The sequence below is a fragment of the Ostrinia furnacalis genome, unplaced genomic scaffold (assembly GCF_004193835.3).
Source record: "Ostrinia furnacalis isolate ACB-3 unplaced genomic scaffold, ASM419383v2 OfSCF3993, whole genome shotgun sequence".
Taxonomy (NCBI): Eukaryota; Metazoa; Arthropoda; class Insecta; order Lepidoptera; family Crambidae; genus Ostrinia; species Ostrinia furnacalis.
The window spans coordinates 89,784-154,388 of NW_021134232.1; the positions used below are offsets into that span (position 1 = coordinate 89,784).

Sequence of the window (64,605 nt, forward strand, 5' to 3'; positions counted from 1 at the left end):
AAGTGTTAAGGCAAAGCAAGTTCGGCTAATAACGGCCGAAACGAGGAAACAACGACGAATCGTGAATTGGAAACCTACGAGGGTTTTATTTGCTTCGGAGTTTGTAATTAAAGAAAACAATTTGTTTTTCTGCGATATCGCACCTTCGATAAAATAATGCAATTTGATAGTTTGATGTTTAATTTACTCTTTGCCATTGATATTTCGTAGTATATTTTTTCATATTATAGGTTCTGTAAAATATGGGGTCGTGCAACAATTATACGGTGAACTTATTAATAAGACATATTTAATCGAATTGTTTTAGTTACTTAATACTGTTATTTGATAGATGCGAATGCGATAGAAAATCTTCCTGATTTTATAAAAGTACCAGAAAAGATTATATCATATTCCAATGTCAGCGTCTTTTAACTGACTAATATATCGTTTCCAGTATTGTGATTTGTGACACATCACGTCGGCAGATAGTTCGAGATAGCTGTCGCAAGGGTGCATAAATCAGGCACGTCACAGTTTAATAACGCTTGACACATTTGAGAGCGAAGCAGTTCTCAGCAATATGTCACGTGCTACGAGTTCTAATACAGGGTGAGTAATCGAAAACCGAAATACGAAGCTGTGAGAGGCATAAATCGATTTTGGCATGGAACTCTTATAAAAATCTTTAAATTAAAAAACCACCTACGTAGCCTACGTACCCACTTACCACTTGAAACACAAACAGCAGATTTGTCTTTAGTTTCTCGGCAGTTAAAAACTTAGGCTGAGTTGCACCACCTAACTTTAACGGTAACTATAACGATAACCAGTGCTTTTTGTATGGAGTTTGACAGATTTTTGACATTTGTCACAGTTAAAATAAGATGGTGCAACCAGCCTAAATACTATTAGATTTATCTTATTTTGACAAACATTCAAGCTAGGTACAATCGACTGAGATTTATTAAATAACATCCAGAAACATGAAACAACGATATACAAACTTAGTTAAGCAGTCTTATATTCAACTATTTACACTTGCAGTATAGATTAATTTTCCTCTATGTTTTTCAACGTATACTTCCTAGAAACTTACCATCCTATCCTTGCCCCTGTAGGCTCTATCTCCGATGACTCATTCCACCCTGTATGAGACGGCAGTCGCTCCAGCTACATTTCATATTTCTGCTAATCTATTTACGCTTTGTGATCGAGTGACGGTAGGTAATCTGAGTATGAGTTAATTAACGAGAGAGAAAACATTGTTTTAACGTAGTAACGATGTTTTTCACGTCGATAAATATAGTAAGGTAATTAGCAACATAGCTTAAATATGTATCACTTATGAGTAGGCGTAGGTAAGTATTCTATAACTAGATCTCGCAAAGCTAAAAAGCCTTTGATGAACATCACATAATTATTATATTTCATTGATAATGTTTTAGGAAGAAACCAAATTACTTAAAGAGTAGCCTTTGTGACAGACTTTCTAAATATACCTGCTTATGTCTAATTATATCATACTCGCAAAATACTCGTAGAAACTCCAAATGTCACATTTATATTGGAATAAAATCTGTAATACCAACCAACTTCAAAGAAAACGTACCTTAGTCAAGGAATTATCATATTTTCAAACAACTATTGCTTAGACTGATATATTATTATTAAAGCTAATCCCAGAAATGAAGTGGCGGATTATCCCAGTTTAGGCATTACGAATAATAGGTTTGGATAACTTTATCCATTTGTAGTTTCCAACCGGCGCCGCCGGAATGTGACAATGTTGTATTGCATGGATGCTCCGGCCAATGACATTGTTCATGTTTGCCAATTTAATTCAGATTATTTGAAATAAATTGCTAGTATTTAGCAAGTCTATTCAGTTTTTTTTTTGTTGAAGTGCTATCGGTTTGCACTTCTAAAAACAGCCAGTTTGGGCTATTAATAAGTAGGCGAAAAAACTGAACACAATTTAACTTTGTAAATGACTTCCTGAAAAATATTTTTAAAAACTAAATAGGACCAATAATGTTTTTGGAAATAAATTCTCAAAGATGGAAGGAGAATTCAAACGTAAGCGGTGTGTAATTATATTATATTGGATTTCCATTTTGTCGCGTTTTCGTATAAAAAATGATGAAACGAAATTTTAGCACCGACGAAAGATTACACGCTTCCTTAGAAACAATATTCCGCTTCGTATCCCTGTTGTTCGAGGCCGTGCTATATGTAGGGCTACGGGCTGAGTGCTGGTATCACGAGGAGGGTCTTCAAATGTGTTGTAGCGCGAAAATATCAGCTTTAAAAGGTCTCAGTAAGACGCATTTCGTAGTTATTCGATCTACAATATTTTTAAAATAAAAAATTAACAATAAGGAAAATCTTCCACCCTTACATTAATGACGTCATTATAACGATCGGTTAAAAAGAGCATTCTCGTCTTATCTTTCTTGGTAATGAATATTTAAGATGATTAAGATGTTTAAAATTTATTGGAATTTTCTTAAAATATTCTAAACCTCTACAAAAACTATTTTTGTGATCTGAATAGCAACGACTTTTTACTTATTTTTAATGCGAAACTGTGTTTAAGGGAGCCAAAATAACTCTTACAAATTGAATTTGTCTCATTATGAAAGTATTGAATGATCAAACGAACTTACCAAGTGAAGTTCGATCTAAATTATCCTGTTTTCGCCGAAGAGATTTATTTTACCATGTAGTACCCCTGTACGACAACCCAATCCGCACACAATATTCAGCGTAGTAGTAGTAAAAAACAAAAGAGCGGGCAACCCCACCCCTACCACGCTGTGGGCTCGGTGTCCGAGCGGTCTCATTATATTTAGAGAAGAGATGACATTGACGTTTACCTCCAGGGAAGAAGATATAGAAATCTTCGGGTTGGGAGGGACCTTAAATCTCTTCGGCGAAAACAGGATAATTTAGATCGAACTTCACTTGGTAAGTTCGTTTGATCATTCAATTGTTGGGTCTAATTCTCGTCACTACACTGCACAACTTAAAATAATTACGTTTTTTGTCGGTAAAAACGTCCTGGTGACGTCACTTAAGCATTTTTCTTATACTGCGTGCGGTCGTTGCGCGTGCGCACAAAGGAATGAGACCGCTCGGACACCGAGCCCACAGCGTGGTAGGGGTGGGGTTGCCCGCTCTTTTGTTTTTTACTACTACTACGCTGAATATTGTGTGCGGATTGGGTTGTCGTACAGGGGTACTACATGGTAAAATAAATCTCGGAGGCGAAAGCAGGATAATTTTTAAAATAAGTTATAATAGTATTCAACTATTCTAGGTTACGTAATATTAAAAATACGCTAACAATATTTACCTTCAAGTTATTAGCGTAATCTATAATCAATAAGATAGTGAAATGAGCATAAGACTGACTTCAACTTGTTAGGACGAGTGACATTTACAAGGCTTCAAGTAATATACTTATGAGGGTTACTGGGACAAAATATTATACGGGTTGTAAGCGACTTTAATGGGCGACTACATATTACTCATAAAAACAAACAAAAATAACTTAAACAAAGGCAAAGAGCAAAAAATGCCCTTCTAGACAAAATTATTATTTATCAGTTGATATTATCGTAGTTTGTTTTGGTGAAGTGGAAAATGACTTTGACGAATGACGAATTGGTCTCAGTTCAGTGTTTCAAGTTATTCTGTCCCTTAGGTAGGGTAAACCACCCAATTATTGGCACTTTAAGCAGCTACTTCACAAAACCGGTAAAATTTGCATGTAAAAATATGTTTTATCAAAGAAAAAAACATTTATATTGGTCTTTTAATCTTTGCAGAATATTATAAAGTACTTATCATTAATAAATTAAATCATTTATTCAATACTAGCGGCCGCCCGCGACTTCGTACGCGTGGATCCCGTTTTACCCCCTTCATCTATCTTACGCGGTTTAGATTTTTACATACAAATGTTTTTTCCCGCTAACTCCCGTTCCCGTTGGAATTTCGCAATATCCTGTTGTAACTAAGCTTCAAGTTTACTAAGGGACCTGCATGCCAAATTTTAAGCGTCTAACTTACGCGGTTTAGATTTTTTCATACAAATGTTTTTTCCCGCTAACTCCCGTTCCCGCGCCGTGAGAATTTTGCAATATTCTGTTGTAACTAAGCTTTAATTTTACTAAGGTACCTGCATGCCAAATTTCAAGCGTCTATCTTACGTGGCTTAGATTTTTTCATACAAATGTTTTTTCTCGCTAATTCCCGTTCCCGTAGGAATTTTGCAATATCCTGTTATAACTAAGCTTTAAGTTTACTAAGGTACCTGCTTGCCAAATTTCAAGCGTCTAACTTAAGCGGTTTAGATTTTTCATACAAAAGGATTTTCCCGCTAATGCCCGTTCCCGTGGGAATTCTTAAGTATCCTATAACCTGCCCAGGAGTATGAAGAATAATTGTACCAAGTTTCGTTAAAATCCGTCGAGTAGTTTTTGTTTCTATAAGGAACATACAGACAGACAGACAGACAGACATATTCGTCTCCATCTTCTTTTAAATGATGAATGGGGACTAACGATTCAATATCCATAGTGCTTTTGGTTAATCAGGTAAGTGTTATTTTTTTTAAGTATTGTAATCAGTCTTAAATTTAATTTAATTTGATAATAAAAATAATAAGTGAGTTCTTATCTAGTAATAAATAGAAGGTACCTGATTCTTACGTGAGTATTTTATTTTTAACGTACTGGGGATTAATTAACTTTTTAGTTCATTAATCCCCATCGTAAACTCCATTGGCGTTAACGGGAATTAATGAACAAAAAGTTCACTAATCCCCGTTGACGGGGATTGTCAACGGGGATTAGTGGAATAAGACTTTGAAAGGCTTTGAAAGTGGCTGAAAAGATAATATTTTTTATTGGCACCTTTTTAACCAATGTTTGACACCCGTGCCAATAAATGGATTTTATATAATTGGCAGTGGGCCAACATTTGGATTGGTGTATCCAAAACCTTAAAAAATATTTTAAATGCAATTTAAACTAAATTTTGAGACAAACAAGGTATAATTTTTAATAAACTAAAATTATTTTAAATACCCTTTTATTGGCATGTGTGCCAATAAAATGGATAAACAGATTTTACGCATACCAAATGTTGGCACCCCACAAATAATTAAAAGTTGGCGGTTAAATTATAAAATAATGTTTTAAAAAGGCAGTTAATATATTCAATAATAAGACAAAATGATTATGTATAGGGACAACAAAATAGATTTGCATTTTTTTAAAAGATTATGATGGCTCTTACCTTAGTAAAAAACGAATATTTCGATTGTTTTTTTCGCACAGGTCGCGGTTTGTCAAACAAATGGTTGATGCGCCGCGATGTTTGAAAAAATAAAAAACGTGTGTAGCCAGTTGAGTAATTTATGATATTACTGTACAATTTCTACTAAAAAATATAAGGTTTGGTTACAAAAAACCTTAATTTTCTTAAAAAACTGGAGCATGCCAATAAATTGGTAGAGTGCCAATGATTGGGTGGTTTACCCTACTTACACTCTGTATACAATACATAATAATATACCTAAGACGCTTTTCTTCTAAGGCGGAATAAATACAGGACGAATTTCAGGAAAACAAATATTGCGTAAATATTTTACACAGAAGAAAGGAAAATGCTGTTGGAAAAGGATTTAAAATTATTAGAATATTAATTTTATTTCATTATAATATTCTCGTAACTTAATATTGATCTGTTTTCTTATTACAATGTCAAGTAGCTAGGTTAAATACGAGTTCTACCTTAGTATAATCAGTTTATTGTATTTATTAGGTATTCTAAGTATATGTAGGTAGGTATCGTTTTTAAATAGTAAGTAATATACATAATACTTATGCTGACTGTAATTCTTAAACGAAATTAAAATGTTTGGTGTTTATTTTAGCCTATTAAGAACGAAGCTACTTACGAGTTTTTCATGAAAATTGGGGTAAATGTCTAACGTAGGTAACCGATTAGGATTTTAGAATTGGACTAGACCGTAACCGTGTATAATGTCCAATGCTATTTTATTTACCTATGTATGAATATTGTTAGCGGAATGAATTATGTGATTTATTATAAAACATTTGCGGTACGTTCATGGACATGTACGGCGTGATTTTGCTCGACCACAAAAATGGTCACAACCGCGCCTATTAAAAACGAACAAAAGCGGTCTGTGTAGTTAGATTTGAAATAAACCAGTATTTATTTCCATCACGGCAGGCGCGGATGAAAATACGAGTAACATCATGAGTTCGGCCTTTCAAACTTTTAATAACCGCAAATTCGACGATTTTACTGGCACGTTAAATATTCAGATCAATTGAGGGGTTAAATTTAAACTATTCTATCATGCAGGGTTAAACTGATTTGCTTTTTGAATGTAACAATCACACATGGCATCGTTGAGTTCATCACTTTACAAAAGTGTTTAAACCGAGTTGCAGTAAAAATATCAGTGTACCTACCATGAGTTTACGTTAGGTGTGCTCGCTAGCGAGTACGTTAAAAATATCTATGAAGATTTTGTTTCTTGAAAGTAGCCGTTAGGGGCGCTGCACAATATGTCATACAATTAATGTCATTTTTTTACTCAGTCGCTAGCGAGCACACCTAACGTAAACTCATGGTAAGCACACAGTAGGTATCGTTTGACGAAAACGTTTGGATTTTAACGTACCTACGTCCTACATCGTTCAATTGTTTGTTTCAAGCAATGTCTTGGTTGTCCAGTAGTTAAAGAGACTGTCTAGACTCAGAAGTATTGGGTTCGATTCCGACTCATGAAATGGAGACCAATGTGAAGAAAACTAAATCATATCGTTATATTCATAAGGCTATATCTAACCATCATTATCTCACATCCATATGATGTAGTATTCAGGTTTCCGCTGATTAGCTGGGTCTAGCGGGCTCTCCGCGTGTCTAAAAGTTTTGCAAAGGGGCTATACTTCGTCGGCGCTACCAGACGCATAAAAGAAGGTGAACTAGTAACGTGTGTGTATAAATATTAATGGTAGCTTTAAGGCCGCCAGGCGGCCAGGGGAGTTGCAAGGAAATACCCCGCCGTTCGCGGAACTCAATTCTATGGCGCCAACTTGCCGGACATTATTATTACTGGGAAACAAAATAAATTATAAGTGGATTTTTAGAATTCAATGACTCCTCGGTGGAATTTATAAATGCCGTTTAATTTCATTTAAATTAAACTTTGCATTTTATGACCGCCATAAGGCTTGTGAGCAGTAAAAATTACCCTTCGAAAGAATTTAGTCGGGGAACAACATTAATGGCAGATAATTTAATTTGGTAGCATTTAGGCTAGTAAAACAATGCAATGATTTGTTTGTACTAGTAGATAGATCTCATAATTTAAAAACTGATAATACATTAGGGAAAACTTAGGTAATGAATAAAGTAATGCTTATGGATCCATCAGGATTTGTAAGAGCTCCAGCAGGAGTTGAGCGCAACGGGGTGGTAGTCCAATACCCAAAATACTAGGATCGACGCCCGTCATAAAATTTGTTGTTTCAAGGAAATCATAAAGTCAGCTTCTCCCTCACGTGATATGAGTAAAAATGAATGCGTAAATCAACAATATAAAACTGTTTGTGGTTCCCCATGCAGACCCAACTTCGAAAACAACTTTTTATGAACATACTAGATAGGTAGGTACTCACTCAATTTTATCGAAACCAAAAATCAAAATACGAATTCAGTTTTTTATTACCAAAATGTAAACCACATTGATAGGTATTGATTTTGTGGCCAGCGCAAAATTCCAAGTATTCTATAATATTGGAAAATCGTCGCTTCATGTGCATTGGCATGGTTCACCATTATCTCCAAGGTTGTCCCATAGTTCTTGGTATACCTAATGGCATCAAAGTAACCGTCCCAGGAGTCACTTGGTTCCGAGTATCAGTCGATAGAAATGGTCGAAAAATCAATGAACACTGTAAAGCAGTTATGCGGCTTCCCGATGTTGTGGTTACCGGTATGATTCCTACCAAATTTATTTAGCCACAGTTGACATATTAGTTATGGTCAGTAACAGATAAGTCCTCCTCAAATTACGTGGCTTGGTGTTTCACTTGTTAGTATTAGTTTCATTACTGGCCAGTGAAACCTTTGGAAGTTTCTCGAAGCGCAATAATTTCCTTCCCACTATTCACTGAGTTCGCAGTCTTTGCTCTTAGTTTATAGAACTTTGGGTGTTCAAGGTGCTAATTCAATTTGATACCGCAAAATTGACAACGCGTGTCTGTTATTTCGGGTTTGTCTCGTTAAACTTTAATTTTAAGTATAATATTTGTGTCTGTTTTTGTTATATTTGAAGAGGATATCTTTGATACATTTCATCCGAACAGGATTTTTTCCCAATAAAAAGTTACACAGTTTTCTAGACATTTTTTTGGCTAATTTTATTCATTGTTTCCGAAAGATAGGCATGAAAAGCCCCAGAAACGAAGTAATAAATAATTTATGATGACTAATAACATAAATAAAGTTTTCACAAAAGCTTGTACTACATAATTATATTCTTCTACTACTAATGAAGCTAATTACTCTTGCACACGCTGCATTTGACATTAAAAGTATTTAGATATCATCTGCCTTTATTTGGCCGCATGCCAATAAAGACGTCATTATTACCGTAATACTATGAAAGAAAATGTCAGAATCAGAAGGTTATAGGGGTTGTTTTATGAATTGTACGCGTGCCGCCTTGTGGGACAGGGACGAAAGCAGCGAAGGGGTGGTCCTTTCCGAGGCGATGCATGCCGCTTGCAGCAGTCATCTGCGGGCCGCCGCGCGGGACGGTCGTGCGACTATACCGACGAACGCCGGCGAACAAACTTTTCACGGGACATCGAAAAGTATCATTCACGTTATCGAATCTAACGATACCTTAATCGCATTTTTGCGTGTGTCGAATGCAATTCGAAGGGGATTTGTCGTGTGTTGTTCTGTTTAACATAATTTTGACTTTTCAACGAAAAGACTTCGGTGTTTCTTTTCATGGAATGTCTTAATACGTAAAATATTCGAATGGCGCCCAACGTGGGGTCGTAAAGTTAGTATAAAAAATGTAAAGAAGCTTTCTGCTTGAAAATTAAATATTGAAGTACTTAGAAAAACCTAAAATGTATTCTCAACATCAGTTAAGTTTGCTTAATAGCGGTAAAATATTGTTAGCAATACTTGTTTTGGATTGGCTGCTAGCCGGTTCCACCGATGCTACGACACGTGAGTATACATGATTATTATATTTTAAGTTACTCATATTTGGTATATTAATATTTATATAAACAAAGTTATAAAAGTAGAAGGTAGAGCCCGCCGCGTCTATTTTCGGGGTTGTTATGATTCTATTCCGATACGGTATCAAGGTTGTACGCAGCCTTAGTCATAGTTGAGAAAAAAACATTCTTAAATAATGTCTAATAAATCATATTTCCATAAAAGTGCTTTATATTTCAAAGTGTTGCGAGTCCAACATGCTACAGAGTAGTACCATGTTTCTTCGATACCGATTTCTTATCAATTTTTAAAATTACAAATTCGATAGAATCTCAGGTTGTATGTAGATTTTGATTATAATACAGCACTATCTGAAGATTTTATTCTAAGTTATACCAAATAGTAGGAAAATTATGTTTTGCTACTCACCGGCGAGAAAAGCTTTTGAGCGAGCTTTTCATAACTCTATTTACACGAACTCTTATTTCCTATTGATACTATAATGAAAAGGTGTAATGGATTCTTAGAGTGTTCACCGGTACAACATGGCTTGAACGTGTTCGGCACACACAAATATTTTTCTAATATTTTACAACTTTATCTTTTACGCCTTTAATTTTTCATCCTTTTTATTTAAACGTATTTCGCTAGGATTGTATTTAGTGTAGATTTTTGAGATGGGACAGAAATACTTTACCGGAGATTTAAAAATGTTTTTAATTGAATTTTACATAAATCTGCAAAAAAGCTAACTAAAACATATTTGTGCGGATCGATTCTAATAAGGACTAATATGTTGGATGTAATTGTAAAAATGTAATTCTGATGGAAGAGACGCGATAGTAATTCGCGTCTCTTCCATGACACTATCTATCTTACATTTTATACGAAAATCTATCTCACAGTTTTTAATTTAGGCTACCCGACCGCTGTACACCTTTCCTATCCTCGTCTACTTATTTTACTTTAAGTTTACCTAACGGTACGGTATGAGCCGAAAAAGCGTACATTCGTTTGCGTTTTTCGTCTGGAGGTACGTAATTCCGGGTTGCTGTACTTCCAGCAAATTACAGAGCGAGTGGTTTTACTGCAAATGACTAGTTCCCGGCAAAGATGACAACGTCCGGGCCATTTGAAAAACTAAACAAGACTTCTGTGGAACCGTGACGTAATATTCACACGTCCGTTAGTGTCAAAGAGCTCGAAAATAAAAATGTGATGTGTGTTTGTGACTAACAATGCACTGACCACTCTAGTAATCAAGTTGAGAATAATATTTGTACTCTGTGTCAGTATTTTGTTAGTCAGAAAAATTGGTGCATTTTCATAAAAATACAATTCTTGCCCTGAAAATTGAGTAGTTTTTAATTTGCTGCAAAATTCGATTTTTGTAGCTTTGACAGTCAGTTAATTGTGATTTAACAATGCTAATGTTTTTTTTACACTCTTTCAAGCAACACATCGAACATTGCTTATTTTTGTGAAACAAACAAGTTAGTCACGTGGAGGAAAAAGTTGAGTCTGTTCAAAAATATCACGGTTATTTCAGCCCATTTACTCGCAATAGGATTCGCTATTTACGTAACTTAACATTTAAATATAAAATAATAATATTCCTAGTACTCGGTTATGTAAGATTATTATTTCAGTAAAACCCGGCCTGGGATGATTCTCGTGTTATTGCTTATAATAATATTGTGATTTTAAAATTATTATAATTAACATTTTACAAGATATTGAAGCAGGATTCGAATGCTTATAAAATACTCGGGTATGCATAGTAAATGAAAAAGAATAAGGCTGAGTTGCACCACCTAACTTTGACCGTAACTATAACGATAACCGGTGTATTTTATATGGAGGTTGACTGATTTTTGTCGTTTGTTAAAGTCATAGTTAGATGGTGCAACCCAGCCTAATAGACCAAGTATATTTATTAGTAAAACGGTAGTTTTAAGATAAATAAATATCAGTCTAGATCATTGGTTCCCAAACTTATTTGAGACGTGCCCCCTTTCGACCATACAAAAATTCCGCGCCCACCTCCTCCAGTCAAAATTGTTTATTGGTCGTATCGAGCAGTCTGGAATGCATTCTCTGAGCGGTCGCAGGTTTTTTATACTTAAATACACAGATGGTCCGCGCCCTCTTAAAAGGTCCTTGCACCTCCCCTGGGGGGCGCCCCCCCCTCTTTGGGAACTTATGGTCTAGATAAAACATACAACTCGTAAAAATACATAACGTATTTTGCAAATTTTATTAACTTAATTCTTGTTTTAAGATACCATAAGTATCTACCTAATAGATACATAACAAGTACCTACCAAAAAAAAGATAAATAATAATTCTTATAATATGTATCAACAGGACGCAATATTGTCATCAAATGTTACAAGCTAAATATTTGATGCTCATATTAATCTCAATAAGATTGGAAGGAAAATCCTCACAGCAATTTTATTACCATAATCGTAATCACAAAAACAAGGTCGTGTCTTTTTCACAAAGAGTTTTTGAAGGAAGTGCCACTAAAAAGGGACAACATCCGTGTATTTGCGGTGTGGCGGTTTTTGACATGCAGTCAATTAGCGAGCCGAGGCGAGCCTGTAATTTGTCAGTGACAGCGTCGGAAGTTCAACAAGCCGGGTTTTAACTGCGATACGGGCATTTAGATCATAATAAATCAAATCAAACCCTTAAGGGCCGCGATTGATTTATACAGTGTTTATGAGTGAGCATGGCGACGCCCACGCCATAATTGATCGTGGTTAAGTGCTTTACGAAAAATTCCACTAATATTCTTTGGCAACGTTGCGTTATGGTCATCGCGGTGTAGGAAAAAATAAGAATATTATTTATTACGTGCCACATTTTTTACTTTTTTATTATTTTTGTCTTGAGCTTAAGTTTATCATGCATTTAGTTGTTGATAAGGTTACGTCCACACGATGCGTAGTGCTCGGGTTGCATTTTGCTTCTGTCATACTAATTCTTCTAAATAAAAATTCACTGGATTCCAGTAACGTCATGTGGGAATCACGTTGAACATTTTTCTTAATTTTCAATCTTAAATATTCTTAATTAATTTTAATTATTTATAAACTCATCGATTGTGGTGATGACTTAAAATGAGGTTTTGTTTAAATACTGGGGTCGCAGGCTCGCAGCAATCACGCTCGACTCAGAGTAATCAAAGATTCAGTGCAGTCTACCTTTTCCATTTCTTTGATTAGTTTCTTAGGTAACTTTTTGATTCTTTAGGTCATGGATCATTCTAGGTCATTTAAAAAAAATGCTTGAGTTAAACGTGGCAAACAGAGTGTAAGATAAGTTGTTTGGACCGTCAACCGAAGGTGGTGTCCAATGGTGATGATGAAAAAATATAAAATCAAAAAGATATCTAATATAAAGTTCGCGTTTTGCATTTTAACACTCAATAATACAAACACAGCAGCTCCGCGGTTATTCTCAGTAGGTATATCAAATTATATCATGGTTACGGCTCTACATCGTAATTGATTGTCATAATACCCATAATAGTGCTTAAGTCCCGTTTGATGTTCGGCGTTGCCGCTGCTAAATTGTATTATTTTCAAGCCGTGTCAGTTTGACCTGAATTTCGTCCGTATGCTTAGTTTCGTGAGTCGCGTGCCACCAAACTAATTTAATAAAAACACGGTATGTTAAAGGGTATTTTGGAATTAACGCCTTGCCGAGGCGAAGGGTAACATTCTCAGGTTAAGTATGTTATCGATATACCTTATTAATGCTATTAATGACTAATCGAATGCCATAACAGTTTATGTAACTTATTTATGTTTTGCAAGTTGTGTAAAGCTCTACGAAAATCCTAATTTTTGGTGAAAATGATTTGCAGCTAAGTACCGAGCAGCTCCATTACATAAAAGACAATGCCGGAAATTGGCGTCTTTTTTTTTTCGCGCGGCCATCGACCAAACTTTGTTTTTTGATTACAAAATAGTATAATAAACCAAACTTACTATGGCATGTATACCTCTAAACTCAGTCTGAACTGAGTTACGAGCATTAGAAGTTTGATGATTTTCATACTAGATTTGCTTTTTGCGCGCAAAGTTTTGTAAGAAATTGCAACAAAATAGTGAGATTGTATGTATAAACAAACAGTACCATCCATTAAAGGCTCCAGACATCAGTATGGAGCAGAATCAGCGCAACAAAAAAATAGTGCAATATTTTGTTGCAATTTCTTACAAAACTTGCGCACAAAAAGCAAATCTAGTATGAAAATCATCAAACTTCTAATGCTCGTAACTCAGTTCAGACTGCGTTTAGAGGTATACATGCCATAGTAAGTTTGGTTTATTACACTATTTTGTAATCAAAAAACAAAGTTTGGTCGATGGCCGCGCGAAAAAAAAAAGACGCCACTTTCCATACAAAATCTGGCATTGCCATTTGGCACCCTATATAAGCAACGGAAGCAAACGGTGGGTTGATTTTTGAAATTCAAGTGCAGTCGACAGCACTTTAGACTTATCATCATCATCATCATTTTAGCCATTAGCCACGTTAGAGTATTATTGCAAAATCGCATTCAGTACCGGTACGTTTAATGCCGCGGTATAGGCTTGATGTTACGCATACAAAAAGAAGAAAAACGGTAAACAAATTTACTTTTTGTAAGTAATTTTGATCAATTGAAGCTCTAAATTCTGCCTGGCGTCATTGTCGTATATGGATTTAATTTTAAGAAATACTTAGTTGTATAACATTTATTAGGTAAATTGTCATTTTTGAGCTACTAAACTGATGCTGTAAACTTTCCTTCATAAACAATTTTAATTGAATAATATAATATTTGGGACATTTGAGAACGGTCAGTAATAAGGGAAATATGAAACTCTACATTTTAAAAAGAGAAATTTCTATTAACTTTGCTTTAGAGAAAACTGTTTATTACTTACCAGCTTGTTTTTTTAAAAGTGCCGTTAATAAAAAACATATCTTAATTTAAACAATATTCAGGTAGATAATAATTTATGATGTTCTGTTTCACTTCCAGCATCATTCCCCCTACTCCTAAATGTTCAGATATTTCAAAACACAATAAAGCACTGCTATTTCTGTCTTCGACTGACATTATTCCTATATTGCTGAGTAAGTATTAATAAGTATTACGTAAGAGAAAATTTTAATTAGTTGATGTTAAAGGGCAAACATCGCTTATTTCAAATATTTATACAGGTATGTTAATTAAAATCAAATAGGTGGAACAAAACCCTAACCGTTATCAAAACATTGTACCTATTGACTCGAGACTTGATTAAATTCTCATTTCAGGTTTTTGTCGACGAGGCTTCCCAGAAGATGAATATTAATAAAACTGAAAATTACACGGAACGTTTCATCAACCATAACTCAAATATAACTAATTTTCTGTGATGAAGTGAGCAATTGAAGGATTACGTAAAATGGATCGTAATACAATAAACAATATGACTTGACAACGACAAAGCGGCTTCCTCATAAATGGAAGTAATTTGATAAAAAATAATTACTACTATCATGACACCAGAAATATTATCATCGCTCAATGATTTCCAGCTTAGCCGGTTGAGAGCAGCCTCCTGCAACGTCAACCAGGTCATCTGTGTCCATGTAGAATGTGGACAGAAAAATATTTTCCAAAATAATAATAAACTAATCGTTAACGATTCCTCAGGTCACATTAAAATCGTCCCCCAGATTCAAACTCCACCTTTGTACTTTGTAATCCAGTACGAAAGCCATCGCCTGCCTGATGGTAGCAGCTATAGCGTTCAGTGTAGGTTAAGATGACTTCTTTCCCACTGGGTACCTGTAGAGCGAGGCACGTACTACGATAAAATATTTCAATATGACTAAACCTCAGAGAAAATTGTGACTTGAAAGATCCGCGTGTTTTACTGACTGTCGTGATATTTGTTCGATCTCACTAAATTCACAAATAAACCCGTTCGTCCAATCCATTCTACATACAGGGCTGTCCACTTCTGTAAACAAACAAAAAATACAAAAACAAAATTGGTGATCAAAAAGTAAAAACTTTACAAAAATATTTAGAATGGTTTTAAATCGCTTTTTCATACTAAGAAATATTTATGTGTGAATATATTTATTCATTATTATGTAATATTTTTTATGGTTAGGGTTATGACGAGTTTTGGAGTCAATTAAAGGATCACGCATCTTTAGTGAAAACTACCTTTACCTTTTAAAACAAAATATCAGATATAAATAAATAAATATTATTGTCAATCATGAATTAGCATTAAAAATTGGGATTTTTCTTTGAACTTGCGTAGAGCTAGAGTTCATCAATATAAAAATTAAAGTTACTGTTATGAGTAGTTAGTTATCGAGAAGTGAGTGGCATGATTTTGTATTTGAATGATATCTCTGCTGGCCTTATGATGTATTAAAAAATTCAAAGAGATAATGGGTAATGGTGTAGAGTTCGGTATTCAGCTCCATTAAATGTCAAAATATGCCATCGAAGCCAGGTAGCGTTGAATGTAAATATGGGAGTTAGCAGCCCTAATCCCCCAGTGTCGCGTCGCGTGCCGCCCGGACACCGCGAAATTGGTTGCATAGCCGTTATTATGCTCCTCAGGAAATATTCAATGTACGAACGAATGAATTCGCTTACTCGAAAACCTTTGGAAACATCGAATAATATGATGTCGCATCGAAATGTGGTTTTCGCTCGGTGAAAATCTTCTATCGTGTGGTTTGTTTACCCTGGCATCAGAAATTATTAAATGGACCCGGGCATCAGATATTACCATTTAGCACTTAGTTTATTGATTAAAGGCTGCAACATACAAAATTATATTAAACATTGGGACTTTTTTTTTGTATCTCAGGGCCAATGAGTTAAAATTACTAAGTCATAGGTACAATTAGATACCTATGTACCATCCTAGACTGCATTTCACTTAACATGAGTTGCGATTGCGGTCGAATACCTGCCTTAGTGCCTTGTTCTGCATAAAAAACAATACTAAACGTCTCACCAGATTATTGTTAGAACCTACTTACCTAGTTACAGCAGAAATATGAATATGATGATTGTTATCAAATATTTTTTATGCTGACCTCTAAGTTGTTCGCATTCATAAGATTATTGACCTCCGCAATTAGTTCACACATTGAAATTAACATTCTTATAAAGGTGTTGACTGCTTTGACTTCAGACTGTGTGGATATGAACACCAACAAGATTGACATGAAGGATACGGTCATAAAATATACGTGTTACGGTATACTGTCTTGACAATATTATTTTTAAGGCATGGCGACTCTAGCGACAGTTACTATATTCCTTAACGATAGGTATAAGTACTATGTAAGCCATCAAAACTAGCCACCGTTCGGCTATCGTGGCTAAATGAAGTGATCCGGGGAACGCGGGTTCGGTCCCCGCTGCCGCTCCACTATTGTGGTGAGCTCACTCGTGACACAAGCATATTTAGCTTAATACGAGGGGCTCCAATAGGTTAAAGCTAGATGCTTATGGAAAAGTACAGTGGAGGTCGTATTGTATGAAGTAACGCATTAAAATTGTCAACACAGGACTTTACTAGGAGCATAGTTCATAGTAAGGATACAAAGATTTCTACAGAAGGATTCTAGTCTGAGACGGCTTTAGGCACTTGAACCCGGCGTCTAGGGAATAAGGTAGAGAAGCCCTTTTCTAGAGCTATGATACATGTAGAGATCATATTCCTGTCGCAAGTGGTTTACGTTACTTTCTTTTTAGCTGGTTCGAAAATGTAGCGAAATACAAAAGCTGTGTTTACGAGTAGTACCTCTGCGACCGTCTCGTATAAACGTAGCGGCATACTAGGTATACCTATTGACGAGTACTTTATTAAAAATAAATATGTATAAATACATAGGTATCATCAATTCAATTAATGAAACTATTTTTGTCAATGGATTAAATTACTACCTAATAATTTCCATGTATTGAAAATAGAGGCAACAAAAAAACTACATCAAAGAATAATTTTCAAGGTGTTCATTGTATCGTAGAATATACCTAGATATAAAACCGTCTAGCTAAGTCCATCAGCGTGGATAACGGATGGCGTCATAGCGCTTCTATCTAGCGATAAAATTCTATGGCAATTGCTGCAGACCATGTAGTTATGCGAGAAAGTACAATAGCGTGGCTTCGAAATGATATGAATAACAGTAAAACTAGTAGTAGTTTTATAAAAAAAAAAAGTACCAATTACTAGCAAGGCAAAGACAAATTTTTCGGAGCACTTGTTATCAGTTGAGGAACATTGATTGGAGTTATTCGAGCACCCCAGTTAGAGATGATGCCTTGGACTTCTCCACACTTCTTTTGAAAAAAAAAAAATAAAAAATAACCAAGATGTTATACTTACTTCTCCGGTTTTTTTTAAATCAATTGGGTCGTTGCATTTTTGCACGACAGTTGTTTTTACTGCTTCATATAGTTTTGAATTAGACCATTCACTTTAGTCCTGCATTTTGAGTAGGTAAAGATCTGTGCACTGATTAGCGTGAGAATGTAAGTTTATGTATAAATCAGACTAGGTTCAGCTGGGCCAGAGGATGGCGTCATCGCGGGAACACCTAGCCTCGCTCGCGTGCACTCAATCGGCCGTTTCGCTGTATTTAAATTGCGGCCCGACGTAAGAATAACCCCATAAATGTTGTAATGATAAAACGAAAACGATTACACTAAGCGTGAATTGCTGAAATCTGAAAAAATGTGTTACAGTTTGAAGAATGCTTTCACGTTTTTCCACCAATATTTTTGATTTCTTAGGATTTCTTTAATGCCTAATCTTAAATCGAATGTAAGTGCTCATCTAAGTTAGTCTCTGACACTTTACGATTGTCTGCACAACAATGCCGTCTTTGTCATAAACGCTTGTATAAGACTTCATGGAAGCGATGTTTTGATTACATTTTTGTTGAAAAATAGAATCAGCGTAATGGCAAAATATTTTCAACGAACTGCCTCTACTTTTGTGCGAACTGAATTTTATACGTGTTAACTTTTTACTGTTCGAGGAAGCTGTTAAAATCTGCCATTAGTATTCTGACTGATCAATGATTTTTCACAACCTACTCGTAGATAACAAAAAAAATTTTGAGGTATTCGAGTGATTAAAATGAGCCTTAATCTCATTACCTACTTGGTGGAGAATTGAAACACATAATGAAACAATTCTAAGAACTACCATCCTACACTGCATCCCACTTAACATCAGGTGCGATTGTGGTCAAATACCTGCCTTGTTATGCATAAAAAAACAAACTAAATCTGTCATAAAGTCAACTGAGCCGTTGTTTATTTTGATATTCCATTGTTGCAGACGAGCCGGGCTTCAGCGGGCCGATCGCCAATGTGACTGCGCCGCTCGGCCGGGAAGCTATCCTGGCCTGCACTGTACACAACCTTTCCACTTACAAGGTAAAACCTGTTTTAGTTGCTGTTTTTGTTGGACATGTGTTGAAAACAATTGAAACGCTACTCTGTTTTAAAACTGGATAAGGCTGGGTTGCACCATCTTACTTTAACTTTAACAAACGTCAAAAATCTGTCAAACTCCATACAAAAAGCATCAGTTATTGTCATTGTTACGGTTAAAATAAGGTGGTGCAACTCAGTCTTTGAAATACCTAACTCTATTGTAAAACTGTGTTGATTTAGAGGGTGTAAATAATATGAGTCAGTTTTTGTAAAGCCTTTAAAGTCCACACTGTATTCGAGTTCTTTTGAGGCTTCGGAACTTTCTATTAAACTACTGCTGCCTACAAATGCAGGCGTGGAAACTCTTCGAACTTTGAAACTTCTACGATAGGCGTTAAGGTTGAAGTTTGATCAGCGATCAATACTAAAATTATAACAATCTTACAACCTGAAGCCGGCTAATTCCGTTGTATTTGCACAATAAAATTCAGCAGTAACAAACACGTGACTTGTGAACATTAGCCTTCCCTATTGATCTCGAACCTTTACAGGGTCTCCTTTCCATCAGGCAGGTGGTCGTCCCACGCTGTGCTTGCCAGTAGGTAGGCGGTCTCCACAATTTTCCATAAGAGAAACTTAACCGAGAAAAAGCGGAGTAAACGTGTTCTCGAATGGCGAATTGGCGACTACGTCTCGGGAAAAATGGCATTGGACTTACAACTGCTTGACAGACTGACGACCAGGTGGATGAAAAAAGAGGGAAATCTTTCTCTGTTTCTAGCACTCCAGCAAGAGATTGCCCTTCACTAATGATAACGAAAACCTATGTGCAATGCAAGAGTACACAAAATTAGATCTTAAATCAAGATAAAAATCTCTAGAAAATATATTTATTGTTAATAAAATTACATTGTAGTAGCGAGATTGAATGAGTATTCAATTCTGACATCGCTCTGTTTCTTTAAGCAGAGGATCACAGAACCAATAATTGCTGGTACAGAGAGCAAATCTCCCGAGAATTTGCCGGAGCGGGTGATTGAACTAACTCTCTTGGCGCGCCGGGACGCCCGAGAGCGGGACGCCCGGGACCGGGACGTCTGAGAGCGGGACGGACCGCTTCAGTTGAGTAGCGATATGGTGATCGAGTTAGACACGCACTAACTTAATGTGCTCTTTCGAAGACGTCCCGTTGGGTAAAACAAGGGTTTTGTTGGGTAAATCTTTATCTACGACTTATTCAATGAATAAAATGTAAAATGTTTTGGGCCTGAATAAAAGTAGTAAGTATAAATGAATACATTTTAATACCTAACATGAATGTTTTCCAAATGTTATTTAAAATATGGGTTACATTAATCATGAAATAGTTTTCTAATTTTCAAAGTATAAAATAGTTAATTAAATAATAGAGAACTAAGTACCCTTAATTGTTTGATGGGTCAGCTAGGCCTTGGGGGAGCGAGCGTTGACTCTCGTCTGTGAAACTACTGTAATGATTTTGTTTATTACGCAAATTATATTTTGTGATATATTTAGCCTAAACCTAATATTCCAGTCTGGGTCAGTAACGATATTATTTTAAAACTTTATATGTTATCTCTAAGCAAAACTAAATACTTAAATGCTGCTGACAGATGCTTTAAACATCACATCAGTTATTTCGCTGGTGCAGTGACCGAATTTGAAATTTTCCTGCAGTCTTGCATTTAGGTGGTAAGTATGCGGTGTTGGTGATTGTACACGTTAAGCTCGTTCCGTACGTCTCCCGCGCGGCTACCCACAATCCCACATATTACACTCGTCGGCACTCACACCGTTGATTCAGCTTCTAAAACGTAAACATCCAAACATACTCCTTGTGCTGAGGGAATAAAGTCGAATAGTGTTTAAATATTTTCGAAGCTGGCACATATCCTATCCGGCACGCTAACAGCTAGAGTTCGTTAAACAGTTTCTTGACATGTACTCGAATTATATTCTACTGAGACCAGCTGTTGACGATTTTCTCTAAAGGTGGCCATTCACCACGAGTATAGTGTAGTAATTTAACAAAATTTAACAATGCAGGTATTCTTGCTTTGTCACGTTACACGTACGCTAATGCGTCCGGTAAGCGAATAGCATAAGTTAAGTGTGTTGTTGTGTGAGGAATATATTCAGTGACAGTGAACGATGAAAATATATAGACAGACGACAGATTTCGGCAGAGTAGATTTTGTACTCATACTTTAAGTTGCAGTTTGAAAAGACTAACAATCTCGGGCAATAAAACTACTTAGCGACTTGAGTTCGGCTAACGTAGTTCGAACTCAAGATCACTTGCAACTAGGTTTAAACAACATGTTGTAAGTGTATGAGCTTAAGCAGCTTCAGCGAATACAAAGTAGTTAGAGAAACTTTAAGCCCCCAGTCATCCTATGACACATGGCTCAAATATTCGTAGACATTATAAAAAGCTCTAATTGGTTTAAGGTTTTGGGTCAAAATTGATTGATAGAGCTTAACTATTATTTGTAGTTTTCTATAAAACAATTGCAGGTAAACATTTTAACGAAACTTGTGGTCAAATTCGCAAAAATGTAAAATTTTATGTAGAATACTACTGTAAGAAATAAATTGTAACATTTTCATGCAATACGTTATAATAACGTCTTGTTAAACACATTCAAACACTATCTCATGCATAATATGGCGCAGAACGTCATGCTGTCTGAAATACCTATTTCACTAAAACGCGCATAGTTTGTCTTAATGTGCACTGTGATTTATTGCTAGCATTTGAATATTTAGAGCAAATATCTTTGATGTTCTCAATTACAAAGTAATGTGTAATAAATACAATTACAGGACATGATTACCTACGGTCACTTCAATTAGTCGGTTCTGTATACATTACGTAGGTAGGTATACCTTTTTAATAAATTATGTTATAGTAGATTTTGCTATTTACAGATTAAGTATCTAATTTCTAATTAGCAATCTGCCTACGTAACACAAACTAAGTACATTACAAATGTAAATACCGTTATTTATTTTCCTAATAGAGCCATTTACATTTTTACGTACCTATATTAGTTACCAAAAAAGATACTTTACTACGTAGCTAAACATCTTATCTATTATATCATTGTAAAAGTTTTTCAACACAAAACGGCACAAAAAAGTCATCGTGATCAATCGTGATTTAGATTTTCCATCCATGCATTACGACGACTCATGGCAAACGTAGTGTCTAGTGTTGTAACTACACCCTCCAGCTTGATGGACCAACGATCTTAAGAACATAATTGGCAGTATCGCACGAAAAAAGCTCTTTGGTGCTCTTTAGAGGAGACTTTTTAAGCCTCCTCTCGTACTTAAATGTAAAACCATTATCAGTGTTTTCAGTGGACGAAATTCTTTTATCGTTGCTGCCATATTTGTGTACTTTATTTGTACTTTTAGACTATTATGTGTTCTTTCTAGTGCAAATGAAGTTTTGTAAATATCTAATTTAAAAGTAATGAAAATACTTTTATTAAAAAAGGTCTCTTTCGCAGGTCGCATGGCTGAGGGTAGACACGCAGACGATCCTCACGATCCACACGCACGTCATATCGCGGAGCCGCCGCGTGGGCGTGACGCACAGCGACCACAGGGTCTGGTTCCTACACATTAGAGAGCTGCGGGAGACCGACAGAGGGTGGTACATGTGCCAAATCAACACCGACCCGATGAAGAGCCAGCTCGGATACCTAGATGTTGTGGGTGTGTATAACTTTGTTAAAATTTTGGCGTTTTGTGTCTTATGTCACGGCATGTCACGGCATGTCACGGCATGTCACGGCATGTCACGGCATGTCACGGCATGTCACGGCATATCACGGAGCCGCCGCGAGGGCGTGACGACGCACAGCGACCACAGGGTCTGGTTCCTTCACATTCGCGAGGTGCGGAAGACTGACAGAGGGCCAGCGTGGATATTTAGATGTTGTAGGTAAGTAAGTATAATACTGCAAACACGTTGAGGTCTTGTCGCACCCTTCCTGGAATAAGTACGCAAGTGAAAAATGCCAACTTTTCAGGAGCGTAAAAAAACTGTCCTAAAAATTTATTACCATTATTAAAAATATGTGCTATACATCAAAAGATAGCTAAAAATGTCTGTGAGGGGCCTATGTATTTATATTTAAAATACACTTAATAGGTTTTGAGAAAAACTTAAAAAAGAGCGTTGCGTACTTATTCCGCGAAACATATTTAACACCTCATTGTTGTAATTATGAATATTGCATTGTTGACATGTAAAGGAATACATGCTGTTTGGTATTATTGCAGATAACCACTTATTGGCGTTCAGATTTAGTCGTGCATTCAACGTGTAAGTGTAGTTTACGTAGTTTTTCCTCGAACTATTCGTATCGAAATAAATTCGTAAAAAGGATAACGTACTTTTACCTTGTGAAAAATTACATAACTTATGGTTGTATTTAAAATTAAAGCTTTATTCAAAATCAAAAAGTTACAATATTTTTGCATAACTATATTATAATTTTCGAAAATTGCATTTTTAGGGAGAGACGAGCTATCAAAAGGACTAATGCCCGTTTTCATCATCAATCCCTAATTTGTAAGTGACTTCTATGGTGATACTTAACAGGAATTTTGTTTTTATAGGGGACACTTAAAAATTTGGGATTAATGGTGAAAACGGGCATAAAACTCATTTATTTTTGCAAGTAGGCTTTTATAAAGCACTTTTATAGTTTTACACTCCCCAGTATTAACCCAACCACTGCTTCAGGACTTTTTTTTACCGAAGCGGTAGATAGATATTTTGTAAAGTTACCATTTAAAACAGAAAATCCACAATCACCATTTGCAGACACCAAACCGAGGAATGAACTGCCGTTTGCAGTATTTGCGGACCAATACGACCTAAAACCTTTAAGAGCAGACTCTAATACTTTAAAGACAATCAACGCACCTGTAACTCACCGAGGAGCGGGTGTCTATGGGCGGCGGGTAAACACTTACCATCAGGTGATTCGTCTGCTCGTTTGCCTCCTTTCCCTTAAAAACCCAAAAACATAACCACTCAGGTCCGTTCAATTAGAAAGGAAGTTACAGAAATCACTAGACCTAAAAAAAGATTAACGAACACACAGATTTTTTTTTATTAAAAAAGATACCTACCTGAAAAAGAAAAAGAAACAAGACTGACAGTATACTTACCTCATCATGCGGTCGTCTGGAATAATACGGAGACAACTCGCGCACGATTATATTTGATGCTTTGTGTTAAGGTTCGATTTATATTTCACTGAATAACGAACTGCTTGTAGGTTCCCAGCTGCAAGAAAACCCGAGAAATATTATAATGAGATGAAACGTGTTGGCTTCATAAATGACATTATGAAGATGATCTTCAGATTTATGTGACAAAAAATGATTCGGATTACCGGAGTAACGATTTCTATAAAATAATAAAACAATTTATATCAACGACCTTTTATCAAGAGTGGACTGGTCAATTGAAGCTATAATGGTATAATTTAATGAGAAGTTACAGAGAAGATAATAATACATCTGATGTGACCATCTACCAGGTTACACTTCAGAGAATGTGCGAAGGAATTACACGACCTAATTGCACCAGCCCCCTTCCATCATCAGACGCTGGTTAACGTATCATTCCTACATTGTCGACATTCCACCAGCTTGCACTAAGCGTTTCGATAAACTCTTTTATAATGCGAACAGGTCGCTGCCTGCTGCTGTCTCTCCTGAGCACTATACCGGACCTTATAGGCACTTACAGGTAGGTATTTATCATCTTATACTGCATCTCACTTAACATCACATGCAATTGCGGTCAAATACCTTTTGCTACCTAGTTTTGCGTTGAGTTTATGAAGTCAGAAGTAGAAGACAACAAAATATAAGCTAGTGCCAAAGTAGTTTTATGAACCTTGATGGAACAGTCCAAGCATTGGGTATTTAATGGAATTTGAGCACAGATTTCAATGCAATGTGAATATACCACAATAAAACCAACCATAAAACGTAACATTTTATCTTATACACACATCTGATCAAACTTTTTGATCCCCTTGGCTGGAGCTTAGCGTTAAGTACAGTCATGGCTAGGATTCTAATGGAAATAAAAAACTAGTAAGGATGGAAAGATAAGTAACTCATTAGAAAAAGATTGGATTAAGATACGGCAGGATTTGATTCACATTGACAAAATTCAGATATAGCCGCAGGACGTCCACTGCTGAACATAGGCCTCCCCCAATGACTTCCACATCGCGCGGTTGGAAGCACATAGTAGGTAGGAGCGGAGGCCACGTACCGTAAAACGCAGCCTTAGGACATCCATNCACCCTTAAGAATAAATTCTGTTAAAGAAAATTTATTGAATGCGTGTTGGGTAGGTAGGTATAATCAAAGAGCAACCTCCCTATAAACAGTGTTTTATTGAGAAAACTTATAGAATAGGTTCAAAATAATGCTAACTTACTACCTAATATTAAACTAACCCGCAATTGACGTCACTATGAGTAAAAGACAAAACATTATACGTAGGTATACGACTTGTAGTCTGTGCCTCATAATTCTCATAAACCAGTAGCAAAACAATGCTATGTCATTAATTACTATTCATGACAACAATCTTGAGATCCGGACCGTTAACTCCAAACTGTCAACGTTAAACTTTGGACGCTGCGAGTTACTGACAGACGTCAGCACATCAACCTACACACTGTACACTAGCATATAAATGCATAACCTTAATTTCGAACTCCTCCTATGTTCTTCTGATTAATTTCGTTGCGGGTCCAATGACAGTTTAACATTCCCCCGGGACAAACTTGACCTTCATTGGTTGGGTTTTTGTGGCGGTCAAGCTGTAGATCGCTACACAGAAGTTGCAGGGGTGGGAACGAGAGGTGGGAATAGTCCTAGTTTATAATAGATAGCATTTGTAATAGATACATCAAAATTTGCAAACCTAGAGAGAATAAAAAGTATCTTTCCATTAATATCCAGATCGAATTTCATTTTGTTGTACAAAGAAGCTTTTGGCCTGTATTTCACTTCATGGAAAGTGATAATCATTCCGTAGGTGGAAACAAGCTTCACCCGGAATCCTCAACCACAAAGGAATTGATTATAAAGCAGATTGAACTAAATTCTCACGTATTTCTCATGGTTGTCAGGAAAACAATGTCTTTAGTGACAGTGCGCGTAAGTTGGTATCTAGTTTGTTACAAAAACGTGGATTTAATCTACGTCAATAAAATAGACGCCAGTAATTTAGCGATTTTGAACCATAAAGTGTATTAGTAAATATTAGTAATCTACTAAGACAGGTTTACGCAAATCACTATAGATGTAGAGTCTACATTGTCTACATTGAAAACGAAGTTATACGAACTTATTTAATTTTAAGATGGCCAGTTTCTATTAACTATGGACATGCACAAGCATTCTCATCTAGAGCTATGATCAAACAATCTTTTACTATCCCTTGGATTACAAAAGATTATATCTTTTAACATTAACAATGGTAAAAGAACGGTGGTTTAAAGCAGGGCAACCGTAAGAAACCAATTTTACGGTGAACTAGTTGTTACTACTGCCACTTTATTACTTCTAGCCAGGGATGTTATGGATACCCGTAACCGTAACCGAAACTTTCGGATATCCGAAATGAAAAAATATCCGAAACCGGTATAATATTACTCCCATATCCGTAACCGTATCCATAACCGAAACTACATATATCCATAAAATCCCTACTTCTAGCTCATAATCTACTGTATGGTTTTTGATTTGCTTGAGTACAAAGTAATAACTTTAATTTGTTAATGGAGACCAATGGACACAGATTAGATATAAAGCATTAAGTAGATATCGAGCGAGAAAATTGACCCAAATAAGTAGGTACCTAATACAATTCAAACCGGAAAATCGAACGTGTAACTCTTGTTTTTAATACTTAAAGTCAGGTTATAATAACATAAGAGGTTATTTTAACACTTGAAAAAGTCGATCTGTTTGTTTACTCGTACGTACCTAATGTCTCCGTAGCTCAGTGCTTAGAGTAGTCTGGGATTCAATTCCCATCTAAGGCAATATTTTTTTTTTAAGTTTTATAATACTTAATTTAAGATGTAAAAATGTTTTGTTTTGTTTATTAGACTCTATTTACTTCAGGATGTCGTTCATAGAGATAGCATTCCAGGCAGAAGTGAGCCGGTTCGAAGACCAGGATTTTGAGGAACTGGCCAGGAGGAACTGCAATGAGGACCCTGGCACAAGGAGCAAGAGGATTGAGGAGCTTCGGTCTTTGATTTATGGTAATAAAATAATAAATAATACGTAGAAGCCCCTGCACCTGTTTTGTTTCATGTTTCTTATAGATTTTCTAAACATTTCCATTTATTGGTTACCTGCTGGTAGGGCCCAAAAGATAAGGAGACATGTAGAGTGCCCCATAAGGGCTACCTTCTTTTTTTAACTATATTTTGACGTTCATAAATGCCACCAGTGGTCTAAATTGAATAAAATATTTTTGATTTTGATTTTGATTGAGCTTTCTTCGTTTAATGCAACTATTATTTGATGGTGTATTTAGCAAACAGATAACAGCTGAAAACACGTAAAATTAATATACATACTCGTAGGTTCCAAATATCTAGGTTTCTAAGAACTACATAAGACAGATAAGAATCTGCAAGATTTACTATTCTTATGGCTGGGTTATACCATCTTACTCTGACTCTAACAAACGTCAAAAATCTGTCAAACTCCATACAAAATACACCGGTTATCGTTATAGTCACGGTTAAAGGTAGTTGGTGCAACTCAGCCTTAGAAATAACTATGATCAAACTTAAAATTATAGCATATCTCTCGTCGTACCTGCATACCTGTGCATAAATATTCGCCTTTAAGTTCTTATCCCAAAGTAACAAGGTGGAAATTGTCATGTTTTTGTACTGGTTTTAGCTAATAGCAAGTGTAGATTTTGTATTTCGTAAGTCAGTTACCGGCGCGCGCGCATAGTTGCAGTGAGCGGGACGTCTCGAATGCACTGCCTTGAGATTGGCTTTGCCATCAAAGCATATTTCTAGATGCATAGACTAGACAGTGTCCTTAATAGGTGCATTAAACTACATTCAAAATGATACATTTTTATCCACAACGAAGAAACTGTTGGCTTGCATCTCGTTCGTTTCAGCCAAATGACGTCCACAGCTGGACAAAGGCCTCCTCCAAGGTTTTCCACAATGCACGGTCCTGCGCTGCCCGCATCCAGGCTCTTCCCGCGACCTTTACCAGATCGTCGGTCCACCTAGTAGACTTGCATCTCACCTGAAGGAAATTGATGATCAGGCCGAGAAGGTGGAAGCGAATATTGGAATTTTCCTATATTTTTATTTAATTTTATCCAAGGCTTCACCCACGTAAATTAGGTNCGTATAATCCGCTTTTAGCATCTATAGCGCATACATAAATGTAAAAATGGCTTAATAGTGCACAAAATTGGCAATAGGTGGCATAATAATGGTTACTTTTGGGTTTGAAATGTGATTGAACGATGACAACTAACAACAGTTGTCAGTTGGGTAAAATTTTATTTTATTTGGAAAAAGACAAAAAGTGGTAAATGGGTTAACGTGCGGGGGCTGAAAAATCATGTTGTGACGTCACGCGCGAATATTGGAAATTTTTGAAAATTTAAAAAGGTCCGTAAACTTCTCGAGGCTCTATCTTCGGTAATGCTGGATGGATTGAGGTGAAATAAAGACTAGTGTAATGTATGTGATCTAAACTTTAAATTAAATCATAATTTAACTTAATATTACAACTTATGCGTGTTGTCCATTACAATAAGAAATCAGCATGCCACGGCGTGGTTTATAATGATTGTAATCAGTAACCTGCACAGTGGCAGCGAACAATACTAAGTAGTCAATGGAAATGTGCGTGCACGATTGGCATTGCTGGTAGGACCAGACAGTAGGGCTATGATTTGTATGGAAAGGTGTCACTTCGTATTGTTACTGTGCTGTTGAAATTCTTTGTTCCCAAGTCAAGATCAAACCAAAGTCACATCCACAAATTATACAGGATGACATTGTAATCAGTATCCAAATTTTTTAATAAGCTATCTAGAACAATTTAACACTACAACTATATTTTAATTATTTTTAATCGTGGTATTTTCCGCAGAAAAAAAACCCTTTTCGAAAAATTCGCTGGTGCCCATTAACTTAAGTTTTAAAGGTTATTGCTTATTTTCGCTCACCATTATGTCTATTAAACTTTGCAGTTAACAGTGTTTGCGTGTATTTTTCTATGAACGAAACAAATTATCCACGTGAGCCAATTTTGAGACCGCGCGCAGCGGATAAAAATAATTAAATATGAAAAAAAAAATTCTTTACGAAAATCAATTAAGTTACTGATTCTGAGTCGCGCCAAAACATTGGACACTGATTGAAAAATCCCCCTGTATTATTACTTTTTGCAGAACGAGGAGAATGCAACCCGCGGCGCATCGATGACGCGTATCTGCTCAGGTTCCTGCGATGCAGGCGGTTTATACCTGCGCTCGCGCACAAGTTGGTGAGTCATTTCATAAACAACAGTGTATATCCCTAATACTCGTAGTATAACTAATAACCATAATAATTACGGTAATTTTGCGAATCAAAGAAGTCTTTGATTACTCGTGCTGAGTAAGCTACTAAGCAAACCCTAGAATTTACTCGTACTTACCTATAATGAGCTTCAAAAACTAGCGAACCTTTGTAACATAGGTAGGGTAACTTTAATACTGATCGACGATCGTACAAAAGTTATTATAATATGACCTAAATAATGAATGGAAAATCAGGTTTATAAGCCTGAATATTCTACGCAGTCAGAACTATAGATAAATTGAATTTTTACAGGTATTTATTTATTAGTGTATTAGTTTTAAATTAATTAACAAAGACGCCTAGATAAGTAATGATAGGTGGTTCACTGTGATCCACAATGATCCTCCTTAAATATCACGGTACCAGGCTCCCATAACGCCGCAGGATGTTTCAGATGGTGCGCTACGAGCAGTTCCGGCGCGACTACGGGTATTTGTACGACTGTGATGCCTTCGGCCTGCAGAAGGTCAAGAGAGTTTACGGAGGCACCTTGCCGGAGAGCCCTCGGAACGGACGCATCATACTTATGAGATTTGGTGAGTTACAGCTACCAGTACCTCTAGACATGACACTTTGAATACGCAACGAAACGAACTCGAATTGTTTTTCCTACTAGAGGTACAGGATAGTATGAAGCCGAAAGAAGTTGATGCGAAATTACGCGCGTCAGTTTAGTCAGCAGTGCGCAAAATGATTCTGGTAGAATCCATGCCGAGACTATGACTATACAGAAGAATCTGTATGATCAAATTAAGTCTAGATATTCAATAACACTTATGTTTATGTAAACACACCACATTATGTAAAACATGATTTATAGGGGTAATAATAACAGACGGCTACAGATTAGCGATCTCATAACATCACATCTTGTCAAATAACCGCAAATTACCGAAGTATGCAAAAACGCTGTGTCACAATAATATGTTAAAGAAGCTGAACCCAACTTCCAAAGGAAAAGACAAAATTAAAGTAGGAAGAAATAGTTTGGTAATTCTTAGAGCAGTTGCTCAATGTATAACCTTGATTGAACCCAATCGTAAAAAAGTGCGATCTGATAATGATAATAAATAAAAATCACGTCATTTTAGAGACTGCTTGATAATTGTTGTCTGTTGCAAAAAATATAGATTTTAATGTTAAATGTTCACAACAAAGTGCAAAAATCTATACTAATATTGCGAAATTAACTCTGTCTGTCTGTCTTGCTCTCACGCCTAAACCACTGAACCGATTTTGATGTTGGCATAGAGATAGTTTGGGTCCCGGGAAAGGAAATAGGTTCGTTTTTCTGTGACAGACCAAGTACATTCAGCGTCATTTATGAGACAACACAACCTTATTTCAATTTTAGAGGCGTGCTGCGAACTTTTTGGCTACTTTGTGTGTCACGATCTATTGACGCCGACTGTCCCACAAAATTATCGTATAGTCGAAATCAAGCAAGAGAGCGCGAACGTAATAATATGCTCTAGTGACAGCAATCATTTTATAGATCAAGAGCATCAGACGAAGCTAAAAATAGACTGTATGAGAAAGTAGTTACATTTAAGTCTATTTAAAGAACAGAATGTCCCAATATCGTTGCACCATTCTAAAGGCTGATTTACACGTAGGTATTAAGTAGGTAACTAAATTATTGTAACTTAATTTTAAGTGATTAAATTGCATGTAAAAGTCAATTTAATTTGCAGCTTGCTACTAAATTATGTGTTTACATGCAATTAATCACTTAAAATTAAGTTATAGCCTGACCAGGAACATAAAAACCCTGGCATAGAGGCGCGTCAATCGCATTTGATAGTGCAACACTGAGTACAGTCGTACCTGTGTTAAATTAATAGCCTAACTTTATGTATCAGGATTCAGGATTACGTCCTAATTTGATATTTTCATAAATTAACGAATAAAGATTGTGTAGGTAACCTGGTTTAAATAAATTAAATGAAACCATCAATCGAGCTAGTAGGATTTATTTTATTATTCATCAATAATCAAATTCAGAACTTGAATATTCCACTGCAATGTCTGCTCATGAACGCTTCAAACTCGGTACTTCTTTCCCAATTCCATAAAATTCAACACTTAGAAAGTGACAAAAATCTTTAAAATAGGTAGTTGAAACAAACCACAGCTAATTTTCATAGTGGACTGTACTATACGATAAACATGTCAGTCAATTTGACAACCTTTGTCGGAAACATTATTCAATGAAAATATTGTCCGAACCCTTAGTATTTCTCTTCGACAAATACTTTAACACATTGTGAACCACTTTTCTTTCACGACTATAAAAAGATTTTAGCAATTTAATTCACAAAATCAATTGCGCACATTTAAAATAAAGTTTGTTTACACTTTGACAGCAATAGACTGACATGCAAGGTGACATATCAATGAAGTTTTCAGTTACTGTTGCCATTAAAAGAAATTAGTACCATTAGTTTTCCGCAACATGGCGAGGGTTTTTATAACGCACATATCGACATGGCGTCAAGAGAAACAAACAAAATCAAAACTGCAAATTGATTATAATTTAATTTGCTACACGATTTATTGCTAATTTAAATAATGTTTTTCGTGACAAACATTTGAAGTTGTAACTAAATCTTATTAAATAATATGTTTTCTTTAAATATAGCTTATTTAAGTATTTATGCACGTATGTCTTATTTGTAAAATATTTAGACTAAATTATTAAAACATCTTTGTTTGTTACTTTTTTAAATTTTTATTAAAACTTAATTTAAACTATCGATATTTGTATTTCACATCCCTAGAATACCCACCAGACTTCCCTACTTCAGTGCGGCACAGGGTGCATAAGCCTTGTATTTTGAATATAGCTATAATTTTTATACTAAACAAGTTATTCACGAACGCCTTCAGGTGTATGTCAATAAATGCATTATTATTAATTTTCAAAGAAAAAAAACACAATATCTATTAAAATGAAGCCAAAAATAAAATTAATGTATCTTAAATATTACAAGGTCTTTAAGCCTTGTGCCGCCACAACGTAAGTTTTAATACCAGGTTTACTGACCTTGTACCGAAGGAACGGAAAGTATTAGAGAGTTAGTGCCGCAGCAAAGGTGTTAAGGGCTCGTCGTTTTTTACACTGCAATATTCTCCTATGATGATATGCCTAGTCGGTAATTAAAGTGTTCTACTTTTGCGCAGCGCCTAAAAGTTAGCTTTAAGAGGACACACTCACGATCCTTGCGTTGTATACGTTTAAGCGGAGCGTCTTAAGGCCGAGAGTAATTTTGTGAGTTATGAGTCACGTATTTATAAACCTTCAAGTAATTACAACAGACTCATTTTGCGTTGATGTTTCTCTCAAGACGGCTATTTTGAAATCGAATTCAACTTTGAGTGCTACAGTGCCTACCTAACTACATTCTAGTTAAGTCAATAAACTTATTCTAGTAGTTAATAGTGTTTCCATGATAAATTAAATAGGAACAGTTAAAATCGTTTAAAAACTTATTCGTCTCTACTTTTATGTATAGGTGTTTTATATGAATTTATTCAATAGTTTCAGATCACGATTCTTGGTAGAGTTTCCTTGAAGAATCTTTTGACACAAACGAGTTCCTATCAGTACTATTCATCTACGCCTGCTTATAAATGAAGAAATTATTTTATGGCCACAATTTCTACCTTTTCTAGATAAAATCCTCAAGAGTATTAACACTTACCGAGTGGAAAAATACTATAGTCGTTATGTAATGATGTTTACTCTATATTTTGGCGCCCAGTAGGTTTTTCAGTAATTCTGAGATATTTTTTATTTTTTATAATGGAAGCCTTAAATAATGATGTTCAGGTAATTTGATTTAGGTAAAACGTTTTTGTATACAATAGTTTTGCAGAGATTTTGCAGACATTGGTCTATACCAGGGGTGGCCAACTTGATTAGACATAAGATCTACTGTTTACTAACGAAACCCTGGGCGATCTATCACTTACATAATTCTTGAAATCTTAAATGAAACAGCAGAGTTTAGTACACAATCATGTAGTATTTTTCGCCTTGCCACGATTGACTGGACTAATATTCGCGATCGACTGGTTGGCCACCCCTGGTCTATACCAATGCACAGTGTTTTATTTTGGCTTAGAAGCGGACATCCCTGTTTTATTAATTCAATGGTTAGATATTACTATTATGTATAAAATTGATGAAGGAACTACTAGTTGTATTTGCTTAGTTTCGAAGAAATATTCGATTTTGTGATTTTATAAGAAAAACAGTTTTAGAAGCATATTTTCTAAAAAAATTACATTAAGTCAGAATTTAGTAAATAAATTTACCTATCACTATAACATCTACCTTTATGCAAAAATAAATGGTTATTGCTGCAGTAATTTAGGAATTTATGATTTTCAGAAAACATTTTTTTCTCCGTTGTCCTAGAAAATTGGCATCTATTCTTACTTTATATTGATGCATGATATAATTATCTATAATACCTGAAAATATTACTTGCCTATCCCGTGGGAGTTCGAAGATATTTTAATTTCTATGAGTTTAGAAAATTTATATGTAAATAGGGTTGTCATCTGAATATTTTTTAGTTTTTTAAATGCCGTCCGTAACAATACGGTTTTAATGCCTTTGTTAGATAACTATTGAAATTCATTGCTTTTACCATTATTAATTTGTCTGGTCGAGTTTGATAATTATAGAGCTGGCCCTGTGGCGGCTTATTGGAAATCTATCGTTTTCGAAACATCGATATATATGTTGCAGTCAAAACTCATAATCGATCAAAACCACTTTTGACTGCAAATTTCAGTTAAAAGTGGTTTTGACCGATGGCCTTAGTCAATATTACTTTTGACAAATTTTTCTAGTCGTATCATCGAAATCCCACGGGACAGGCAAGTAATATTTTCAGGTATTATAGATAATTATATCATGCATCAATATAAAGTAAGAATAGATACCAATTTTCTAGGACAACGGAGAACAAAATGTTTTCTGAAAATCATAAATTATTAAATAATTCCTAAATTACTGCAGCAATAACCATTTATTTTTGCATAAAGGTAGAGGTTATAGTGATAGGTAAATTTATTTACAAAATTCTGACTTAATGTAATTTTTTTAGAAAATATGCTTCTAAAACTGTTTTTTTTTATAAAATCACAAAATCGAATATTTCTTCAAAACTAAGCAAATACAACTACTAGTTCCTTCATCAATTTCTTACATAATAGTAATATCTAACGATTGAATTAATAAAACAGGGATGTCCGCTTCTAAGGCAAAATAAAAGACTGTGCAATGGCTACTGACTACGACTATTCGTAGTCAGTCTTTGTAAGAAATTATGAATGCAGTTTTCCCATTTCTGAATATGATACAATTTCCTTTGAGTAAAATTTGCCTGTTCCAACATTAAAGTAGTTAGTTTCCTTTATACGGTATTCGTTTGTTCCGCCACCAAAAGTTTTAATTTGCCAATTTCTCTTTGTTTCTAAATTCTTTGAACGTTCCAAAGTAAGTCCTCTATGTTAAAGTTAAGTACGCACTCCTTTGCCTAATGAAAAACTACTGGTAAGAGGCTGCGCACCGTAGCTTCACTTTTTGTAAGTATACTATTGCTTCGTCTACAATACAATTACCTGTGATCGTGTGCCGTGGTAACAAAAAAATAATCTTATACAACCCGGTCAAGTTAATTGCGCACCTCGCTGAAAAGCAACTCTCCCTCGCACTCACCGGTACATCTCCCAGTGCGCAGTTATGTAGTGTGGGTTGTAGTAACGTATTTGTTTCTATCATAGTGCCTCCCGACATATTGGACCGCGGTACGAGTACTGACCAGACAGTGAGGGAAGGAGCCTCCGTGAGCCTCACGTGTGCTGCCACCGGCTCCCCTCATCCTCAGATCACGTGGAGACGAGAACATTCCAAACCAATCACTATAGCAGATGGGATTCAAGGTAAAAACTTCTAATCAACTTAGTAAGTTAATGACTTTTACCAAACAGAAGGTTGATGATCTTTTCAGTTTATCCTCAGACCACGTACAGATAGGAAATTTGAAGCTTTGGTGATAATGATATCAGTCAGGCTCAAGCGCAGCCTAAATATTTATACATGTACGATATATTGAACAAAAATACTTTTCTAAGGAAGCGGAATTGACAAAAACGTTATTTTTTGTATCAATTAAGACTTGCCTGTAGCTATATTTTATCTTTAATTCAGTGTATAATTTATTATTCAAATGTGTACGAATTAGTAGAGACCCTGTATAGTGAGCTACTCGTGTATCTGAGTTGTGTAATAAAATTATCATGTTACGGGTATTATATTACGAACGAACTGAAAGTTATTAAAGCTGAATTAAGCAGATGCAAAGCTTTGATAAAGACACAGACAGAATACACGAAATGCATCGGATTAAATATCACCGTGAATGAACTGATTTTTTTTTGTGCAGACTTACTTGTATATGAGTGATTTAATATGTAGTTTAAAGCGATACAAAACTTTCAAACAATACGAACAATCAATAAGTATAGGAGTAGGTAAAAAAAAAATATAGATAGAGGTATACTTGTAGATTTAAGTAGATGGAAGTCAGGACAAGTTACTTATTATCTAGTTATCTTAATTAAATACGACCAAAACCGTATGGCTGTAAATCTGAAAATAAAACAGCCATTGAATGGAGCAACTAAGTACCTACATCATTAATGAATAATTTATACGAGTAACATTCGTTATTTTTTGTGTTCGCATTCGATATGAATTATTAAATACCCACAAAATAATCGATACACGTATGCTGCTAACAAATAAATTTACTTACAACTATAAAAATAGAAACAGTGTTTTTTTATTATCAAGGAAAACTCTCCGTCTCATTTCGATTGAAATATGTTACTCAATAAACACCAAAAGCTACTTATTTCTAGCGCTTTTGTAAAGACAGATTTCTTTGTATAAATATCCATAAAAGAAGTAAACATGTCAAAACGTAGTTATTCGTTTTATTCAAAGTATGAGTGTAAATGCTGAAAGAGGGAAATACGTCTACGAGAATAATTGTGTCGTCTTATTAGGACAATCTTCATAATATATTTATTCAGAAAGACAATGTTAAACAGTTGTGAAATCAGTTATAAGTTTTTCGTTATCATTCTCATATTATATTACCAACATCTATACTTATAATAAATCTGTAGAGAGGTCAATTCTGTACATTAAATATATTTTCAAAATAACTATCAGGGGGTGATTAGTGATCGATACTGATGCCAAAAATGCAATCAGTAAAATTTTTGTCTGTCTGTCTGTCTGTATGTTCCTTATAGAAACTAAAACTACTCGACGGATTTTAACGAAACTTAGTACAATTATTCTTGATACTCCTGGGCAGGTTATAGTATACTTAGGAATTCCCAAGGGAACGGGAATAAGCGGGAAAATCCTTTTGTATGAAAAATCTAAACCGCTTAAGTCAGACGCTTGAAATTTAGCATGCAGGTACCTTAGTAAACTTAAAGCTTAGTTACAACAGGATATTGCAAAATTCCCACGGGATCGGGAATTAGCGGGAAAATCCTTTTGTATGAAAAATCTAAACCGCTTAAGTTAGACGCTTGAAATCTGGCATGCAGGTACCTTAGTAAACTTAAACCTTAGTTACAACAGGATATTGCAAAATTCCCACGGGAACGGGAGTTAGCGGGAAAAAACATTTGTATGAAAAATTTAAACCGCTTAAGTTAAACGCTTGAAATTTGTCATGCAGGTTCCTTAGTAAACTTAATGCTTAGTTACAACAGGATATTGCAAAATTCCAACGGGAACGGGAATTAGCGGGAAAAACCATTTGTATGAAAATAAAAACCGACTCCAAAAAACCTACACTAAAACGTAGAAAAATAATTACTAATTACCTACTTATTTATTAGGACGAATTATTAATATTTATGGTATACCATGATTGATACTTCTGGAGTCGGTGCCAAGATTATGAAACATGTAAAGTTTGCCTGCACTGAGTCGGTTTTATTTTTTTTTATAAAATTTTACTTATTTCTTGCTTTTTAGTTAACTAACTATTACCTTGATGTTACCACTGAATGAAGGCAGTACACTGAGACCAAAAAAAATTGGTTCATAATCGGCGGAGATATTGCGTATAAAAAAGTTCAATTTTCCAACCTTGGGGGTGAAATATTTTCTTCAAATTCGCATGAAACCACCCTTTTGATAATACCTATTCAACAAAAAAATAATCGTTCAAATTGGTTTATAATCGGCGGAGATATTGCGTATAAAAAAGTTCATCCCCAATTTTCCACCCTTGGGGGTTGTTTTTTTTATTATTAAATTTAAATGGGACCACCCTTGAGGTATTACCTATACGCCGAAAAAAGATTTGTTCAAATCGGTTCATAATTGGCGGAGTTATCGCGTAACAAACATAGAAAAAAAAACATACGGGTCGAATTGAGAACCTCCTCCTTTTTTGAAGTCGGTTGAAAATCTAAACCGCGTAAGATAGATGAAGGGGGCAAAATGGGATCCACGCGTACGAAGTCGCGGGCGGCCGCTAGTGCATAATATGTGTATGTGATCATTCAACCCAAAAACGGAAAGGAAAAGGCTATCGGTAATGTAGTTTCTCTAAGGAATTAAAAGGTGTTTTTGTGCCAAGATTTAATGTTAAAAGTTACTATAAGTTGGCAAGTTTTCAGGTTTGTACGAGACAACGAGTATTGTATGAATTTTCTGAACATCGAATGACTCCTGTTTATTATCGTAGTATTATCAAATTTTAATGTTTGGTATTCCTGCCAGTATCATAACGTCCCTATGTTCGATACCGAGGCAGAATAATATCACCAATTAAATCTCAGAGAAGAGACGTTGCTCTGGATGTTTTATGTCGTTTTTGTTTTCAGTGTCATCATTAGAAGGGCCGGTCCTAAACATAAGCAGGGTGAGCCGCCAACACGCGGGGGCGTATCTCTGCATCGCCTCCAACGGCGTCCCTCCCACATTGAGCAAAAGAATTATGCTCACAGTTGAATGTGAGTAAATAAATTATTACGCCATGCTTTTAGAGAACAACAGCCTTTGGGTTTTTCTCGTTTCGTTCACACGGTAAAACAAAAAGTTCACGCTTTGATACCTTATGACGTAAAAGTTTTTTCTCATGTTAGGTACTAAGTTGCATTCTGCTCCTGTGCTTTGAGACTTTTACACAAGTTTGAGCTTCAAAAAAGAATATCCTTTTTGTTAGTCCGAGTGATGGTTAATGCTAACAATTTTAGAATTCTGTACAACACTTTCCAGTTTTTATTGGCAAAATTGCACTCACTGCCTCATTGGGATAGTGGGCTCGGTGACTATTATTACATTATTGGCAATTTGAAAAACACCAAAGCTATTTTGTAGACTTGATGATACGACATCTTTTCTTTAGAATGCATCGAATGTAGTAGCGACGACACTGGTCGAGGCGACATTGGTGGTGTGTTGACAATAATTTTGGTGTGTTGTCCCACAGTTCCCCCAGTGATAACGATAAGGAACCAGCTGGTGGGCGCAGCATTAGGGTCCGACCTGGTTCTGGAGTGTGAAACAGAAGCCTACCCCAAGCCCGTCAGCTATTGGAGCAGAGAGAACGGGGAAATCGTACCTGTTGGTAAGTCATATCATAGTGTAAGATTGGAAGAAACTCAAATAATGTTTGATGACTCTTTTATAATGCAAACAACTAGGGGCCGGAATTCGCTGCCTGCTGCTGTCTTTCCCGAAGACTATAATCCGGGCCTTTTCAAGGCGAGAGTGAATAGGGCAGATATATATCATCCTAGACTGCATCCCACTTAACACCAGTAGCGATTGTGTCCAATATATGCCTTGTTATGAATAAAAAAAAGTTCTTTTTATGAGCCCACTTACTAATAATAACTTGTTCTGAATTTTAGATTGTGAACATTCCAAGTCCAATACTGTTAGTTAACTTTTTAGGGTTCCGTAGCCAAATGGCAAAAAACGGAACCCTTATAGATTCGTCATGTCTGTCTGTCCGTCCGTCCGTATGTCACAGACATTTTTTTCCGAAACTATAAGAGCTATACTGTTGAAACTTGGTAAGTAGATGTATTCTGTAAACCGCATTAAGATTTTGATGCAAAAATAAAAAAAAAATATTGGGGGCTCCCCAATCCCCATACTTAGAACTGAAACTCAAAAATTTTTTTTTCATCAAACACATACGTGTGGGGTATCTATGGATAGGTCTTCAAAAATGATATCGATGTTTCTAAAATATTTTTTTCTAAATCGAATAGTTTGCGTGACAGACGCTTCCAAAGTGGAAAAAAGTTGCCCCCCCCCTCTAACTTCTAAAATAAGAAAATTAAAAATCTAAAAAAAACATATGATGTACATTACTATAAAAAACTACCAACGAAAATTATTCTGAACGAGATCTAGTAAGTAGTTTTTTTTAATACCTCGTAAATCGTAAACCGCTTATTACCGCGTAATCTTTCATACAAATAACTTAAATTAAAAAAAATGATTTTAATTTCATAAATCAATGGTACGGAACCCTTTGTGCGTGAGTCCGACACGCACTTGGCCGGTTTTTTCTTATTTTATATCCTTGCGACTGGCATAACTTACCTACAATACTTTAGTAGGTAATATTTATTTTCTAGACCAAATTATTAGACTAGTTACAAATAGGTGGGTACTTCTCATTTACACACAAATTTGATGGTCACACAATAATAATTCATAAACGGTATAAGTTAGAACAATACCTTTGAAATCAGATGATAAAATATCTATTTAGCTACATACAAAATAAATTTTATCGTAATAGAAGCAAAAATAATACGAAAAAATCACATGAAACGATAAAAAACGGGGTCATTTTTCGCGTTCTCATCGTGTCACACCTTCGGTTGCAATGAAACATTTGGTTACTGCATTCACAATTTTCATTCAATTTGTGTGTAGCATATACTAAAATCATCGTAATTAAATATACTTTCCACACAATGGTTAAAAAAATATCTTCTTATAATTATTTTGAATTGAGAAAGCGAAATACGTTGGTCACACGATTTTAGGTACCTAAAATTTTGAGTAATAATACAAGATTGCCGTTAAACCGAACACCAGGAACCAATCACAGTGTTCTATTCGGTTAACGTCAGTCACGCTTCGACCATTGGGGAGGTGAGATAGGTCGATCGTCGCTCCGCGAAAAAAATACGTAGCCTTTTGTGATTGTCCATAGACATACCGTCGCTTGCTTGAACAATAGTTTCTACCTCTAAAATTTAAACAATTTAATTGAAACTTTGCCATTGAAAACTTAACATGTTAGACTTATTTGTGTAGTATTCGACTTGAACCATTAAATTCAAAGGACAATGTTCATTTCTGGCCTGGCGTGGACAAGCTGCTAATGAAAATATGAATTTGCCAAAAAATTTTAACTAATTTTTAAAGTATTCACTTAGTGTAACTTTGTATCAATTTGTCTTTATAAAAATCCAATTTAAATAGTACTTTATGTGATAATTACAACTTCCTGTCTTTAACACTCATTTCAGTGTTGCCAAAATGAATCTTATCGGTAAGAATCGATTCATTATCGATTGTTGTTCGACTATGACAATTATTATTTTTTTAAATACGTATTCATTAAAATGACGTTTATAAAACCTTTTTAATATTCTAATAACACAACCAAAAATATTGAAATAACTAAATGAAACCTTATATCACACACACCTTATTATACACCTTATTTCGAGTCTTGACCAAATGAATTAGTTGCGAAAAGTACAGTTGCTAAAAGTTCATTTGGGAAATGAAACTTTGGCGATAAGTTGTTTGCGAAGTGAAATTTGGCGAAAAGTAATTTGGCCAAACGGAAGGATACCGATAATTACAACTTCCTGTCTTTAACACTCATTTCAGTGTTGCCAAAATGAATCTCATCGGTAAGAATCGATTCATATCGATTGTTGTTCGACTATGACAATTATTATTTATTTAAATACGTATTCATTAAAATGACATAATATTCTAATAACACTACCAAAAATATTTAAATAACTAAATGAAACCTTATTTCACATACACCTTATTATAGTACACCTTATTTCGAGTCATCAAAAAATACAATCGATTTTTATATCGATTATTTTTATTCATCACCACATTATTAGCATGGCAACACTGAAAATATTGTCACAGCTGTTATCTGTCATTCGCTTTGTTTTGTATTTTTCATCGTGAGTGTTGTTTAGTTCTCAAAACCAAGTCTTTTCCAAAATAAAAGCAGAAGAGTGTTGTATAAGTTTCCCTTTTGACGTCTTTATTTTTTTGACCATGGTCCTCGATGCTTCCCTTCCCGATGACCCTGTCACTCAACCAATGACCAATGGCTCACTTTCGGACATCGAACCTTGCCTAAACGCCGACCACGGCTTACGTATGGACTCCGACCCGAGCCCCAATGTTAACCCCAGCCCGATTTTGGATAATGCAACTAGCAATTCCTCAATCTCATGAGGAACCTATGTTAGGTATCAATTGTATAGCTGACATGATGCAGAGGAGGCGACATAGCCTAGAGCTTATTAAGTTCAGTTGGTTATAATGTCAGTGGATGACTCCTCAGCTGGTAAGTTATTGAATGAGCGTGTGGACTTGTTGAATACCTTTTACAATGTATTTGATCAACTACCTGTACCGTAGATTACCATAATCCTAATAAAACTTTTTTTTTTAGATAACAGCAGTGTATGTTGTCACTCATGTTGGACCGTGGCCACGGTGTGGCTCTGCACCAATCAAGGACAAATAATATTTCAAATGAAGAAGCAACCACTAGCACTGGTCACAGTTAACATGGATTGTCTTTGTTACAAATACGTTCCATAGACTGCATATTAACACGGAAAGAGAATCACATATTCGAAAAGAATGTAATAATGGAACAGATTTCACCTCGTCAAGTAAGTTTTTTTTATAATTGTTTTCATTATATTTTATTAAAGACATTGGCTTGATATATTTGAACAAAGTGTATATTTTTTTCTATACAAATACTTCTTACTGATAGATAAAAATTGACATCACATCTCAATATCTTAAAGATTGAATTTTGAATGATACCATAATTAATTTCTTTGTTTCAGCTGCGGGGATCTGACCAAATATGTCATCCTTAAGTGGCAGTGAGCTGATCGAGCTGCTACACATACTGTGGAGCCCCAAGAAACACATGATGGAACGAGGATTCATTTGCCCTGATATTGGCCGAATAACAGTAGGTTCCTGTGCTCATGTTANTTCCAAACGAGACTCACTATTTGACTGATTTACTGAGAATACAATCTTCACATCAAGCGCTACAATTTTTGTTTACAAAAAGTTGAAATAAGTTAGAAATAAAATTCGCCACGAAGGTGACGATGAGAACCGTGGCGATGAGAAATACCCAGGTACCACCGCCTACCACAAAATGACTAATTCAATCGATTAATTTTGATCTTATAGATACTAAGCCCGCACGTCGACCTTAAATGACGTAATAAAAATGTGATAATTCCATAAACATAACAGTCTAAGGCCCGATTTGACAAAACCTTTATCCGAGGATAACTCCTGGTATAACTGGCACATTGACAGTTTCAGTATGGGAAATATGTCAAAATGACAAGTTTTCTGAAATTAATATTTACTCTTGTTTGGTCGAATCCATCCTAAGTCTACTCTAGAATTTTTTCCTAACTGTTTGAACTTCTATCGTAGTAGAAGCTTTCAAGTCATGATGGTAACAATTGAATATTCAGTCGGGGTTTTACTTCAATTTACGTCACTGTTTATTATGAACTTATAGGCCGGAGAAGCGTGGGAAACTTAGCAAGACTTAAGCAAACCTAATTTGGTACAAATTCGGGGTCATCTTGAAGATACAATTCTTTATCTTTACTATTTATTTATATTGAAAAGTAATGCGACGCCTATTTTATCAAGGGTATTTGAGAATAACTCAGCTAGTAACTGAGTATCAAAACACAATGAAATAGAGCAAGAAATGCCGTTCTTATAACCAGGGTAACTTATATAAAGTTCAAAGGCAAAAGGAAAATTATTTTGTGTACTATGAACTTCGTTATAAAATGAGCCGTCAAGGAAGTAAGCAGTTGCGTGTCCGACACACGTTAAACTATGATCGTTGAACAAAAGTTTATCGACAACGATAACTAATATTTAAAAAATACCTTACATATACTATTTCACATTTTCTCCTTTTAATGATTAGCCCAAAAATGGGCCACTAAGTAAAAATGTTATAATTGTAAGTTAAGTACTTAATATGCGTGTTAGAACGCAGTATACAGTATGTAAAAGTAAAATATTTCAATTTCGTTCCGTTAACAAAAAATGATATTATGTAATAAAAATATTCAAATTCGTGATAATTTTTCTACGGTCCAAAGTTAAACTTTGGAGAATTGAAGTAAGGAAGTGAAATCTATACCGATATTACTCTCTAAATGCACTGAAAGTTTTCAAGCTATCTTTTTCTTCATAAATTCGCTTAAAACATTGTTATGCATAAAATTAGTATAAAATTTACGTTGAACGTTATTGCAAGTTATGTTACTTTACGTCCATTTCAGGTGCAAAGTAATGTCCCAGTTTCTCTGGCCTCAAAATAATTCGCGCTTTTCCCATTTTCTCTGTAATTTCTTTGTAATTTATATCTCTACTATTATATAAATAGTAAATACTTATGTCTAGCATTTTTGTTCTGAATTATTGAAAAATATATTGAATTGAAAACATTTATTATCAGATATTGCCACACACGTACTTAATGCTTAGAAAATGTTCATTCAATCGATACAAAGTGAAAGTGAGTGACATTATTTTAGTCTTTTGCTGCGATTAGTGATTCCTCAGAGGACTATGCAGATGTTTATCGTCCTATGCGGGTCGGTGTTATTGTCAAACTTATCAGGACATCATTGGGCATGTCATTGCGGGCTACTGATAGTATTGGGACTAATTGACGTGAGCATCTGATTTAATTTAGGGATTTTTATTTTTGGTCTTCTAGTTTGAGCAAGGGGAGACTTGGAGCACTTTGTTCTTAATAATAAGTATAGGTACCGTAAAGTCGTATGACTTAAGCCCTAGGGGATGACTTTGGCCCTAAATTGGTTAAAGTTTAAAATTCGCGCCACACCTCTCCTACAGTCTGTTTCGAAAAAGTACGCGTAAAAATCAATAGATGCAGCACAAGCTGCCGGTAAAACAGTGTTTCGAGCTTGTGGTCTTTTCTCTGATTGGTTAATTTTGTTGCTTTTGAACCATTTGTTTTTGGAGCAAATTTTTGTGGTGCAAACTTTCGTGTGTAACTATTAATTCAGGTGAGTTTCTTTCTAAATATTTGATTGAAAGTGTGATACTTATGTCTGTGACCCTCGGCATCGTATTTTTTTTATCAAAAAATTGAACTATTTTTGTGATATTGCTAAAAAGTGACATGGTCAGAATTTTAATGAGATTTTGTTTCACTTTGGCCCATGGGAAAAAGTGACCCATGGGTGTATATTATAATGTATTTTATGTTTTTTTCTTCGTTCCATCGTTACAGGAGACTTTAGTCTTAATCACAGGGACCTTTATTCAAAAGTTGGAGCAAGCACGAAACGAAAGCAGCCCAGTTCAAAACATCGCTAAAAAAAAGAAACTGAACATCCCTGCTGGCCAGTCAATTAGTGCAGCAGACATTGCAGAAGCAACTTCATCAGGCTTGATGCTAAAACCACTCGCCAAGACTAAGAAACGACGACAACAGAGCCGTCATTCTACTACAAGTTGTAGCTCTTGGATGAGCAAAGTCTCGTCTACTCAAGAATTACCTGATGATGACGTCGAGTTTGAAGACGAATCACAAATGAAACGAAGAATGGACATGACCCCAAAAAAAGTTCTAGCTGATCAACATCTTAAAGTGAGCAATGCTGTTGATGTTAGCGAAGAATCAGACGACTTAAGTATAAAAATGTAAAAATATTTAACTTAAAATAAAAAAAATTACTCTATTTTATGTGGTTTTGTAATTTTTCACCAATAGATAATATTTTTTGGGGCTGAGTTTGTCCCAGCAACCACAATCTTTCGATTTTAGAACAAGAAAATAAGCAGGCCAAAGTAACGCAAGCCCTAGGATGACTTTGACCCAAAGTTTGACAAAAAAAATATATACTAAATCCTTTATATGGCTACCAAATATTTGTGTGTATAGTTTCCTTATATCCCCAATGATACAACTAATTTAATAAAATAAAAATATAGGCAAACCCCTTTCAACTGTTAGGTGAAAATGAAAATATTGCTGAATATTGGGTCAAAGTCATACGACTCTACGGTACTTTCATTTAATTAGATCTAGGTAAGTTAGTTAGCTAGTTAACTTGTAACTAAATTGATAAGGCTACAAGATATTGACTCCTCCGAGCTGTGGTGTAATTTAGAATCAGTGTTAATAATATAAGCATAGATACTTACAAGTAAAAGTATATCTGTTACAATGTCTAAATCCCATCAATAAATTATACCGGTATTTTCAAACAAAGTAACTTAAACATTTGCGTGGAGCAGATTATATTTCATGGTTTATTTGTGGCTTTTCCTACGTCCAAAGTACGTTTCACCTACAATCCTGCGTTGTCACGTATTTCATGTAGCTGTGCATTAGTACCTTTAAACATAGCTTTTAGAGTTGCTATGTTTTGTAGGTATACTCGATAGTAAATCAGCTAGGTGTTTTTCTTTCTTACAACTTCCTTTGACCGACGAGAGAGAGAGAGAGATAGTAGTTTTAGCTGTAAAATTTATGTTAAGTTATTGCCCCCTTTTGTCCAGGAGGCGGTCTCGAGCCGCAGAAGGTGGACAGCTCGTACCGTTCCATGCTGCGGCTGGCCATCCGCAGGATCACCACTACGGACTACGGCGCCTACAAGTGCGTCTCCAAAAACTCGCTGGGTGACACCGAGGGCACCATCAAACTATACCGTGAGTCAAAATGCTTCAGTAAAACCAATCTAATATAAATTACCGAATTTAAAATAAAGAAATACTTATACAGATTTCAAGGGGACTCTGTATAATACTCGTAAATTGTTAACGAGTTAGGTATCTCTGGTTTTAAAAATGGGTCGGAAATATGTAGCCACGTAGATATTAAGGGTATTCAGTAATTTATGGGTTCAACTTCTATGTTTTCGTGAAGTTCATAAAATGTATTAATTAAATCTAGATAGGTACGTTTTAACTAAGGTTCTACCTCCGAATATACCTATTTACTTCATGAAGCAAAGTCTCTATCGCATGTTCAAGCAAAAAATAATAACCAAGTTACTATTGTTATTAGAAAACTTTACTTAAGACACTAGTCTCAACAATGTTGTTTTATTTCAGCAATGTCACCACCAGCCTTGGAAAACAAAAACGGTGAGTTCCATTATAGTTCTAGTACTTGTTTCGGAAGTAATGTAATTTAGTGTTGAAATTTTTCAATAAAACCTTATTCTTGACAGTTGTTCAGAGGATGAACGTGATGGCTGACAAATCATCGCAAAGTACTCCATTCGGTACACAAGGTGCGTGTTAACTTTAAGATTTGATATTTCTTCTTAACGGATCACGTACATGTCATCTATTCTGAGTTTGTGCCATTGGAAGAAGCTATTAAGTCAGTTATGAAAATAATGTTTGAGAAAAATAAGTAACGAGTTTGTCTGAGATATTTTTTTGGATTGGTACCATTTTCAAGGGCATAAAGACGTCGCGTGTAAGCTCAAAACCGGTGTAGAACTGCGGAAAGTGGCAGAAAAGTATAACGGGATTTGAGCCAGTAAGGGGATATGAGACGGGAAAGAAATTCACTCCAAATTAAAATGTCGTTAAAGGCATTCGTATCAGATTATAATTTCAAACCTTTTGTGCGTATAAATCCTGTATATCATTCGTAACAAAGTTATCTGAAAAATTACCTGTTGCCTTTGTATTTTGCTTCGAGCAAAAAACTCACAAGTAATTAACAAAATGTTTTCAGATTTCAGGTTACAAGATTACAACGGAGCGGGCTCCAAGGATCATCTCTGTAACGGATTTTTGTACTCATTAGTCATTTTAATCAAGATAGCAACATCTCGGGCTGATGTTTTGCTTTGAGCAACTAAGAAAATGAATTAATTACACCTCCCTGTACAATCACCTCTGAAAACGACGCTTTGATGTTGGTCTCAGACTGGAACATATATTTTTAATTCCCGTCTATTATTTACACGATGTATTTTAAGTTCGATGAATCGATATATTTACTAGTAAAAGAGCTATAGGTTTAATTTTATTGCGACGAGTAAATATTATAAAGTCGTTTTAATAAAACATTACGTGAGATTAAAACACTGAACGAGTCAGGATGGTATAAATTCGTTAAATTATATTTTCATAATATTATCATAAAGTTTGCGAGGTTTCAGTGTGGGATGTAAAAGATAACATAGTACTGAAAACATAGAAAATTATTATAGAATTACGAAAGTAAATTAAAATATTGTTACTTGATTAAATAAATAATGTGTAGCGGTAAACGTTTGGTCAAAACTAGTCAAAATTTTGTATAATAACTGACGCAACATATCTACTAGATCTCGAATAAATGTAAATTTACCAAAGTTACTGTAGTAATTTAAATTGTAGATATTATTTAGACTAAATTAAAAGTATTAATAAATATAGACTGAGTTTCATGTAAATGCTTGTAAATATTACGGCTAAAAGAAAAGTTAGTGTTATGAATGCTTAATTAATTACATTATTGTTTCTGTGTAGGTCTAAGTCGAACCCATCAGAAATTGTCAATTACAGAAGCAATATGATGAGGGAACCATGAGTTCTTACTATTATGAACTATCAACATTAAACTAGCTTCGTACATTCGGAAGCACATCCGGCTACTCATTTTTGTGGGAAAATCGCGCTTATTATAACTACGCAAGCTGCCACCGTGTTAAGCTTGATGTGCAAGTCCTCAAGTATAAAAGTGCAAACACACGACTAAATCTGTAATAATAAATAAATTGATCCAAATACCTAGTCCCAAACTAGACAGAACTTGTACAATGTAGAAGTAGGTACTATGAACTAATGACTCCATGGGTACCTATACAATTGAATGCTAGTGTTCATCACAAACATTCGCTACCTGCGGAATTCAAATCTGTTACCACAGTTGACGCTAACCACCAGGCCAGGCGACCACCAAAATCCTTAAAAGAAGTAACATATCAAGGTCCTACTGCTCTTTATTCCATGTTGTCTACTCTACAGTATTATTATTTTGACTAAAGATTCTCTTCACGAGATTTCATTCACTTAAACACGATAATGGAAAAGCTATGTTAAGTCCCTATACATTATTTTTGATAATCCTAGCTATGCTTCCTGGAACGTTCTTCTATATTTTTTAAAGATATTGTTAAATATATTTCCATATCATTATTTTTAAGTAATCTGCTTAATAAGAAAAAATATGTAAATGCGATTGAATATCGGGTAATAAATAGTGCAATTTGTAGTTTACGTTTATTTTAATAAATAAATAAAAGCTGTGCGTATGAATAAATTGTTTGTATATTTTAGTGTCAACTAACAGTTGTATGCGGACCACTGTCGCTTTCCGTAAAAAATAAATAATTTTTGACTGAAATGGTTTTTTATTTTCCCAGTAATTAAATATGTACTGTCATTTGCAAAGGATATCGTAATTGAATAAACATGGCTATGTAATTAGATTCCCATCCACTTGTTTGATACTCAAAGGATCTGTCAATTGCAATTGTGTGGGAATGTATGCGACTAAGGACATTATACAACGGACTGGCGACCCGCAACGGCTCAGAGTCCGAACGGCTGTAATATACAGGGTGTATATCGATGTAGCGGGTATTTTTTTATTATTCAATATTAAGTTACAAGTTTCAAACATTCAGCATACAGATTTTGTTACACTAGATCTAAAAAACTTAGTCACGAAAACCGTCACATCAAGAAAATTCAAAACCCCAGCTACAACTTGCATGTGCAACAAAAAAAACTAAGAGCTAAAGCTTCGAAGTAAATGTAGAACGAAATCAGAAATACATTAGCTCAAAAGCGGAACGAAACGCTTAGAAATAAAGAAAATATCTATGCGTGTACAAATAGGTAGGATGTAACTCGGAAAATTCGCGTTCGTGTGGCAAGGTGCCCAGAACGAGGCTTGCATTCCCCCGTTCAATAGCACTTGCCTTTTGTGCCCTGGGACCAAAGAAACGTGCACCATATATTATAACGCCATTTAGGATAAAAATGTAGCTGCAGGAATTCCTCTACAGTGTAACCAAGCAAATAATGATCCTAATGTAAGGTGGAGCTAGTTTTGTGATGCGTTAGTAAAGGATCTTTTTAAATTGAGACCTATATAAGATCTACTTTAGTTACAGTTATTAGGTCATCATTAAAGTACATAGGTCCATGCGACTCTATTTCTTGCGCTGTTTCTGTTCAGTCTAGCTGGTAATTGCCCTCAAGCAGTGGTCTCCGTCCAGGAGAGGTCGAGCTACATCTTAAGTTAGGTTAATGTTCTATCAAACTAAAAAAATGTAGAAAATGGTTTAGAAAAAGGTAATATAAGTAACTTTAAATTAAAAAAAAGTGTGTTCAGTAATAGGGTAAGTCCAGGATAGATGCCCTACTTTTTGAAACAGCTCTGTAACTCAGTCAGTATGTTTTTATCCACAATTTGACCTTAGTATCTGTAAACTTTGGTCTTTCGTCTATGATATTACTATAATTATTTTAGTTTAAGTTATACCGATTCTGAGTAAATACCATTTTAATTGACCTCTAAAAAGTGGGATAGACGCCTAATGTGGGGGATAGAAGACTCACTGTATGATTGCTTCAAAGGATAGATGCCTGATGCAGGGATAGATGACTCGTTAATACAGTTTTTGAATTCTAAGGATCAAATGCATTTTCAAATCAAACAAGCCAAGATTATTAATTAAGATTGTTTGTTATTAAATGAATTAAAAATTAAATTTAATATTTTTTATTAAAAATAGTACAGTACATCCACCCGAAAAACATAACCCTCCTTCTAGCGCAGTCGGGTAAAAAGGTAATTCGATCAGAAGGGCACCCTATTTATTACTTTCCTAAGGTTAGCCGTACTACATTCTTTTTTTCTTCTTACTTGCTACTTGTGACAAAAAGAGCAGGTTAGGATAGATGCCCCTAGATGCATGGGACAGGGCCCTAAGGGCATCTATACCCAAAAAAAATTAGGCAACTATCCTTTTAGCATAGGATAGGTGCCTTTTTTAATAAAAAAAATAATAAAACTAAAAATCGAATTAAACATAGCTATCCCGTCTAATTTATAAGATAGTCTATCAAATTATATAAAAATCTGCTTCAATTTACAGCTGACAAAAAAATTATCCATTAAAAGATACTTACCAATTTTATTTCGACGCTCACTTAGGTTTGGCCGCGGAAGATTTTTGCTCTCATTGGCTAAACGAACGCACTCTTTGATGGTTTGCGAGGCGAAAAGTGGTACGGGGAGGTCCCTTTCTAGTATACGTACTATAACTTTAGGCTAAGTTGCTTGTAACATAGTGTACTTAAAATCGCGGCACCTATCCCACTGGGGCATGTATCCTGGAATTACCCTAAGCCTGGTTAGCTTTCATCCCCATTTTTTGACTCTTGCAACACAGGAGGAGTTTTCGTAGTGTTGTTTTTTTAAATTCATTGTTTGAGTATAACTTTTTTTTTTTTTTTTACCCAGGAAAATGGCCTATCCATACCTACCGCCGGGGGACGGCAGGTTATGTGGGGCTCGAACCCACTAAAAACCTGGGGTGTTCCCTCTGCCGCATATTGGTCGGCGCCTTGGGTACTAGAAACGACCAAGGCGCCTTCCGCGGACGTCCCGCCCTACACGGCGGGACCCAACACGCCCCCACCTAGTGGGGGGCCGACAGGATTAGCCGGGACCACGAGGCCAATCCCGTCCGACGGCGGTGGTAGCCTGTGCAATGCAGGAGGAGGCGCCCCCGCGTCTCCAGCCTGCTGGCCACCACCAAGGGGAGGAAGAAGCGAACGGTCATACAACCGCCTTCTAACTCCCCTCCTCCGTCTGCGAAGCGGGGGTGCAGAGGGGTCGTCCTCGCGTTCCCGCTCCGCCGCCTCCTTCTGCGAAATGACATCTTCACAGAAAGAGGCAACGGCCTCCCAGGCTTCGTCGCCACCGAGCATAGCGGTAACCATAGTCGGAAGCGAGAGGTCCTGGCCAACCACCGCACAAAGGACACGGCGCTGCTCCTCCCAGCCTGGACAGACTGCGAGGGTGTGCTCCACCGTGTCCGCTGCCGCGCCACACTTGTGGCACGACGGGGTCTCCTCTCTCCCGATTCGATGCAGGTACGATCCGAAACAACCGTGCCCAGATAATACCTGCACCAGACGGTAAGTGAGGAAACCGTGCGGCCGCTCTACCCACTGGTTGATTGTTTGAGTATAACTAAAGTGAGTAAGGTTGATAAAATTACCTTCTTAATTTTGCAAAATTAAGAAGAAAATTAGGAATATTGTTTGGAATTCTGTACACTTATCTTCTGTCGTGAGAATTAAGGTGCTGATGTCGCCTCAGAAAATCCAGGTAAGATATAATTTGATAATATGCCGATTCCACATGTTTTATGTATTCTTTGAAGACGTGCTGGAATTTAGTAGGCCTAAAAGGCCGCAATGCGTTGTCTAATACGCTACAGGTATGCTTTTCAATTGTGGTTAGTGAATATGACTATTCAATTACCTAAATATTTACTGAATCACTATTGAAGAAAATCTTTGCCTCTAGTTCAAAGATTTGTCAGAATAGACAATCTATTGACCTCGTAGTTTAATGAAATTATGCATGTAGATACCAAAATGCTTTGTTAGCATATTCGGAACCGCCCACTCTAGTTAGAGGCCAGCTTAATTGCCATAATGACAGCAAGTTATTACTATGATAGTTACAGAGATGAAATTTCACTTCAATAGCTGAACTAAACTCTGTTTCTACAAGTTAATCGGATTATAATGACCTTGTGACTCGTACTTTTCAAACAACAATTACACAAACAAATGGTTTCAAATGCCAGTCTATAAATAGTATGCAACTAACTTTGATAACTTGGAAAAGTAATTTGGTTAGTTAAGAATACGTTAATCCCTATATTAGAAACCAAAATAGCCGGAAAAATCAATGATGTTTGCTTTTTTTATTTTATAATTATGTTGGCTCTAGGCCATGATTTATTTTAAGCCAGTAATTTTTTTTCTTTCACCTACAGACTTTTCAGTGGTATTGCCAACTTCGAAGGTGGTTTTTTTATGGATAGAAAATCAGTGGCATACCCAATACCCATGAGTGCTTCAATGAGTTCTGGTCAAACTTAAGAAGTTACATTACTCCTTATTTATCCCCAAATTCTATGTCAATAATAAATTAAGTAAATGTAGAAACAAAAATTTTAAGTTAGCCAAAGATTCATCCATTCACCATGAATGCGTAAGCGTAAGAAACACAGTCAAACATTGGAATGATATATATAGAAACAAGTTAAAGTTGATTTCAACAAGTGTCTAAATGTGGTTTTGATGTCGGTTAGCCCCGAGGGGTGCATCAGTCACTTAGCAACGTTAGTGTTTCTTAAGTCGGATAGCTTTAGAAACTTCCTATTAGTCTTTGTCGTACATAACCCGTATTATCAGAAGTTTGTCACGTCTTCAATCTTTTTCGTAAAAGATAAATCTGATTTTAACTGCTTTTTTTGGTAAACATAATTGATGTATACTTTTTTGTGTGCTGGTGAACTCGTAGTTGTATTTCTGATAGTTGTAAAGAAACAAGTTTTTTCCATTATAAAGTCATTTCATTAGACTAATACTACGGTCTGAAATAACAGGAACGTCGCGTTGTAAAATGTATTTAAAATTATCTAAACGCGCCTGTACCATTTGTTTGTCCACCAATTTCATATAAACAGGACGTAACACCGTTTAAAGTACAAACGTGACCTTACCGGTAAGTTAACCGAATTTAATTCTCTTGTTTAACTGCGTGGCTTTTGGCGTCTAAAAAGGCATGAAAATGAACGGAAGTGAAAAGAAACGGGGTTAAATCGTAACACCGTGCGAGTGGGGGCTAATCCGCTCTGGATAACATTTGGCTCATTACACCAATCCCGGATTATCAACTCGGAATTGGCTCACTGAGCATTATGGTTATTATGAGGTAAAAAGTAATGAAAACTGCGTTAACCCTCGTGTCGTGTATTTCACTTCTCATAAAAAGTTGGGATTTCGTGAAATATATCGGGAAAAAGGTCTACACGGTCACCATTAAAGGTAAATTGCCCTGCTTTATGCTCTGAAACGCGGAGTGTGGAATGTGTGTCGCACGCGAAGATGTTTCCGCGGCGTTTCAATGACTGCTGATCTTAACAAGTTACTTATTAGTATTTGAGGGCATGACCACAACGTATTTTGGTCATGTGTGATGATAGTAAGTATGAGTTTGACACTCGAATACAATTTCCTTTTTAGCTGAACTTGCTAAAGAGTCAGGCAATCAAAAATTATTCAATTCAAAATCAATATAACACCAATGAATAATACTCATCGTACCTACTGACGTTTGTTTCCAAGAAGTCGAATTTTTAATCGTCGTGTTTTTATTTAAGTCTAACAATAATCTATACATACATATATACAACAAAATGGTAACAAATAACTACTAAACTAAACTATAACTAAATAAAAAAAGGGTAAAAATTAAAATTAAGTATATACAAGCTTTATAAATAAAAAATTTCATCTAAATCGCTACCTTGGGGGAAGGTGCCCAAAAGGCTGGCCACATTGCCACGCTGGATGGCAAGGCTGATGCGTTGGCCAAGGTAAAGGCCAGCCTTTGTATCGTAAGATGTCTCAACTAAGCGCTGAGATATCTTACGAAACAGTTTGTGGGCGCTTGGTCCCCACGGGCCCAGAGTTTCAACTCCAAACGGCTCAAATATGTAAGTCTCATTGAGATTTACATATTTGCGCCGCTTGAGGTCCTCTGCAGAAGCAGCAGCCGAACCCACCTTGACGCCGGTAGTAGGAAGATGGGAGGGCGCTAAAGTGTCAACGCAAGTGGCGTCCCACACTAAAGGCCTCCCCATCTCCCAGGGAACAAGCGTCATTCCATCCGGACGCTTCCCATCGCTTCGAGACAGGCCGCTCGGTTCAAGGATGGCCGGAATACGAGCGCTGACAAGCGCCCGGCGAATGACGTCGTTCAAACCAGCGTGACGAGGGATTCGGCCAGCACTTCTGTTACAGGAAAGACCGTGGTGAGCAAGTTGATCAACATCCTTCCCACAAGAGCAGCGATGAGGAACAGAGCAAGGAGCCCCCAAGCGGAGACTAATGGCCACTCTGAACGAAATGTTGTCTATCAGAGTGCCAAGGGCAGGAGAGGGTAGGGATTTCAGCCAAAGGCCTGATTCCCATTCAGCCACGGCTAGGAGACGAGCGCGGTCTGCAGAGTTGGTAGACGTTTGAAGTAAATTATCCCGCACTACTCTGCAGACAGGCTCGTCCCACAACCGTTGGGCTGAAGGGTTTTGGGGAGGATCAGATGATGATAATGTCCTCCAAGTATTAATGGCCTCTGTCAAAAATGGAAGATGTACAGCATTATGCATATGTGATTTACTGAGAATTTTGCTGATTAGGTCAAAAGTTTTATGGCACGATGATAAATAAGCTGGAAGCGCTACATTAGAAATTTGTCTTATTCCCAGGCCTCCATGCCGAATAGGCAAGGAAGCCTGAGTCCAGGCTCTGTCTTCCAGCTTAATATTTAAAATTTGAGAAAGGGTGTGGCGGATTATAGCGTCTAATTTTGATGTCAAAACAGGATGATTCCAGAACGGTGATGAGCGCAAATAATATGTAAATTTTGGTACGAAGAGACAGAACCGGATGATGGTGTATGCAATATGGCTGTTAATTTGGAATAATTTATTAGAAACAGTGGTAAATTTTGAAATTTGTTCATCAATAAAATCCGAAAAAGATTCAATGGTTACAGGGGAGCCGAGAAGGCGGAGTGAAGATTGGTTAACAATTTTGATATTGGGTGCCAAAAGATTAAAATTTTGAATAATTTCATCACGCTTATCACAATTTTGGGGAATAAAAAGTTCACATTTTGCAAAATTTAGATCCAAACCACACATTTTAAAATTTTCAATTAAATCAGATAGGTCTTTTAAAACTGTATTGGGGTCACCACCAAGGGTTCCATCGTCTAGGTACCAAACGTTAAGTGAAGACTGTAATTTATTTATGATGGGCTGAATGGCCAGGCTGAAAATGGCGGGGCCGAGGGGGTCGCCTTGTTGACACCCAACAGAGGACGAAAGTAGGTTTTCTCTGTACATGAGTTTTGTCGGAGCACTATAGCACTGCCACAAAAAACTGTACAGAGAAGGCACCTCCTTTTGGATTTGGGTCAACAAAACGCCCCTATCGACCGAATTGAAGGCGTTTTTTACGTCAACTTTTAATATGATATCTGTTGGCCGAAAATTTAAAAAGGAGCGGACGGCATGTATTGCTGCTTCGCAACCCCCAGCAACTCCAAAGCCGAGTTGTGTAGGCTGGAAGAGATTGCTGAGGGTACCCGAAACTGCTTTGCAGCAGATTTTGGCAGTGAGCCGACGATAGGTCGTGCCCACTGCAATTGGCCTTATGCCACCGTCTTTTTTTTTTAGGGCGCAAAGATTTGCTCCATACATAATTTCAGTAATAGTATGTGGAACCTGACCAGCCAGCATGACGTTAACTAGAGAAGTTAAAGCTCCAAGAAGCGCAACACTAGCCTCACCAGGGGCATTTAACAAGTCCTTGATGTGTTGAGCCGAGAGGCCATCCAGCCCAGCAGCTGTACCACTCCGGAAGCCATTAATAGCTTGGAGGACATCAGTAGAAGTTGCCTGCAAGTTCATGTTTGAATTATGCACTGGTGGATCTGGAAAACTAAGGTTAGCCGCGGGGCGAGGATGCTTTTCAAGGAGAGCGTCAAGTGTTTCTTGATTGTCTGGCGCCAGGGCATCGCTGGAAAACAGAAGACGGGCAGCACCTTTAATATCCCCATCGCTAACCTTTGTTTCTATATGATGGAATTGGGACCTGACTTTATAATTGACACTATGATAATTTGGCCTAAGATTAAATTGGTCCGAATTACAGTTGTTTTTAATAAGTGATGTAAGTGAAATGGAACGGGAGCTATTGGTTGATGAATCTACGTGAAGAATTCTAAAAGGAAAAATAAGTAAACGTTCCCACGCTTGTGTAGAGTTCAAATTAATTGCGGATTTTATCTCTGATGTTAATTTTTGAGCAACACAAATACGAGCACCTCTGGGAATTCTTTTTAAGATAGGGGTATTGCGTTTTAATTTTGTTAATTGTAACCAGAATGGGTCGGAGGCAGGCGGTGAAAGGGGCTGACTTTGGACGGGACATGGCTGGGAAGCTGAGGATTGAACTGCAACGCTTTGATGGCATCTACTTGTATGGATTCTAACGCCTCTCTGCCCTTTAAAGAACCATGGTGGGCAGATGATTATACAATTTTGTTGGCTCTGATACTTAATTCCTGAGAATTATGAACAACATACGATAACATTCCCTATCATTTCAGTGGAACAAAATAACATTAAAACAATCTAGGTATTTCCGCAAGTGCCGTAAGCACTTGTTAGAAATCAGCTAAAAGGCGATCCTTTGGAAGTTGTGTTATTTGTTCCGTAGGCGTCTTTGCATAAATTAATAAGACCTCGTTGGAGTTCCACTCCCACCGACGAAGATTAAGAAAACTCGACAGGTCTACTCCTTACTTGTGTAAAATTTTATCTCAAGTAGTTTAATCAATCCTGTTCTAAAATGTACTTGAAACACAAAGTTTTAGACTTTAACAGGAAATTAAATAAAGTTAGTGTTATCGAGTAATTTAAAGTGTTTCGCAAAAGCATTGTCGTATCTTTTGGGTCTAGTTTAATTTCCTTTCTAGAGTTTGAATGTAGCCAAGTAAGATCTTGCGTAATTTTATGGAAGGAAAATAATGTCGGGAATATGATCAATGCTTAGTAACTCCAAAAGGTAGTACGAAATCTTACAGAGTATTGTCTAGAGTTCTAGACTGATGAATAGCTAATGATGATTAAGCTTTGGTGCAACCTTTAACAGATTGTTGATGAAAGGTGGTCGTATCCAGCATAATTTATGTAGGTAGGTAGGTATGTATATTTAACACACTATTCATCAAAAGGAGTTTGATTGATTATAAAAAATAAAATTCTTTTTGATACGTTTTAACAGTGGAAGATAAATCGGTAGGTAGGGTAAAACATGTCAAGCGTCTAGGAAAAACTAAATAGAGCTTATAAGTCTTACGCCCGTTTTCATCATCAATCCCTAATTTTTAAGTGACCCCCTATGGTAACACATAACAGGAATTTTGTTGGGTCACTTAAAATTAGGGATTGATGGTGAAAACAGGCATTTAGTATCTTTAAGAAATAAAGTATCTATTAAGCAGCAAGTTTAAAGGGGTAAATACAGATTTTCTTATTACACGGTTATAAAATTAAAATTATGTGCACAGGTTTGCATTTTAACATATTTAGCAGCTATACATAAATAAAACTGTCGACAGACCTGCATCATGTCAAGCAGCCCTGATCGTAAAGGCGTGAACTAGTCTCCAGGGGAGGCTCAACTTGCGTGACACCATTTCCAACTCACATAAAATCGTTGAAAACCTTCAATAGTCACCTACATGGGTGTTATAAATGTTAGTCGTAAAGTTACGCTTTGAAGTAGCTTCAATAGCCGTTTCAAAAAAATAAATGAAATTGAGACTTTACAAAACAAATCTCCTAAGGGTGGGTTGCACCATCTTACTTTGACAGTAATTATGACGATAACCGGTGCTTTTTGTATGGAGTTTGACAGATTTTTGACGTTTGTCAAAGTTAAAGTAAGATGGTGCAACTAAGCCTTAGTATTATTTATGTTGGTCGTAGTATGGTCTCATTGCAAATTTGCGTTTTTATAATATAGGTAATAATATGGGTACTATATCTTTAAAATCAGATCTGAAACTGTTCCCAAAAATACTAAAGTTACTTAAATTTTATTGTTGCGACCAGGAATTGAACACAGGACTGGTGTAGGCGAATGACAGCGCAGTTTCACGCGTCAATGGAGCCTACATGTAAAAAATACGGCTAGTTAACCAATAGGACTACTTTTAGGCAGTGGTCACACTAAAGACCAAATACTGAGACATAATAAGTATTAGTCACATTTGCATTGGCAAGAATAGGGTATTGTGATGCGAAGGCGCCTTACAATGCTGAATTACACCAATGCGATGGCCAAAATTATCTTGCAGCAAGTGTTTTCAGAATTCGCTCAAATAATAAACTACGACAAGTATCACGTCTAGATAACATTTTTCAAAGAAAAGAAATAACTATAAGAAATTTTCATGCTTTGCTGGGTCCTCTAAGAGAAGTAAAAAGTTTGTATAAAAGGTGCAATGACTAGGAAAGAAATAAAGTAACGGCGAATAAAATTTAGTTGAGACGAGGCAATGGTCACTTTTTAAGTTTGTTTATACGAGTACATGCCGCTCATATTATACCTAGTCTTTTTGTATGAGATGTAATACAAATTCATGTTAATAAATACCTAACGTTGACCATATCTATCTATATATATAAAAATGAAACCCGTTTCGCGTTGTCACGGCATCACGTGTGAACGGCTGAACCGATTTCGATAATTCTTTTTTTTAAATGTTTGTGGAAGTCCAAGGATGGTTCTTACGGAAAAAAATATTAAGAAAATCTCTACGCTAAGGCGGTACGAAGTTCGCCGGGTCAGCTAGTTTCTAATAAAATTTTAAATGGCTGAGCGCCATTTACCATAGACGTCTATTTTAGGGTTTCATGACGTCAAATTAAAGTGAAAATATTAATGAACAATTTACTTATTATATTATTATAATGCTGCGCTAGTGCTATTGTGGTGATAGTATGAATAGGAAGCGTACTCATAATTGGTATTCACTATTCAACCGCGTGCTTTTAGGTGCACACAGTGAGCACTCCGCCTTACTTCACGTTTATAACAGCGTGCTTTCAGCGACGCGTGTCGACGCTGTTCCTTATTTAATTATTCTTTACGGCTTAAAAGGTCATCATTAAACACGTCTTCATTGAATGTCATTCATCAACCTCAAGTGGGTCAAAATATTTATGAAAACTTTTTGTACGAAAAAACTTGGTAACAATAGTTGACTCAAAAAGTAGCACCCATTATTGTGGAACCATAAAGCAGCATTTGTTTACATTTTCTAGCATAACCTGAATGGTATAGTGCATGTTTTTTAATGTCAGTACACATGAAAGATGTTCGAGCTTTTAAACTTCCATGAACCATACCGACCGACCACACTGACTGACCATACCACAGCTTAAGACAAAATATTTTAGCGAACAAAGAGCATTATTCTATTTTTGGTCCAAAAATTCATTTCAATGTTAATTTTAATGTAAGTGTCATAAATATTAAGGCATCTTGTATAATATTTTATAACGGGTTCGCTCGTTTTAGCCGAACGACGTCCACTGCTGGACAAAGGCCTCCCCCAAGGATTCCAAGATTTGTAATTGGGTACTGCAACATAAATATCTGATGTTCTGTCGGCTGTACCTAAGTTGATGATGATGAAGATTGAGTTGAATTGAAATTTGGATGAAAGTAAGTAATGTTGATAATCGTGTGTCAATAGTAAATAGTGTAAACCTGGCCTCACGACCACAATCTTGTGCGCCCGCCTTAAAACACCCTGCTTCCTGCATTCACGGGTCATTAGCTCATTAATTCTCCTATAAGCGTTGCTCTTGTAAATCGTGGCAAGTATATCATTTAAGGCGCCCGCGGTGAACAATAGGCCGTAATCAATAGGAGCGACCGGGCCGACCATTGTGTCCCTAATGTGTGGGAATTAGCTATTTGCTACTTGACGAAGACAAATTATATCGCTACTTCGATTAATTACATAGCTTAACCGTGCTGTCGATATACAAACAGCGGCCGTTGTATGCACTGTGACGGTGGAGTTTGTTCTATAATAGAGCGTGCTTAGAATTAACGCTCGCTAACTGAAATTATGTCTTGAAACATGGATCCGATGTTTATTTTAGAGGTATTGGCAGTAATTTTCAGTGGTTTCGAGCTGGACAGTATAACTTCATTCAGACAAAAATTCCTGAAACGTCTTATAGATAAAGAAATTATTGGAGTAAAAGCTAGACTAGCTTGTCACTGGTCAGGTGAGTTACGTTCCACATTACTTATTTCAAAACTTTGAAGCCATCTTCCAGTCAGTGTTGATACGAAACGTGCTATGTGTTTTATAATTTATTTTTACGTTGCTATTGTTCGATAGACTGACGACCTCAGAGCTGACAGTGGTCGGATAAGAAGCGGGCGGTTCCTTTTGGCACTCTTTTCAAGTTCGATTTATTTACACGTCCAGCAGTGGACTTTAATAGTAATACCTATTTGTTAGTATCAATCATTACAAGTAATTAAGATCAGAAAAATTGGTATACTCGTACCTAATCTAGAAATCTGATGAGAGAACAAATACCTAATAATGTTAGCTCAGAAATTAGTAAATAGAATAAACATAAGATACAGGGAAAGCTGAAATAAAATGCTCGTATTATTAGCAAAGACTTAGGAGTTGTGTGGGTTTGAATATTATTTTTTTATGTAGGTAGTAATGATAACCTATTAATAGTTTCAGAGTTACTAGCTTAATAAAAATACTTTCGAAATATACGAGTATTTTTAGGGTTATAATTTTATTTACATTAATAGGTAAATAAAAGTATACCTATACGAGTATTTCAGTAAGTGAGAAAGTCACAACTGAGAGTAAAATATCTATTTCTTCTGAGGACTAAATAAGAAACAGGCTTCATATGACCTGAAGCTACAATTTCCACGTAGCTTTGCTTGCTATTTCTTTTAATTGAAATTATGGGCTTTCAGTTTTTTTGTAACTATTTGTTCCAAATCTTCCAAGTTATTTCAGTCTTTCTATGATCATTAAAATTCTTTCAAAGGTTTAAGTACAATATGTAACAAACAGACAACGTTTTGCACTTATAATATTAGAAGATTCGTATCTGCTGAAAAGTACGTGTAGTTTAAAAAGTAATAGGTGTTCTCGACCAGTAAATTATACTTTACGAGCTTTAGGAAAGTTGTTATGGGTCGGTCTGGTCGTTACGTCCGTCTCGCGGTAAGTTCCCGTAATATTCCAGGATGTTAGCGACAAATTAACGTTGAATAATAAGTAAGAGACCTAATTTAGTCCGAGTACTTTGTGTGGTTCTCGGTTTTTTTGCAATTAATTATACGCTCAGATATGATGAGTCTTAGTGGACAAATAAAAATACAACAAATACTTGAATTCTAGGGCAGAAAGTTCTCAAGAGGCAACCATGAACCGGGACACTTCTCGTATTACTTAGTAAGTGTAGGCTGGCCTCCTACTTGGTGGACCGATGACCTGGTGAAGGTGGCGGGAAGCATCTGGTTGCAGGCAGCGCAGGACCTTGTGTAATCCTTGGGGACTTACTTTTCTAATTTGTGAAATAAAAGCTACCAAAAAGTTACCAGACTATTAAAAAAAATATGCCTTAGGATAAAGTTCAATATTCCAGTGTGGAAGAAGTAGGTATACCTAGTCAGCATTTTTCTCCTCTTACTTTTTTCTAAAGTTTTTATTACAATGGTGATTATTATTATTAGGTTTAGGTTTCCCAATTTATTTTATAAAGTTATTTGATAAACGTCCCAAGTAAATTTAGTTGTAAATTCAGTTTTCATAGCTAATAGGTAGGTAATTTTTACAGAGCAATCATGCGATTATCTTTTGAATATTGGTTGATGTAGATGATCTTTTTGATTTTATAATAAAACGAGTATGGTTATTTAAAAAAGATGTCAATATTGGCATGTGCTGTGAACGTCGAATACTCTACATTTTAACTACAACAATTTTGTTAAGTACTTATTTAATTTTACAGGAAGTTATTCGGAAGTTTATTAAAGAATGAATAATTAAGAAACCAGCAATAAAACCTAGTTGTTTACTAGATCAACACAGACAGAACCGCGGAGTCTAACAACTATGCAAACCCGCCGACTGAGACCTCCGCAAACGTGTTTGTAATCCCAACAACAGCCCTTTAACTCGAACAAAAAACATTTTATAACACAAAATAATACAATCAAGCACTAAAAACTCTGACTGAAAGCAAACACGCTCGCTGCCACTTTGAAAAGCGGCGCACGTATTAGCAAGCTGGGTAACATAAATAACAAGCGAAACAATTTACCTACGAGCGGGGTGAGGTATTCTTACAGCTGTTTAGTTTGTTCAATACACCAGCCTCCGGGACGTGCCGCGAATCCGCGGCTCTTGCTTTATGATGCGACGACTGTACCGTATTGCCTGTAACTCCTTGTATCGCGATTTTATACGTCTTTATTGTGCTTTCATCCGCGGATGCCGTGTTAATGCTGGCGTTTTGTGTTGCGGGAATAATATAACAGGCTTCCGTTGCTCGCTATTTATAAGCTTTTCATCGTAATATTTTCACATAAAAATCATTATTGACTTAATTAACGAAAACAACCACGCTGTCGAAGCGTAACATGGAATATTGCCTCTAATTGGAGCTCACTGTGAAATAAATTGATAAAAGTTATCATTTTCAAGTCGAAAATTGGTTAAATTTTGATTTTTCGTTGCAATTTTAACAAATGCCCGTATATGACTTTCGGTTTAAATCCGGAATTGCATTACACACATATTTGACGCATTACATAAATAGTGAGTACTAAATCTTATTTCTTGCTGTAGAGGCGTCGGGTTGCGAGCAGAGCTGTCTGATGCATTTGCAGCAAATCTCACCCACCACCTGACTTCAAAGAAACGACTTTTTATCCACTCTTTTTAAATTCAATGTTTAACCTTTGTACTAACCCCTGTTGACTGTTTGATTGTGCTCTGTCGTGTTAACATAAACACGATGCTTTAGGAATTTTAATTTTGAAACAAACAACGAGTGCTTGATTAAATATGTGGATAAAGCGATCCGAGTGACACTTAAATAAAATCTGTACACTTTGTTGTTTCAAATAAAGTCTGTCAGCCAATTTTCGAGTGGAGTTTTCAGGAAAATAACATCCTTGCGCTTTTTAAATGCGTTATTTAGGGCGTGTTGTTGGAACTGGAATATGCAATTAAAAATAATTGTTAATCAGTCAATGAATCTTCTTTTGGTCCTTACCCACGTACCTAGTTTGTATAAATAATCACTTGTAAAGTCTATAGTTATAATATTTGTACCGATACTCGTTCCTACAAATCCAACTAAATCCGAGCTCAGAATCGAACTCAAGAAAGGTAATAAGGCAATTTTCTTGAAAATCCCTAAACGTAATAATGTGCCGAAAACGTTTCTAAATTTACACATATTGTGCTCGCGGTGAAATCGCTCCAGTCGTGTACGGTCAGAATACTAAATGGGATAGGGGTTAAAATATCAAAGAATTATTGTTGTACTCGTAATATTCTATCCACTAATATAAAATGTATTTACCTAACAAGAAACACACTTAACAAGTTATGCACAAAGTTCAAATAGAATAACGTGAAAGCAGGCCTCAAAAGAGAGCCTTTAAATAGGCAAATAATTTTGTTCAGATAGAACACTTGGAGTGTAGAAACATGGAGTAAATTTATTATTTCAGCGGCAGGCCGCGGACAAAGGATTTAGGTTTGCTGAATTATGCAAATAAATTCA

The 64,605-nt window shown here is 36.0% G+C and overlaps 1 protein-coding gene across 3 annotated transcripts; it reads left to right on the top strand.

The window, feature by feature from the left end:
* Positions 1 to 8,849: 8,849 nt before the first annotated feature.
* On the top strand, positions 8,850 to 48,414 carry LOC114358557 (lachesin). Of its 3 annotated transcripts, none has more exons than XM_028312552.1 (10): positions 8,850 to 9,279; positions 18,654 to 18,751; positions 22,291 to 22,498; positions 35,251 to 35,409; positions 38,389 to 38,517; positions 38,997 to 39,134; positions 46,406 to 46,555; positions 46,961 to 46,993; positions 47,080 to 47,142; positions 47,598 to 48,414. In XM_028312552.1, the coding sequence occupies exons 1-10, from the start codon at positions 9,177 to 9,179 to the stop codon at positions 47,714 to 47,716; spliced, it is 1,200 nt and encodes a 399-aa protein (XP_028168353.1). In that variant the 5' UTR covers positions 8,850 to 9,176; the 3' UTR covers positions 47,717 to 48,414. The 3 variants fall into 3 exon arrangements, with proteins under 3 accessions (XP_028168353.1, XP_028168354.1, XP_028168355.1); XM_028312553.1 differs by having other exon boundaries at positions 46,409 to 46,555; XM_028312554.1 differs by lacking the exon at positions 47,080 to 47,142.
* Positions 48,415 to 64,605: the final 16,191 nt, after the last annotated feature.

Excerpts from the sequence above, each read along its gene's own strand:
- LOC114358557 (XM_028312552.1), top strand. The coding sequence starts at position 9,177 with ATGTATTCTCAACATCAGTTAAGTTTGCTTAATAGCGGTAAAATATTG. Across the intron at positions 46,994-47,079 it reads AGCCTTGGAAAACAAAAACG|TTGTTCAGAGGATGAACGTG; the intron begins GTGAGTTCCATT and ends TATTCTTGACAG. Across the intron at positions 47,143-47,597 it reads TACTCCATTCGGTACACAAG|ATTTCAGGTTACAAGATTAC; the intron begins GTGCGTGTTAAC and ends AAATGTTTTCAG.